Below are 72,089 nucleotides of genomic sequence, written 5' to 3'. Positions count from 1 at the left end.
GGCAAACTGCTGTTTCCTGTTTTCCTAACATGACCGTTGAGTTAACCCAATATGTCACAGAGCAAACACTCTAATAATCAAGTAAGCACTCAGGGATTACAATGTTATTCCAGTGTCACTACACTGTCTGCCTTCAGTCCCAATGTGGTGCTTCTTCCAAGTGCCATCAGTTCATCCCACATGTTCTGGCGTGTCCATAATCATATTTAATACTATTTGGGAACTATATGCAAGGAGAAAAGTTCATTTTTCCATGTGAAAGGTTATGCTAATCAAGGGAAGATTGTTCTGGAAAAAAGTATAGACCCTGACAGATGAAAACTTCAATCTACCATGGGCAGATCTATTTGTCAAAAATGTAATAAGCCAGCACAAATAACTAAGTGTTTTAAAAATACATAAAATATAACATGTAGTATATAAATATGCTATATATTAAATATATGCGTATAATATGTTGTGTAGAAAAAATATATAATATATGGATATTTGAATGTACCTATTTAGGAAGTCCTTGAGGAAAAAAAAAATGAAATATTTAAACAAATGTTAAAACACACAAACAGGCAGCAGAAGTCTCTCCCTTGACAAGGGAAAGAATAGGAAAAAAACACATCCAAATCAAAATAGAGGAGCATCAAAAGCAGTAGACAAGTTTGAAAATATCTGGGAGGTGGCTTTCAATTACAAAATGTCACTTAATTGATACCAAGCAAATAAATGAATTTAGTTTTGTTTTTTTATAAAAGTGATGTAAGAATGCTGTCAGCATCAGAGGTAAAAGCTAGGTTAGGTGTGCCAAAAGACTTTACTATAATTCCTTTTTTGTTGAACAGTATTTAGTTTTCAATGTGGTGGTTTCTTCTTGAAAATGTAGGTGAGTCTTGCCATTACCACTGTTTTTGTTTTGTTTTGTTTTGTTTTGTTTTGTTTATCAGTTCAACATTTAGCTTGTAAGTGCTTGTCAATAACAATGTAAAAAATTGAATGAATTTACCTGCTTATATCTGGAAATGACAACTGATAAAATAGCAGCCAAAATAAGGCAGGTAGAATGGAAAATAGTCATGTAATCATTTTCTGACTTTCGGATCCCAGCAGGAGGAGAAATGTGCTTTTTTTTTAATTACATAGATCACTCTAGTCTTAATATATATATATATATATAAATGATGAAACTATAAAAATTTCTCTTCCATGTTAAGAATTTATGTGCCTTGAATGTCCACAAAGTCTTAGGACCTTCCTAGATAAATTCTCACATAAACATTACCAGCCTTGATGCTGTGAGCTTTGGGGCAATGAAAGATTCCTTCTTTCTGCCTCTTTAGCAAAGATTATCCTTTCCTTCCAGCTGGAAGGATAGACTCAGCCACTTTCTCTCCCATGTTCACCAGATCCTGCCTGTATCTCCCTGTACTAAAGAGGAGCAAGGCACAGTCCAGTTAGTTTGCTCACTTGCTTTTTCAACTAGTTAAATAACTACTAAAACATTACTAATTTATTGCATTTTTTCCATAGATTTCTGGACTGACCACATTGTCAGCACAATACCTTGATCATGTTATTATGGACTGCCATGTAATGATTGTGTCTCTATAAAAAGCTCAGCAAAGTCTCAAAGACTTTTGGGGTGGCAGGATGCATAAATACTGATGTACTGGGGAATTATTCTCACTTTAATCAGTACAAGAAAGGACATGTGTCCCTGTAACATTTCCAGTCCCTGAACTCCATCTTGGATTGTGCTCAGAGTTATACTTGTCACTCCATAACCATGGGAATTTCTCCAAGGATTACAGAAGGCTCTGGGGTTATTCCTCACTTCCCCATCTGTCTCCTGCCAGCTGATTACTCCTGCCAGATCCCAACATGATCTTTTTATTGGGAGCAGATGAGACAAACAAATGACCACTCTCCAGCATTTGTAGCTTCCTGTTTGTGTCTCTTTATGTCAGCTTTCCTGAGATTTCTGCTGCCCAGTTTGCCTGACAGGATTTCAACCAGCACTACATTTGATTAAATAACATTATTTAATCTACATTCTGAAGTTGGAGTCTCACTGAAATGAAGCTGTTGTAGGCATAGATCTCTTTATACACACTGCCCTAGACAAGACTTTATGAAACAACAAGAAGTGTTTGTGACTCTTCTGACCTCTTTTTGCATTCACTAGCAAAAATATATGTTCTTTCATTTCAAGCCTTACCACCACCATTCTTTAATCTTGTTCACTGTTTATGTAGTTGAGTTCTTATCTCAGCACCCATCACCAAAGTATCTGATGTCTCACAAGGATTAAATTAACAATAATAAATCTCTCATCTTTCCCATCAGGTAAGAGTTAGAACTTGATTAGGAATAATTTAAGCCATTGTTACTCCTGCATTCCCCTCAGGCAGCAAACAACTCTTGTTGACTGAAACATCAGTAAACAGGAACACGATGAAACAAATCATCAAAGTGAAAGAACCTGGGTGTGAAGCAGGAAGCATTTATAGGAATGGATTAGTCATACCTTGGAAATCTATCAAGAATTCGGGGAGATAGGGCCAGAAAGCTAGAGAGGCCAAGAGGTAGACAGATCTAGCTATAAATAACTTCCCTGAAGACAGCTGACTAATATACAGTGCATGGATTGAAACTTCTTTGTTTGTTTGAACGCTGAGAACCCTGTACGGGTTTTTCCTCGTCGAATGTTTTGGTGGTGGAGGAAGATAGAAGTGACAGCAGTTATTCTCCAGTTACCACATGTTCTCCTGCAATTTTCCACTGGGGCTGGTGTAGCAATGAGCAACCAATGTGATCTGTCCCTTCACATCATGGAAACACACAGGTGGTACTCCTGTTTTCCTTCTTTCCTCACACTGCAGTATCGCCTCATCACTGTTTTCTCACTGATGCAAATAAGTACTTCCTTGTGTATATGTGAAAAATCCCATTCTAAAACTTCTCAGAAGGAATGCTTTGAACAGTCTCTAAAAGAATACTATCTCATTATTTTACCAGTATTTTTACCAGTATACCTCTGGGTGGTGGGGATTCAAACATTTCATCACTGTGATTCATTCTTTTGCAGATATTATCTTTCTTGTAACTTGTCTCAGTTATGAACTGCAAGGAGATAAACACTAGAACTGGGCACTAGCAGAGAAGTATTTCAGAGCATTAATAAGCTTCTCACATCCTGGTACTAAGGATGAAATCTAATGGATATGTCAAATTATTCAAAACTCCTATTATAAGTTTTTTCTTCTGCAGTAGAACAGGTCACCAAGAACCAGTCTGCTGATTTCTGCCCCACTTCACTACTGAACTAAGAAGCAATTCAAGTTAAAAGATGAATGAATTTCATTCCAGTGATGTAGTAAACAACTCTACTTCCTAAGACCAGAACGTCTCAAGATATGTTCCTCTGCTACAGAGGATTCACATCTATTCATGCAGGAAAAATCATGACCTAGAAGACATAATTTTAACAAGAAGGGGATTAAGGTTGTACATAATTGCCTGCTGAAGTGAGAATATTCTAAGTTCAGTGCACATCTGGATCAATGCAAAACCTCTTTTTCACACAAACTCTGTTATCACTTTGGTAGTGACTTGTTTCCTTGACTCTTGCACTTATACACATTAATATAAAGAAGTAAACGCTCACTAATGCTCATTTTTTATTGGAACAGAAAGAGGACACAAAATTTGACATTTTTACAGCTGATCCAAATTTACTCCTGAAAGATTCTCAAAGTATTCATTTACAGTGGGATTTTCTCCAAATAAAAGTGTCAATGTCTGACTTTTTTTTCCATAAGAAATTATGAAACAATATTTTTCTGTTTGAACTACTGTTTTGTCATAGAATCTCACTTGACAATTTCTGAACTGCAACCCACAGAAGTTTCAGCATAGTAAAAGCAATGAAGCCAACTCTGAAAAAGAAGGTACTGTTTTGGACAGTGAACAGGTTCTTCAGCAACATCAATTACAAGTTAACATTCATCTCAAGACTAGAACTTTGTTATTGCTATTTCAAGGGATGGTATCAGTATTAGAAAAATATCAGGTTAATTTACATAAAGGAGGCTCAGTCAGTGGACTGCTCCAGAAGGAATATGATAAGGCACAAACAAGTTTTTACTAATGATTAACTAAGTGAACATGACATATTGTGTTTATGCGTTGGATGGGGATATTTCTCTTTATGAAGTATTATGAATGTGTCATATCTGCAATAGTGATTACTCGTCTCTGCCTGCAGGCAGTCTGAAAATACTTGCTGTTAAGTGTATGTATCGATTTAGTCAGGGCACCCTAATGGATTATGTGGAAAACATTGTCATACAGGGAGCTGGTGACTCAAATATTGAAGCTCAGTGAATGAACTCCATTTATTTTTTTTAGTCATCTTCTGTTCCCTTGTGTAACTTCACCTTCTTAAGAAACTGAAGCATGAGTTGGAAAACAGTTTGCACCGTGTGGCTAGTATTAGCCCAGCATCTACACCACAGGAGTTCAGTTTCTCTACAATGTTTTTTGTGTGAAATTAACAGAATAAATGGATTTGACAGCTCTCTGAGCCCACAGCATCACATCCATTAGTATTCTCTTTTTATCTTACAAAAGTCATCTCGATGCTGCTCTTTATGCATCATCATCTTTTGCAGTCATTGAACTAAAATTAAGTGCTGGAAACCTTTAGCTACATACTGCACTTGGAAGAGTAGAAGGCAAGAACTATATCTCTTTCCTCACATCATCATCAGTCTTAACGCACAACCACAGATAAATCACTATGCTCACACTTCTAAGAATACTTCTCACTTGCACTAACAGTATAGAAAAAAGCCACAGAATCAGATTAGTAGAACGTTTGTTTCTATTTCCTGTGTCACGGAAAACATCCACATTTCTGTAATATTGTTTCAAAACTATTGAAAAATTTTGTCTAAAATAATTCTACACAATGTCAAGGCCCTGACCATATGGATCCTAACAGTTGCTTTCTTTTTCTTCCTAACAGCCATAAGTGAATAAAAAAATTTCTAATTCTTACAAAAACTAGTAACTAAGGGAGAATTAGTAGTCTTAAAGTTTTAACACCCTCAAAATTATACCTGGAGATAAAGAATTTGAAGCATAAGAGAGAAATGCCATTCTTCCACTTCTTCTGCAGTGAACTCCTGCAGATTATCTAGGCTTCAGGAAAAGCACCTTCCTTCTTCTAGCTTAGGAAAGCTGAGTGAAGCTGAGGTGTCCCCACTCTGGATCAGCGTTCCAGTAGCACGCATTCCAGCACCCTGGAGTCCTTGGCCACAGCACCACCTTCACAGAGGTTTATCACAGGTTTTCCAGCAGCCTGTCCTGTTAGCTTGAAATTTATCAGATATTCTTGCAAAAGAATCTTGATGAGATTTCACCTGTGATTCATGTGATTTTCTGAAACAGTTTTGGGTTTCAATAAAATTTTCATGCTGTTCAGTTTTTCTGTTTGAGTCTATTTTACCTAGTATTTCTCCTAAGCATGAAGTATGGATTAAGATGGCCTAGTATGCACACCTGGACAGCTTTACACTACAGTCTAGATAATCACTTTCACTAAATCTTTTTAAACAGAAAAACTGCTACTATAGTAATTGAAGATGGCAAATAATTTCTGTCAAAGGATGAGCTCTGTTGATGGCTTATACGGGTGTTCTAAAGGGGCACAACCTTGCTTTTATATTTAGGTGAAAAACTCTGGATTTCATCAGACTTCCAAAATATTTAAGAAGTAAAGACTACTCACACTAGCTGAAAATGAGCTCAAAAATCCCAGTCTTGTAGTGGATGCATTGCAGAAAAAGTGTTCCAATCCAAGTGTTTCAAGAGGAAAGAAATTACTTTTTTTCTAAATTTCATAATACTTTTCAGTACAGGCAAAATGCTGCCAAAAACGTTTGCTTACCTAATGTTTTAGTTCTACTGTATTGGGGACTGCTAAAGGCCAGTAAAAATTAAAACCAAATAAAAAAACTTCTGTCCAAACCTCAAAAGGATGTAACTGTAGTTTTATCAAGATTACATTGTCTTTTGCTGAATTTAACCAGACCCTTCTCATATCTGCAAAAACTGTGCCTTAGAGTGAACAGGCTGTAGCAGTATCATGAGCCTACTTTATTCTTGCAGCTTATCCTGTTAACATAGAGGACACTCATTTCCTACGATGATCTCTGTTCTAAATGTTTTGGAGAGCCTGTGTTAAAATATCACGGCAGCAGTAAATTATTAAAAAATAATAAGCTTCAATATGCCTTCAGTGTTCCACAAGATGACCTGAGTTTTATGGTGTAACCTTCCATGCTGCTTACAGGGTAAATCATTTCGAAGTCTGCAGTATGTAGATGGGCACCCATAGATCCACAAAGGAATATAGCAAGGGAAGAAAACAGACATAATTCCTTGCAAAAATAAGGGAGATACCATGTTCATTTTTTAGCACTGATCTTAGCTAAATATTTATTGATGTTCTTTCCCTTGCATAGTAGCTCTTTTGCCTGATTATTACTCATCATCCCCTTTTCCTGGATGAATTTGATGGAGGTGATAATTGTAAATGCCTGGAAGGTAATATCAGAATAACAGAGTAAAAGAAGCAATGGCTTCTATTCTTTGAACTGTAGGTGCCATCTGTACAAATGGCAAGAAATTCTGCATACTCTCGCAGACTCATCCCATCATATGACTTAATACTTTCCTCCTCATTCCCAGATCAGCTTCAGTGATCCAAAAGATTGCTGTTCCTTGCTGTCAGTATTTGTTACAGTACATGGACTGAAGCGGAGCAGACCGTGCTCAGAACTACAGCTTTTATTCTGCATTTTCAAACCACTCAAGTGCCTACGTCTATATCAAGTTTGGCCTCTGTGTAATAGTTTTGTGAATGCAGGCACCCAAGATGTACATCCAGAATTATACCTCATTTTACAATAAATCTATAATTCATTGTGTACATTTAGAATGAGAACCTTTGGTATTTCTTACAGACTTCATGGTTGTCAAAGAAGCCAAGCAGTTCTGTAACTGCTTAGAGCTTCTGTGATTTCTGAACGAAGGGGAATCAACACAACAGGGCTGGTACAGCCACCTGGCTTACAAAGTGCTTCATTCAGGAAGGAGAACAAGTTCTTAAAAAGGTGAGTTATTTTCTCCCTGGTGTCAGATAGGCCCTGCATGTTGAAACATGCCAGAGATTCAGCGAGTTAATAACATAAAGAAAGTGGTTCATAGCAGATACAAAACTATCTACTGAAAACAATTCCATTTGTAAAACTGCGCCAAATTGTCAGACAAGGAGTTTTCTCTCCCTGTACTGAGCGCTGACTGATGGATTCTAAATCTTAGAAGTTAAAGCTAGAAAAGATCTATTAGCTTATCTGTTCTTCTTCCAGGACAGCCTTATTCTCTGCCATATATTTTGCAGTGCTTTCAAGTTCTTTTATAAAATCTTCACATAGCCTCCTACCATATCTTTGGCATTCAACATACGTAATGGATATAAAATTAGAAAACATTTACTAGTATATAACATTTACTAGTATATAACTTCTGCCTAATTTCATGGCATTGCTTCCACTGCATAAGTCTTTTTCCCCTTATTTTCAGTTCTGCCATATCATTGCTGCGACAAGTGCCACAGCAAAAAAAAAAAAAAAAAAAAAAGTATATTTGCAAAACTGGCAGTTTTTAACATTATCAACAATTTTCAAAGCAGCTCTGAACAGAATCATTAGGCTGCTGTTGTGAATGGAGAGCAGCTACAAAAAAAGAAAGGCAAAATAACACTGAAGCACAGGTACAGACCTGCTAGTGGAAGCACACCAGAACCATGTATGAGAAACAACAGGCCTTCCTGCATGTTGCTACATCACACACACCTGTTCAAGAAATGCTAAAAAGCAGATAGCTGTAATGCAAACTGAGAGCCTTCTGTGACTGGTCAATTTTAATGAGTTCTTAATGTGTCAGGTTCATAACCAGGCATTTGTATGTGCTAGTTACAAGACTGTAAGTTGCTTAGAATGCTAGAAGCCTGGGTTACATTACTGGAATTTAGGGGTTGAGTGATTGCATTCACTACCTTCCTTCCTCCGCTCCGCTTCTTCAACCACAAAGGTGACAGTAACAGAGAAATTACATTTGTAACAGTTATCATTTGCTCTGAGGAGATTCAGCTTTGATTTAACTGAAATGTTCAGAATTCTCCATCTTGACAACTGTCTTACTTGACATACAGGAAAGTAAGGAGAAGAAAACAACAAGAACCCCTAATTACTCCAGTAGTTAGTTCCTAGATTACGAAGTAACCTTGAGGAGAGTCTCAGAATGTTAGCTCTTCATCTTCTGAGAGTGTCAGATTGCAGCCCACCCACTAGTGCCAGGCAGCAGACTCAGCGTGAGTTAATTCCTCTTGTTTTGCTTCAAAGAAGGGTCATTTTAGTTCACCCAGTCTTCTGCTTGCTTGTTCCATAAAACGTACTTCCTAGGGCTCTGTTCCTCCTGACTGTGATTTTCTTGAATCTGTTTTTATTACTGTTTGTCAAATGTTTGTCAGTACAGCAGTCATCAGTACTACTGAGCATTGTTAAGAAATCAGGTTTTATGAAGGGTTTTCACTTTTTACACCTTAGTAGACTCAATAATTCCAAATTTCAATATTTTTTTTCTTTTTTTTTTATCCCGGAGGGAAATTCTAACACCTGTGGAAAAAAAGGGAAATCATGAAACAACGAAAACATCTTAAAATCATCTTTTATTAATGTAAATTTTTCAGCTGTTATATTGTACTAGTTAGAAGACATATTGTAGACATAGCTAATCAATGGAATAAAATCTCATTTTGATCTTGTAAACACAGTAGATTTTCAGCCTAAATTGCAATTGGGAAATGTTTATATGATTCAAATATTTTCTGTTGCATTTTTTAAGAAGTTTCACTCAGAAAGAAAGGCTTGATTTCTACAGAATTTTGAAACGCTTTTGCTGTGCATTTTCAAACAGAAGTCTTGCCAGAAAAAAAAATAGCCTTGCACATTTATTTTTGTTTCTTTCCTCTGGTCTCAGCAAATGTCAGCCCAGAAGTACAGCAAATATTTTCATATTTTGTTCCTTTAATTTGTAACAAAATACACCATATATATACAGAGTATGCCCCTGAGTAAACTCCATTATATTCTGCATATCAATATAGTCCAATTGCATCCTAGAAGATTCAGCACATGCATAAGCCTCTTGTGCACATCTCCTTAAAATAAATTTTACTCAAGAGAGGAAGACATGCTGTGCTCAGATAAAAAGCTAGAAAGAGGTGTGAAGCAAGAAAGGAAGTTTTCTAATCAACTCTGAATGGAAGAGGGATGTTCTGCTGTCACTTAATGGACACCTATGCAAAATTGCCTGTAAAACGATAGCTCCACAGAGATTTCTCATGGTTTTAAGTATTAAGCAATCCTATGTTTTAATAATAGTTCCCCATGGGACTGTGACAGCTACCAGGCTTGACAAAAGAACTGCACTATCAGCTGTAAGAAAAGCTCAGCATTAGCACAGAGCCAGCCAGTACTGCGGTAGGAGAGGCCCCAGCTTCTAGCTTCTAAAAAGAGTACTTTTTTAAGATGACATATTCCTGAGAACAGAGACTACAGCAGCCTTGGAGAAGAAAACATATCTAAGAGGTGGGGTACTTGCTGGTTTGTTTTGGGTGTGGGGTTTTTTGTTCATATTTTATTTCAAGGACAGCAAAATGCCCTGACCTTTGAAAATCCGTTCAGAGTTAAAAAATATTTTCAGGATTACAGCTGACATCAAATATGTCAGATATGTTTGGTTTTTAGGTGATACATTTCTCTTCCCTTCTTGAGCTGAGCTACTCATTACTGCAAGATCCTGATTGTTATACATGCTCCCTTTTCACCAAGGAAACACATAAGTAAGATGCATGTGTTCATCACATTGTGCAAAATAAAATAACAAGGCAACAACACACACTCCAGACTATGCAGCTTTGTGTGAAGACACTGTAAAGCAAAGTCATAAAGCTTAGTCCTCCAAGCTCTGTCATTACAGTCTACACACATACCTCATATACATGTAACATAGTTAAATTCATTACATTTTAATATTTTTACTTGCATTTTGGAAATGATAACAATATACTTGACATTCTCTCACTCAACACAGAGAAAAGACAATTTTAACAGACACACACATGAATACACACATACCCCTTTATACAGTTAGGAAAGGATTGAAATAGCAAGTGACTAAGTAGAAGTGAACTGTAAAAAAATGTAATTTTATCTCACAATAGTCAAACAGTTTGTCTTCTTTTTATTAAATTTTAGATTTCATTAAAAAACAGGACAATTAAAGAAAGACAGGAAAACTGCAGACAGAAGAATGGAGCTTTTGCTCCTAGTTTGACTCAACTCAGCACCTCAGCATTGGCTCTACCAGTGTTCAGAATGGCAGCCTTGTTTTACTCTCAGGCACTTAAATTACCATTTTCCTCAAGGAGCTGATGCAGGGAAAGAATTCTGACATTTGCTCAGCAACATTGAAGCAGTGAGATAAATGTTTGGCATTTCCTAGCCATTTGCTGACAAACTTTCTGAATCAGTTTTGAGGGAAATGACAGTCCCATGATGGCACTCAGAAGGCCTTGCTGCCCGGCCTCCTTGCCCTGACAACCTTGTAACTCTGACCTATGGCATTTTATGGCTGCACACAAACCTTGCCTGCCCGTAGTTAGGTCATAAATTGGAACAGAACAAGACAGTGCAACTTTCATTTGACATAATTAGATTGTGTATGGTAGCTGATTCAAGGTAGTTTTTTTTCCCTTAACACTGTGGTAATGTTGTTAGAGTTTACTACCAGCTTATAGCTGAAGTGCCAGTACAAAAAAAGAAAGAGTACTCCCAGACTGATGAATGTTAGAAGTCACAGTATCGTTCTGGCTTGTCTATCACGGCTATCAAGTCAACACCTCTCTAAGAGGTGGACTAAAGCACTTGCAGTGAAGAAATTAGCTCATATTTCAGTGACATCAACAGTCATCAGATCAATGTATGAAAAGATTTGGAGCTTGTCTGCTTTCTTTAGGCTGTGTGAAGATGTTTAGGTGTACCATCTGAACAAGGAAGTGTCACAGTGACTTTCATTTTACAGTGAGTTAATGCTTTCAGACAAGGAAGGTTTCCTCCAACGGCTTCACTTGTTCATAATGCTGCTGATCTTCATTCATTGTGCATTCTTCTGGCACAGCACGGATGTGGGTAAGGAAGAAACTAAGGACTGCAGTTTACCACCACCATGTATCACGCATGAAAAATCCTTAGAATCTCACAGCATCAGTGAATAGCCATGACCACCACAGAGGCAACCTGTGCTTCAGCCTAATACTCACTCAGACACACAACACACAAGGCATGTGTATATTTATCTATTTGTATATGACTCTGATCCCTGAAAGCTGGCTGCAGGCCAAGCACTGTTCCAGTCAACATCTATGACAGTGGTTTTAGTGGCCAGTCACAGGTTCCTCTGTCTCATCTGCAGCTGCCCTGGAAGAAGAGTAAGGCCAAGAAAGGGGAGAAGGAAGAACAATGTTTAGAATAGCTTTCTTATAACACATTGTTGTTATGGGAGTGACAAAGAGGCACTGTCAAGGAAAAGCAGTTGGTGCTGCAGTAAGTCACGGTTGTGTAAAATAGAGACCCGTGTACTTGAGCAACAGAAACATAAACACAGGAGATCTCTTTCAAGTACACAGAGTACCTGGAAGTTCACGATGCTAAGTTACTGCTGGCAAACACAAACCAACGCAGTGCTGACAATCCCACAAGCAGAGCTGTTGTGATGGAAGTTGGCACAACCCCTAAATACAGATTCTGACACTGACTTGCCCTTAGCCATCTTCACCTAGTATTTGGATGAGTGGGCATCAAAGTCTTTTGTTGTTTTTTTTTGTTTGTTTGTTTTGGTTTGGTTTTTTTTTTTTTTTTTTTTTTTGTTTTCAGTCTTCTGAGTCTTCCTCTTTTCTCTTTTACCAAAGTTGACAAAAACTTTTGCATATACCAGGAACTGCTTGTCACCAAAGCAGTGACACAGTAACAGCAGAGCATGGTTTTAGGAAACAGTGATCACTGATTTTCAATATCAACCTCAGAATCCAATTTTGATGCATTGGCTGCAGTGTTTTCCACAGCAGTACAGGAAGCATGGCAAAGAGACAAAGGCATCAATTTTCCAGGCAGTATGAGAGTACTAAGAGTTGTCACCACCTACAGAAGAAATGCCAGGAACACAGTATGAGGAATGTCTCCTTTGCAAAAGAGGCCTGTCTGTAGTACACAGGCTTTGATTTACGTATTTTACCACTTGCCTTAAGTCATGGGGTGGGATAGTGTTAGCCAAGACCCAGGCATTCCTGGGCTCATTCCTCTGCTGCAGCTGCACTGTGCCTTATTGACAGTGTTGTGGTATAAGAATGCACTTGTTGACAAGAAGGTGCTAAGTGTACCACTGCTGTGCCCTACTTAAGAATTTTGGCCTCCAGGCTTAAGTAAATGTTGGCTGATGGAGTACCATCTCAAATGCTTTGTAAAAATGTGTTGTTGATTTTTTTTTCTTTTAAAGAAAGGAGAGATGGGTCTTTTGCTAGCAGCATTTTGTTCAATGGTCAAAAAGAGAAAATTGGACTCTATTTAAACAAATAGTATTTCTCCCTTGCCTAAACTGGAACATGCTGTGTGAACAGTTCAGAAATTTTAATATTTAGACTCAGTCACTTGTTCCCTCTTCCAGCCCTCTTGAGAAATCCAAAGGCTGAAATAGTTCAGCATCATCTTTATGTCCAGAGGAAACAAAGCTACTCAGCTTCTGTGGGTCACTGATTTCACTGTAGAAGGAATCACCAGTTGAGCAGTTAAGACACTTCAAGGCATCCTCCATGGAGAAGACAAAACCATTCACAGAATTATAGGATCACTGTGGAATTGCTGAGCCGCAGAATTGTAGAATAGCTTGGGTTGAAAGGGACCTTAAAGACCATCCAGTTCCAACCCCATTGTCATGGGCAAGGCTACTACCCACCAGCTGGGAATGCCCAGGGCCCCATCAAACCTGGCCTTTAATGCCTCCAGGGATGGAGCATCCGCAGCTTCTCTGGGCAGCATGTGCCAATGCCTGTACCGCATTCTGAGGAAATAGTTTCCTCCTAATGTCTGATCTAATTTATACTTGTCAAAGGAAAATCCTCTCCAAAATTCACTGCCTAGCAGCACTAGTCTATGATTCTCCACAGAGCAGCAGCTATCTCACCAGTCCATAATTTTGCTAAACTCTCAATGTTCAGGTCCTTCAGGACTACCTGTATGCATCTTTGATTTGCTGTTTCCTTTAAAGAACTGCACCATATAGCTTCACTCAGATTCACCTTGTTTTTCCACATTCTCACTGCCATCAGTCTCACTCTTCATAGTTTAAAGAAAGGTTCTTTCAGTGAAGCAATGTCAACGTACAAGTGATTTTAATTAAAGCACAAACAAATCACAACCTCATTTATATTCAGCATCAGGAATATTTCTTAGCTGCTGTAGAACCTTCTGCCTGTAATTCATCAATGCACCTACGTGTAACAGTAAGAGCAGGGCTCCTCAGTGCTACCATGAGGCCCTGAAGCCTTTAACACAGCCTAGGTGATCCCACAGCTCTGTGGCAGTGCCAGGTGAGGATGAAGTACAGTCCACAGTGTACCCTGTGTCCCTCTTTTCACATGAGGAAAATCAAAGCATAGAGGTGAGAATGAAAGTCTCAACACTAAGGGCTACACTGATCTAGATCACAGAGTCAGGATTTAGAAGGTAAAACCCCAAGGACATTCGCTGTGGAATAAAAGCATGATCTCGATTATATGTGCCTCCTGTGTTGTGCACTCAACTCAGAATGGCATGCTTTCCACACAGGCTGTCCACCCTCTAGTCTATGAATCTAGATGGGATATCCAAGATAGTTCTCATAAATACTGTGCATTATACATACAATTAATTGAGTTTGTGTGTACTGATGTAGTACCAGTTCCCTTCAGGGGGTCACACATATACATAAGAAAAAAAAAAATACAGAAAAAAAAAAGAAAACAGTAACAGAAAAAGCAACATCCTTCTTTTTCACAAGTATTACTGGAGTTTCTTTGTCACATATTGTTATGGGCAGTTCCTCATATATGGGCTTATCAGAATTGTTGCTAATGGAATTTGGAATTTCAGGCAGTTCTATATGGTACCAAGTATTGACAGCCAGACACCAAAGTTATAGAAGTAGAAAAAAGGCAACAAGAAAGTCTAAAGTTATTAGTTTGTTTATCTGTAAGAGTTGCTTCTGTAACTACTTTCCAGTTCTGTGACTACAGCTATTTTCCTTCTTCAGCAATTCTGTGGTTTTGCCTCATTGCCCTGGTGCTTTTAGATTGTTCCCTGAGCCTAATCCTCTGTCCTTATTTTCATTGTGTTCACACAGGTTACCAAAAATTTGTTTGTAGGTACTGTGCAGCATTTAGCAGCAGTCTTCCTAGAAAGCGTTAATTTCCTTTGAAAGTAGATTTTCTACATCCAGATAATAATGACATAACAATACATCATAATAATGTCATAATAATGACAGCAAAACTAAACACAAAACCTAGTAACTGCCAGTTAGGTTAAACTAAGGGAGTGTGCATTCATAACAGATTTGTATTCTGATTGTGCCCATATCCTAGGTTGCATCAAGAGAAGTGTGACCAGCAGGTCAAGAGAGGTGATCTGTCCCTCCACTCTGCTCTTTTGAGACACTACTTGGAGTACTGCATTCAGCTCTGAGGCCCCAACACAAGAAGGACATAGAGCTGTTGGAGAGGTCCAGAGGAGAGCCACAAAGATGGTAATAGGGATGGAACACTTCCCCTACAGTGACTCAGGCTCAGAGAGTTAGAGCTCTTCAGTCTGGAGAAGAGAAGGATTTACAGAAGAGGTGACCTTACAGCAGCCCTCCAGTACCTGCAGGGGGCCTACAGAAAAGCTGGGGAGGGATTTTTTATAAGGTCATGTGGCAACAGGACAAGGGGAAATGGCTTTTAACTGGAAGAGGGTAGATTTAGACTAGATATTAGGAAAAAAATTTTTACTGTGGGGATGGTGAGACATTGGAACAGTTGCTGAGAGAGGTTGTTGATCCCCTCTCCCTGGAGGTGTTCAAGGCCAGGCTGGATGGGGCTTGAGCAATTTGGTCTAGTGAGAGATATCCCTGACTATAGCAGTGGGGTTGGAGCTTAAAGATCCCTTCCAACCCAAACCATTTGAGGACACTAGAATTCTATGATCCTTTTATAACAACAATGTATACACAAGTCCCAAGGTACAATCAGTATAAGACAAAAAAGTAAAATCTTTCTTTGTGCTGCTGCTCTTGCTGTGGAGATCTGACCATGTAAAACTGAAATGAACAGAAGGCATTTACTGAGAGTTAATAAGGACCAAATTCTGTCACAAAACAGTTTTTGTGAAATTTGAGAAATGTATTTTTAGAATAGGAAGTCAAATGTAAGTGTGAGCCTACAAACCCAGTTAAAACTAATCACGACATTGTGCATAAATCAGCCACTGGGTTATTTGCACCTGCTGTCACAGTAACTACACTTCTTAGAGCAGCATCACCCACAGATTTTCAACCCGTTTATATCAAATACATATCGTCATGTGGCCCTGGCCTACAGACACCACTGAAAATTCCATCCCTTTCCTCCAGACCAAAATTAGCTACAGATGGCTCCCAATTTGCTTTTGCTCATTGTATGCCAAACACAGGGAAGAAATAACATACAGTATTTGACTACACATCATAAGGCATCTATAATGCTTCACTGAAAAAGAGCTTTCCAAGATGATACTGAGATGATTTAATGTTTAAAGCTCTGCAGAAGAACAGATACACAAGTGGAACATAAGGGTGAGTAATTGAGCTGTTCTTAAGCACCCCATTGTAGACATCTCCAAGGCTTCTTGTATATTGGCTGCGGGTGTCTGAGTTGGGCATTTGTACAAAGCATTTTATCTATGTGTAGAAATGTATAGGTCAACCAATTCTGGTACAGTTATCTCTATGAGAGTTAAAACTGCATAAATCTTGCCACAATACTCTCCTCCCTAAGACTGAACACATGGGAATTTATTCAAGCATAACTACTGCACTATAATTAGATCAATATAGTCCTACTGATATAAATTCTAATCTAGAAAGTCCTACCAAAATTGCTACAAAAAGCAATACTGATTCACCTTGATTTGTTTTGCCACATTCCTTTACTTCTATTTTTATATAAAAGAAAAGGAAAATGCATGTATTCTCTGGATAGAGCAGAAGAGAGATTTTTTTTGCATTCTCTGGTGTAGTATATCTTCCTGTGTCAACACTACTTGCTATAAAACTTCATATCAATCATAAGGTAGCACAGTATCTCTGAAGCCAAAAAATCAAAATTCAATACAGTTTGTTGCTGTTGTATTTTAGCCCCCTAAAAGGCTTGACAGAACTCAGTGATCTACAACTAAGGGAAAAAATGGCAATTTTCCCACTCGCACTAATTAAATATAATCACAGCTGACAAGTATCTGTTTCCCTGAGGGGCTGACTGAATCTGTTTGAAAGCTCTAATTCAAGATTAAATCAAAGTACTAACAGTTCCAAAAGACATCAGAGATAACACACTGACTACTGGAATATTAAACTATAACATCCACCCTCTGACATGAATCAACTGATTTCTTATCTGTCCAGTTCTAATTGTGATGAAAATCCCTGTTCACCCTAGTTCAACACTATTCTTCTCTTCTGCCTGCGTGCAGTAATTTACTCTTTTCTCCACAGCCAGTAAAAAACTGCAGAGGTATAAACAATGAACTCTTTCACAGAAAGAAAGAGAAGAAATTAAAATGCCTTTCACTGAAGATCTTTCACTCTTGGTCTCTTAAGACAATGGCTGCCTAGGCATTTTTAGAAAAAGCTAAAGAAGCAATTATAATTGTAATGGTCAAAGAGGACACTCTTTCCACAGAAAAGTCCTTATCTATGCAATTTCAACATTAAAACAGCTAGACCTAGATCAGCTGTAGGCTGGTACCTATCTATAAGAGACGGAGAATATCTGCAGGCAAATGCAGAGATATGACTCCATCTCTTCATGTAAGTTAGCAGGCCTTCACACTGCAAGTTTCTGCAGAGGACAGTTGCCCATGCCCCTGAGCAGCACTGCTAGTGCTGGCCAAGCTCACACAGCTACAAAACTCCACTGACCTGGAACTGTGGGTGAAGCCAGTGTGTTCCCCAAAGCCCATCCTTCTGGCAACATGATGGCTTCCGTTCTTGGTTCAGGCCCACTCCATGTTTCCACACAAACATGAGAAAGCCAACACAGCTCCCCTACACATGCAACATACGTTGTTAGGAGGATGGGTGCACTGACCAAACACAGCACCACAGCACCTTAAATGGCAACAGGCTGGGCAGAGGTCCTCCTCCTACCTCAGTGCTACCCACTGGTCTGGATGGCTGGACCTATACTTGTGATGTTGGTATCATAAATCCCACTCAGACAAGCTATGCAAAACCATAAAAAAGAGACCCAGCCAAGTACTCAGCTTCCCCAGGTCTGCCAAGTCTCTCCATTTAGGAAGCTACTAATTAGCAAATTCAATTGAACTTGTGATCAGTAAAGGAATCTGATTACATGGAACAACTTGGGACACTGGGGTTTTCTTTTTTTCTTTCAGTGGTGCACCAAGATGTCAAACAATAATTTCCATAAGGATTCCTGGATTTTTTAATAGGATCGCAACTAAACCTTATGGTATTAATTAAAACTGGTAGAACTGAAATCTGTACTCTATCCCCTCAATCCCAAAGATCTTTCTTTCATGAAAAAATAAAAAAAAATTAAAGATTAAAAAAAAATGTTCTTATTGTTCCTCTGAGTCTTTTAATATGCCTGCCCTTCTTTAAGAAAAGAGTTTTAGGCTGTCTCCGGGCTTTGTTTAAATATTATATTCTCCTCCAACATATTCTTTTCATTAGAAAAATAATTCATTGTTTACTGCATGCTCTCTTCCTCTTAAGAGGTTCAGCAGCTCCTGAAAAGCAGGAGTGCTTAGCTTCTCATAGGGGAAGCACAAGACTGCATCCCTTGGGGAGCACTAAGAGAGAACTGGGAAAAGGCTGAATGCAATTTCCATCCAACTGAAAAGCAGATGAATAGCTGCCCAGAGAACAAAGGCTGTATTAGTTGACAGAATTAACTGAAACTAATCCAGTATTATGAGCCTGGAACTTCCACTTTACTTGGAGCATCTTCACATTTGTATTCAGCCTCTCCATCTAGACAAGGATAAGAAAGGAGAGAGTCTTACGTTGTAACCATGCAGGGAGAGAGGTCTATGGCCCAGGCTGATTTAGACATTTCTTGTTTTACTGTTTAGCATTTCAGGAAACTTAAGTCACCTGAGCTGCTATACCTATCAGTTACTCTCTTAGCTCAAATAGGTGAGAAGAGTGTTATAGGTGAGAAGAGTGTTATAGGTGAGAAGAGTGTTAACTCCTTATCACTCTGTAGGACTGACATGAAAGGTGGTCAGCAGAGCTAGCTCAACAGGATGACTACTTCAGCCTAAAGGTGACTTCCATGAAGTTTTAATCAACACAGGAAATTACATCCCCACATTTCCAGCTTCCTTCACGCCAACAGAAGAGCCAGATGCTAAATGAACGTTAACAATGCAAAGTCAGATGCTGAAAAGTTCATAAATGTCAGAGTTAAGGAATGCAAGATTTCAAGAAGAAATGCATGCAACAAGTAATTAAAGCTTGTACTGTAATGCACAACCTCAGGGAGCCTGAGTTAAGACTGCCCCAGCAACCCTGACTTTTAAATACTATGTTCACTGCCTTCAGGTTTCTTTCTCAGAGGTGTTTAGAGTTTGCTTATGTCTGAGTGGACAGCATCGCTTCTTTAAAAGCTTGCTTGAAAGGCAAATTTTAAAATTGTGGATTTTAAAAATATATTATTTTTGTAGGAGGAAAAGAAAGCAGTCACTTACATTCATGCTTCAAATTGAATGATGTTTGCCTGTTGCTACAATCAAGCAAAATGCTGGTCATGGTGACCATGAGAAGGTACCTCCAATAGTACTTGGTTTGGAATTTCATAAAACACCACCACCTTCTTCCTAGAAACATGTTTCTGAACTACCAGTTCCTACACTGAAAATGTAATCTAGTTGCAGGTACTCTGGTAGTTATTTAGAAGATCCCCATAATAATAATATCAGGGACATTAGGAACTGAAAAGATATACAGCATGAAAACTAGAAAGCGCTCATGTAACTAGAAAATGCTTCTGAAAAATCTTTAGTGAATCACTGGAGCTCCTGAGCCAAGGGAAATCCTGATGAAGATAGTGCACGGATCATTTTCAGCAAAATCAAGATTTGCTAAGAAGGGATGCCAATATTCTTCTGTGGGTGATAAGCACTAGCAAATATAAAGTTCTTGTCCATTTCCCCAACCACCAAGAGTGAATTCGTATGTGGATTAATCATGTCATGACCCCAGAGTCAGAATAAACTGTAAGATTTTATCACAGTTTTTAATTGCAATAATACAAGCAGCAGTGCTTACTGAACATCCCAAGTAAGTATATACACATATTAATATACTATTAAAAATAAGGGTTGGCCTTTTTGGAGACATAGATGAAAAACAACAACATTAAAATCTGCAGTCTTAGATGCTCCAAAATTTAGTCTGGGTTAGTACTTTGCATTGCACATTGAACATACACTGACTCACAGTAATTATTGATGTACCTGGAAACAGAGACTATTTGCAAGTAGGCAAATAGTCATCACATCAAAGATTAACTTTGCAGCTAATTTGTTTTTATCATTTTAGGGACTTAGGTAAGTGCATATTTAAATCGTATCATGGTTTCTAGAAAGATGGTCCATAGGATTATTTCTGCACCAGCAACTGTGAGCTGCCAGATCATTCCTTTCATGGGTAGGGTGTGACCAAAGCCCCATACATCCTTTTGTCCTCCTTTCATCACCATGAACTACACTGGCTTCTCCTGTTTTCCACCTACACACTCTGATTCCTTGTTAATGTGATGTAATTCAGAGCACTTCTAAGCTGAAAATAGAAGAGAGGCATTTTACACTCTGTAGTAAATACATGAAAAAGACACAGGAGTGGAGCTTGATGTCTACAGCTGAAAGCAGGGAAAGAACGGAGCATGACAAAGGTTCCAAAAAGGTATTAGTGATGTGAGGGTACTAAGTCGTAAATTTTTTTCCAAAATATCACATCAGGTAAAAGGGAAACAAAATCAATCAACATATCAAACAAAGTCTACTCTGAAAATTCATTTGAAATTTTAGGGGAGGGGCAGTGGCACCAGACCAAAAGTTCATAGGTTCATAGGTACATTAGTTTGGAAAGGACCTACAAGATCATCTAGTCCAACCATCCTCCTATCACCATCCCTACCCACTAAACTACTAAATCAAATCCCTTAGCACCTCATCTAAACGCTTCTTGAACAGCGCTAGGGATGGTGCCTCAACCACCTCCCTAGGCAGGCCATTCCAGTGCCTGACCACTCTTTCAGAGAAAAAAGGTTTCCTCAAATCTAATCTAAATCTTCCCCGGCGCAACTTGTGGCCATTCCCTCTCGTCCTGTCATTATTTATCAGGGAGAAGAGGCCCACCCCCTCTTCACTACAACCTCCCTTCAGGAAGTGGTAGAGTGCAATAAGGTCTCCTCTGAGCCTCCTCTTCTCCAGACTAAACAATCCCAGCTCCCTCAGCCGCTCCTCATAAGACTTGTGCTCCAGACCCCTCACCAGTTTTGTTGCCCTTCTCTGAACACGCTCCAGGGCCTCAATGTCCTTCTTGTAGTGAGGGGCCCAAAACTGAACACAGTACTCGAGGTGCGGCCGTACCAGAGCTGAGTACAGGGAGATGATCACCTCCCTGCTCCTGCTGGCTACACTATTTCTAATACAGGCCAGGATGCCATTGGCCTTCTTGGCCACCTAGGCACACTGCCGGCTCATGTTAAGTTATGTTATCCTCTCTACATTCTTTAAGCCATTCTGCCCCAAGCCTATAGCATTGCCTGGGGTTATTGTGGCCAAAGTGCAGGACCCGGCACTTGGCCTTATTGAACCTCATCCCATTGAGCTCAGCCCAGCTATTCAGCCTATCCTGATCCCTCTGAAGGGCCTCCCTACCCTCAGGCAGTTTGACACATCCTCCCAACTTGGTGTCATCTGCAAACTTACTGAGGGTACACTCAATTCCCTCGTCTAGGTCATCAATAAAGATATTAAACAAGATGGGCCCCAGTACCGACCCTTGGGGGACACCACTCGTAACAGGACGCCAGCTGGACTTAACTCCATTCACCACTACCCTCTGGGCACGGCCCTCCAGCCAGTTCTCCACCCAGAGAAGAGTGAACCTGTCCACACCACGGGCTGCCAGTTTCCCCAAGAGAATACTGTGGGACACCGTGTCGAAGGCCTTGCTGAAGTCCAGGTAGACTACATCAACAGCCTTTTCCTCATCTACTAGTCTGGTTACCCAGTCATAGAAGGAGGTGAGGTTGGCCAAGCACGACCTGCCCTTTGTGAACCCTTGCTGGCTGGGTCTGATCCCCTGATTGCTCGGGGGCAAAGAAACACAGCCAAGTACCCTCAGCATATCCCTTCTAGGCAGCTGTGAGCCTACAAGTAGCCAGCAGATCAACCATCTCATTTAACAAAAAACACCATTTGTGACTATAACCTCTCTAAAGTCACCAACCCACTGACTTGGCACAAGACTTATAAGCATGACCAAATTTAGAGTTGAAACAAGCACAGTCTTTGCACAAAGCAGCGATAGGAGCCAGAGTGTGGAAAGCCTGCTACTATGTTTCAGCCGCAATATGAATGCAAGAAAACTCAGTGGCATAGGGACACACACAGCCCTTGTCTGGCTTTGTGTCTAGAGCACACGCCACCACTACCACCAAACATCTGCAAGCTGGAGAAGGACTTGCACATTAACGTTGCTCCACCAGGTGTCAGGCATAAAATTCTCATTAATTGCTGGTCATTTAAGTGCAGCACTGAGGCTGTCAGAAAAAACTGAAAATCAGTGGTACACTTGAGTGCTGGCTGGCTATGTCTTTGCAGAGGAAATAGTACAGTAAATGAGTAAAAAGTGGAATTTCCATAAAAGTTTCCAAGCCTGAAGTTATAATGTTTTCATGTGATATGGTTGGTATTTAATTTCACTGTTTCTGCTACAGGGAAGGGGACCTGAGTGGATTCATCAAGACCTCCTACTTCCAACTACTGCACTACTGTGAGAAAATTATAAAAGAAGATTGGGAAAAAAACGCTCCAGCTACCACACACAAGGGAAGCAAAACTTCTCTGCAGGACATGGTCCACTTGAGGAGGCAGATGCCAAAGCCACATCTTCACCTTCCCATGTTCCTATTTTCAGTAAAGATGTACAGCACAGCTATCCTACAAAACTTCCATACAGCACCAATACAAAGCCTCTGGTGCAATTCTGAATACAGAAGTTTCACTTGATCTGAGACATTTTAAGTTTCTTTATAGAGATATTCATAGTACAATTAATTAAAACATTTCCCTACTTACTCCTACCCCTGTTTAAATGTATGATACCACATCAGGCCCACCTGTATGCCTGTCATCTCTGTTACCTAATATCAGTTATACCACTGCTAACTACTTCAGGGTCATCATACAGATCATCTTGAATGACATCACACAAGCATATGTGGGACAGCAAGGGGCTCAGGCCCAGCCAGCACAGGTTCATGAAAGGCAAATCTAATCAACAAATTTTATTTCCTTCTATGATTGAGTGACCTACCTGATGGACAGGCAAAGGTGTTGATGCTGTCTACTAGACTTCAGCAACACCTTTGACACTGTCATCCCCAGCACTCTTCTGGGGAAGCTGGAAGCCCATGACTTGGACAGGTATTCTTTGCTTTGTGAAGAACTGGTTGTAGGGCCTGAATCAGAGAGTGGTGGTGAATGGATTTACATCCAACTGACATCCAATCATGAGTGGTGTTCCACAGAGGTCAGTATTGGGTCCCAGCCAATACTCAGCCAATTTCTTGCCCACTCTCCTCTACTCCACCATTGCCCTCCTTGGCTGCAATTTCATCAGTAATTGGCTTTAATACTGCTTTCATCATTATGGCTTTGATATTGATCAGTATGTAGATCAGATAAGGGAGTTGTGCAGTTTCAAGTCTCCAGTGAAGTGCATCTTCAGACTGAACTCTGGATATCAGCATATAGTTGCCATTTGTAACTGGTAAGTTGCCCCATAGAAGAAAGAAAAAGTGCCAAATATGACCTATTAGCTGGGATTTAGGCAAAAAGGAATGTTTAATTAGCGGGCTTACTGTATGACTCCTGGTCTGCATCCATGCAGTGCCCAGCCTCAGCAGTGCACAGGTGCCTGGATCTCCTGTCTCATCTCATCTCCCTTGTGCACCCATCCTGAATGGCAACACAAATTTTTATTTATTTATTTATTTATTGTGAAAGATTGTGCTCCACTAACATTAGGAAAATACTTTTGATCTCAAATGGTATCTCAGTTCTCACAAGGTACTGAAAGAATATTAAATTAGCAAAGTGAAGCAAAAGAAATTGCAGAATGTCAGTACTACTGTTACATCTCAAACAGGTTATAGTGAAAATACCACTGCCTGACAGAGCAAGATTCCCCTTATATAAAGCCTACTGTATACACTACCAGATCACTGTCGTTTCAGAAAACTACCTCTGGCACCAGTATAATAAAATCTCACCCTTCTCACAAATAAAAGAAGGAAAGCTGATGAAAACAGTTATTGTCATTATAAATGTTCTGGCACTTGGAGTTTGTAGCACAGTCAGTCTGAGATAATAGCACCAAGACACATCTGAAGTATAAATTTGGCCCTTAGGTATCTAATTTCAAATTTGGTAGGAGGCAACTGAAAAGCAAGGTCTCAGCATTAGCAGCTGTACTTAAACCTTTCCCTGCTTTTATCACTTTCTGCAGACTGCAGCAGCAAAAAAACTAGCAAAAAAAATCAAGTATAAAGCTGTCAGTTACAAAAAATATAAATAAAAATAAAAAAATACATAATTTTAGATTATTGGTTGTACTTTAGCAGTAAGTTTCTTTTTTGCTAACAAAATCAGATTTCATGGAACTCATTTATCCTTATCTTTGCTTCATATTTTATGAGATGTAGTAATCATTTCATTCAGGACACAGCTCATAGGTGTATAGCCTATCTTGAAGTTCTAGTCATAAAAAAGGAAAGAAATGTTTTAAATATTAAAACACACTATTTGGTGTTATATTCTACAATGCATTTCTAATGTTGAAGTGACAAATCAAATGAAGTGGAAAGATTCTTAGTGAGATAATCCACTTCCTTCCACAAACCTCTTGAATAAGAGAGAAAAAACACGGCTGAGATGATATTCAATTACTTTCTGAAAGCCAACCATTTAAGAAAACTATCTGACCACTTGATCTCCTTCAAGGAAAAATGTTTATCTCCTATGTGCCTTGTTTGAACACAAGGAAAAGACAGCTTTCTTCAGTGTATTAAAAAAAAAATCTTGCACAAGTTATTGATGAGATACTTAGAAGTGAAGGTCTTGTGGAAGAGAACTGCAAATGTACTAAAAATGTATCATGAACTTGTGGACACATAATTGGATGAACAATTAAGGACCTCTGTTTCCACAGGGGTGAGAATCCCCTTCTCCATTTTTTTTGTCACGGAACCGGGCCAAACCAGCCCATAAACTGTTGACATTTTTGGTGCCCAATGTGGCTCAACAGCTACCTTGGGCTGGGTAGAGATGTACTTTTAGAGCAAATCTCTCTCTGCTCTCAGAGAGCTTCGTAAGAAAGCTTATCTGTACTGCAGGTGCTGAACTCAAAACATGGCCTTGAAGTCTGGACAGACTGCCAGCTTTGCTGGGATATTTGTAAACTTTTTTGGGTGCTGCCAGCTTGTTTAAGTAAAGAGAGAAAAAAAAATGCTTTCTCTTTTAAAAGTGCTCTTAAAGGGACTGCATTCCATTGTTTTTTCCCTTTTAATGCTCTCTGGGCCTGGTCCTCAGACTTGGCAAGACACCCTCCAGTTCACAATATTCAGTTTCCAAATTGAATAATCCCATGTTCAGGCTCACCAAGTCATGCTAGAAGCTGAACTAAATTCCCTCCTAGCTGAACGAGACAGACTTCAAGCAGAGCTAGAGAGAGTAAGCACTGAAGCTGACCAATCTGATCAACCACAGGCTGCACCAGAATTTATGTCAGCTGCCTCTGTAAGAGGATGGAAAATGAAAAGAATCTTGACTCCCTTAGAAGAGAATAAAGAGGAGGAGGAGAAAGTAGAGGATGCAGACACTGTAAGAAAAGAGAGAAAATAGGTCCAGAGGAGAAGTTTCGAGATCTAGGGTATCCAGAGGGAAGGCTGAGATCCCCAGTAAGATCACGGTCACCAATGCTCTGGGGGTAACAACAAGTCCTGTAGGAGTAAGAGGTGAGAAAGACATCATTATTCATCTCTGAAAATGAATGAAATTTGAGGTATGAGAAAAGACTTCACACCACCCAAACAAACCTATTGTCACCTGGTTACTACACTGTTGGGACAACGGGGCCAACAGTGTGTGGCTAGACAGTAGAGAAGCTCGCCAACTGAGTAGCACTGCCAGGGACTCTGCCATTGACGGTGGCATTAGTACATGCCAGAATGCATCCTTCACTCTCTGGAAGTGGCTGCTGAGAGCTGTGAAAGAAAAATACTCCTTTGAAGATGACATAATGCCTGAGAAAAAGAAATGGACTGCTATGGAAAGAGGTGTCCATTATTTGAGAGAATATACTGCGGTGGAACCGTTACACGACCGCAGATTCATCTATGACATTCAGACATAATGACAGAGAATGCAAGATTATAGATAGGTGAACTAAACCAAAGTGCTTGGGAAGGTATCAGCAATCCTCGCTCAGTACAGACCTAAAAATGTCTATTAATATGCTGAGATAGGTTCATAGGTTCATAAGGTTGGAAAGGACCTACAAGATCATCTAGTCCAACCATCCTCCTAATGCCATCTCCCAGCAAAAATTCTCACTACCTCTGCTGCTTTTAAGCTCTGTTTCCTTTTTATTATTATTCCAGATCAGAATGTGAGGGAGCATGGAGCATTACCCAAAACTGAAGGACAATCTGGCAAATTAATCTGGGTAGACAGTGCTGCCTGAAGTGTGCATTCCCATCTGCATCATCATTGCCAAACATACAAACACAGTCAAATAGTATCCTTATTCTTTTATACACAAATATTCTATTACTCCATTTGTATAAAAGACTACCAAAGGAAAAAGTACATGTTAGAAACTGATGATGTCAAAGACCTCAAAGGGGTCAGAAACACCTGACAGAGAAATGTCATGGTGCTGAGATGACAGATAAATCTGTCTGTAAGCTCGTGGTGCTTTGGAGTGTAACGACAGAAATGCCTTCTCTGACTTGCTAACTGTGTATATTCATTATATTTCAAACTACATCTCCAGCAGCAGCTGCAGGCTTTCCTCAAAAACATCTTACCCCTGGAAATGAAACATGAACAACAATCTTAATGAAAATTACTTGCATTTGTTCACACTGCCAGTACTTTCAAAGCAGACTAAGATACAGACTTGCCAAAACAAGCAGACCAACACTTCTGGAAGGAGTTTGAGGCAAACAGCTTGTGAGTGAAAGATCATCAGGCATGTTTTTAAATTTGCAACTTAAGTAAACATCTTCTAAGACTCTATATCAAGAAGAATGATACATGCATAGAACAGGCATGCAAAGAATTTGTTTGCAGAAGTCCACACTGCCTTCTTTAAGCAACCAGAAGCTATGGAGACAGATTAATTCACCTCCTGGTTTCAATGACCTGCTTTGTTGCTATTAGAAAGCACCGAAGTAAAGATTTTTGAAGGCTTTTATGAATTCTGGCTAGGTTGCCTGCTAGATGTCATAACTATTATATCTTGAAGGAAACATTAAGCTCATATTTAAGGTGTAGATTAGAATAACTTTGCCACATTATCCATCTGCCATAAAAGGCTATCTCAGTTGAGGTATGCATCAACCAAGGTAGCTTCTTTGGAAAGTCGTGTTTTAACCTCCGTGAGAGCTACAGCACAAATATCTGGGGGGAAAAATGAAGTGACAGCAAATACAGGCATTACATGTAAATCTGATGTTATCAATTAATGAAATTCCTTTAATGAATAATTATGTGGTTACAGGGAAGTGACTTTTAAGTCACCTTTAAAACTGTAAGAGGTACTACCATGGCATTTCATACAATACTGCATCTTTCAATGACACAAAAAGATTTTAAAGACACAGTCTTATGGCATTTGTATAACCACAATCTTATGGCGTTTGTATTTTAATTTAAAAGAGTGCATGCATACTTTCAGTTTCAACACTGAGAAACTTTTACAGTAGTGCCTTCTGAAGGGAATAAACTTTAGATAACACAGGACAAATTTTCAGTTGTTCTTGCTCTCCCAGAAGAGCATATATAATACAGAAAACTAGGTTTGCTGAGATAAATTATATGTATACTGATCACTTTTCATCCAGTTCTGCAGGCAAATATTTCTGGAAATCATCTTTAGGCACCTGAGATTTGAACCAAAGCTCAAATAAAGGGATTGATTACCAATACTCAAATACTCTACCCTCATTGCAAAAGGCTATAGGTGTAAAATAGAGATTCAGCTCCAACTAAACTATATCATTTCAATTTAAATATATACCCCTCTAAAGCATCTCAGTATTTGTTTTATTTATTTAGTTTATTTTAAGAGAACATAAATACTGCTTTTAAACTATTCATTTTTCTTTGAAGTCAATTTTTTTACACAGTGGAACTTTTTCTAGCTTTAAAACATTTAACAGTTATTATTTACTTTGCTCTGTAACTTACATTCATTTCTGTTCACCCATATCGAGTTTTGAAGTAAAAATAATATAAATAATATGTAATGCAAATAATGCTATAAAAGATTATAATCTTATAACTACCTCTTAGAACTGGGTTCTATCAGTAGCTCATACCACAAAAGATATTTTAGCAGAAAATTATCATAATACAAATTCTTTTAAAACTTCAGTGAGAATTAAAATTTTCAAAGACCAGTAATTCTGAATATCATGTTGTATGATGTATAGCCTTCTAAAGTTATCAGGACTCTTATTTCAGTTATCACTAACCATGTTCCTCCTTACATGCAAGAGTTATGCCTTAAAGACTTTTAGGTGTCTCATCTTAGCCATAAATTTGGTTTCTATACATACAACACCTTGGAAACAAATTAATTACAACTTTGCTAGTACTGTGTGAGTCTCCATATGGCAGTATGAGCTTTCTCCTTTCCCATTCATTGATCTAGTCATAGCTCCAAGACATAAGAACTCCTAGGTCTTCTTTGTGTAAAGGATCTAAGAAGCTTAAAAGGGTGCATTTATTTTATGCCTTTACCAATCCATAATCAAAACTTCTTTCCCTGTGGAAATGTTCCATAGATTAATTTGACCCAATACTGTACTACACATGAAGATCCCATAGAAGATCACATGAGATCAGAAAGTATGTTCAGGGCAAACTCAGAATTATCCTCGAGTTCTTTGCAGCACCAGAGAAAACAAAAAATAGCAAGTTCCTGAAAAGTCCCATGAGTAGAGATTTAAAGGTTTTTTTTAAGTTTCTAAGGGTTCTCTGATTCTAAGACAGTCATAGATCATCACCAGTGGTGTCTCTGCTAAATATTTACATCTCAGAGGTGACCAAATTATAAGTAATATCCAAACTCACAGAATCAGAATCAACTGAATTGGAAGGGAACTTTAAATGTCATCTAGTCCAACTCCCCCACAATAAACAGGGACACCCACATCTAGATCAGGTTGCTCGTAGCCTGGTCCAGCCTAGCCTTCAACATTTCCAGGAATGAGACTTCCACAACGCTGGGCAATCCACGTCAGTGTTTCACTACTCTTATTGTAAACAAAAAATCTTCCTTACATCCGGACTAAATTTCCTCTCTGTTAATTTGAAACCATTTATAGAATCCTAGAATGATTTGGGTTGGGATGCAGCTTTAAGATCATCTAATTCCAACCACCATACTATAGACAGGGACACTTTCCACTAGACCAGGGTGCTCAGAGCCCCATCCTTCCTGACCATGAATGTCTCCATGGTCCCCTTGTTCTGTCACAACAGAACCTGCTGAAGAGTTTGTTTCCTTCTGTCTAATATCCCCTATTTAGAAATAAACTAAAAAACAAAATAAAAATAAAAATCAAGTTCTGAAGAGATAGAAAGGTGGCCAGTCCCAAATGAAGGTCTTGCCTTATTACAAGGATCTCATTATCTCACACAGAAATCTGAGTAATTTCTGTCCCCTGAAGAAATATTTCATATTGGATATATTCTCATATTGGTCAAATACTTTGAATTTACGTCAGGCTCATTGAACTGTACTATAAGAAGGCAAACTCTCCATAAGCAGAGATGGGTAGACTATCAAGTACTGTATAGCTGCACAGACAAAGCTGAAAGAAGGTACCCATTATGAGAACAGGGACATGAGTATGCTGTATTAAATGCACTTTGCAGGTACACCTGCTTCTGTAATGCAGATTCTCTACTCAACTAAGCCCTCCTATCTCATCATCTATCAACAGTACAGCCATAACACCCACCTACTATCCTCTCTTCTGATAAATTAAAACTAGTGCTGATTCACTACAACTGAGACTTGGTCAAGATGTGCAGTTATACAACACTAGAAATCTGAAGGAAAAAAAAAAATCTGGAAAACTAAAATTTTCTAGAGAAATGGATACACAACAGGCAACATAGGTTTTTTTTTTTTTCCAGTACTGTAAGGAAGATACATGGCTGAACAGTATGAACAGGTTTTTTTTTCTTCCCTACTAAGAAACAAGTAAACAAACAAAAACAGCAGCTAAAATTTTGGCTATATTTTGGTAACTTCTCAGTATGTATGATATCTCCAAGAGGTCAGTGTTGCAAGAATTCTCCTCTCACTTCAGCTTTCAGCAATGGTACAAAGAAGTACTTTAAATTCTGGTGTAATAAGAAGTACACCAGAAATTTACTTTATTTCAAATGCTAATGTTTAACCACTTTTTATCAGTCGTCATGTCATCTATTCCAAATCTCCACAGAAGTAACGAAGACCAGAATTACATCCAAGACTAAGAAAAACGGAAAAAGAATACTTAATGGTTCTACATTTACCTCTTTCATTTATCAATCCAGTTGAGATAAAGGTCAATCATCTACACTGATGTACTTTTTAAATGTAACACGATCCTTTTTCATAGAACGTACAAATAGCTGAGAATGAAACACAGAATATGAAAATATGGGATACAAAAATCAAGCAACTAGGTGTTTGGCTAGTGGATGGGGTCAGCACAAAGGTCACAGATTACAAGTTAAAAGAAGTGCCTTTATCTTTACTGAAGTTTAAAGTGATGAAATAATACTACAGCAAGAATAATACAGAACAAGATGATGCACCTAACCATCACTACTTGAGGATAGCAACAGTGATTAAGAATGATACATCACCAATTGCCCTAATCCTTTACTATCATCCAGATCCACAGTCACTGGGGAACCCTGGTCGCAGCAAGGATTTGGAAAGCCTTTCCCAGTAACCAAGTCCTACACAGTGCGTTCATGTGTAGGTGAGATCTCCAACCTCACTACAAGGGGGTCCACCTTTTATATTGTGGAACAAACAACTTTATGTGTTAATTAGGCAGAAATCTGGTTTCATTCTCCCTCTGAACTCCACCTCAAGCCTGGTCAAAGCTCAAAGAGAAGCCAAGGAAGTCTGTGTACGAGTAGGCCTTGCAACTATGCTTTTAAATAAGGAAAGTTAGTACATTCTCATAATGTTTTACCTATGCCACATCTCTTTGCTAAAGAGATGTTTTGTCCAAGATACATATTTAGCTAACAATCATAAATATTTTGCTAATGACCAGATAGTGATGGCATATAATGCTGTGTTGTGAGACTCATCTAGAGGTAACTGTTCAGGCCTTTGTACTTCACTGGGAAAAACAAGAGAGAGATGACAAGGGCATGATCTCACCAAAAAAATCTTGGCAATCATGAACTTAAATTGGTTTACAAGATTTGAAACAAATCTATTTAATATTTATATTTATTATGAAAAATATAATAATTATTTGCCAGCAACAGATTTCAGTAAATGAACAATCCACATATGCACTTCAGGACAAATGGCTGGAAACTGCAGCAATTTTATTACTACATAACCTTTGTGCTTTGTAAGGCAGTAGCTTCTGATGAACACTTAAAAACTTGTGTTTTTTATGAAAATGAAAAACTGTATCTACTCTTACTACATTCTACAAATAGCATGCTTTCTATATGTAAAACACGTAAGTTTTAAAGAGATTGAAATACAAACAGAACATTCCCAACTCATACTACATACTCATATTTCTGTACACCTCAACCGCATGGACCAGCAAAAGGATCAGGAAAACATTCAGGAGATACAGACAAGCCTCTGTTCTGTTCTGCTTACTGCTGAACAATCAACTATTAGTATAACACGATCATTGTTTGCAATACATGAGAGTCTTGCTTAAAAAGTTATAGTGGTTATTTTATGAAGTAATCAATACATTTCTTCAGATAATTAGATATATATCTGAGATCTGAGTTGCTTCTCGGTGCATAAGTGATCAGTCTGTGAACACTGTGAAATTCTTTTCTTGCAGTGGACAAGATCTGATGCGATTGACTGACATAATTCACACTAGTGGTATCCAAATATTTTTGGTCATGCATCCCTATCAGCAAAAGATTTCCAAGCATACACATCCAATATATGTATATTTATAGAAATGTATTTCTGAAGTTCTAGCATTTTCCTCCTGCACCTTAACAGCACACTTTAGAGACCACTGATTTAGATTATATCAGTGACTTAAGCACCAGAGGTGCTCTGGATGGCACAGACACCTAGGCTTCTTCAGTGCTGTGCTGCAAAAACCATTTCAGTGTAGAAATACGTAATCTCTGTCCTTGGATACAGCTTGCCAATCACAAGTGCAGGCTATCAAGCCCTACAGATTAGACTTCGCCTAATGGTTTTGATTTTAGGATAATGTGTCAATTAAGAAAATTAAATTAGTAGTCACGGAGCAATCCACTGATACAAAGCTACCTTAAAGCATTATCAGAAAACAGTTCAAAGGGTTATTAAAGTATCAAAGAACTCCTAAGACTTCTCAAAGAATAAAAATGAGAGATGATGGCATGCTCTGAGAGGAGAGAGGCTATTCAGAATAGCCAATGAACTGATACATCTTTGGGAGCCCATAAGGTCCTGAAAGTTGAAATGAATCCAAAGAAGATTAGGATACCATTAGTACAGTGAGTGAAAGAAACTAGAAATGCTGCTTAGGACCAGCACTACAAGCCAAACTGAGGCACTCATCTGCCACACTCACAGCTCAGGTTGCTTCAAACCAACTCCTGCTCTAGAACTCGTAACAAACAGCAGAGACATTTTTGTCACATGAAGACCTTGTTATATCAAATGATAAATTTTCATTTTATTTAAATTAATGAAACACTGCCCATGTTACAGCTGCCCAGGATTTCAGATTAATATAAAATAGAGAGCAGGATTTTCCTGGAAGTCCATTACCACAGTTTTATAGCTCCAAGAAGCATTTGATCAAGCAGCAGGTAACAGATGTTCAATTTAATAATTAAAGCCTGAAAGAAACCTGGGAACTGAACAGCTGAGAGGCGATGGCTTTTGCCATGCAGCATTTCCACTGATCAGTTTAATAAAGACAGGAGATTTAAACGCTCAAACAAGAGTGCATGCAACAAGCTATTTTCATGAAAGCAGTCTGCGGTGGGACAGCTCACCCTATTGGAGTGCTGTGCCAGATGGACAGAGGGAGGTGAGCCCATCCTGAGAGAAAGGGAGAGGAGATGGGGACGATCACCAGTGGAAAAGAATAGCTCAGATTTGTGAGGCTCAGGCCTAGGTAAGAGTTTGTGAGTGAGGCCAGAGGAGAGGTCACCAAGTATGACACTGTGGTGGGAATCTGCTACAGATCAGTGACCAGGTAAGAGCAGATGTAGCTATCACTAATGATTTTTGGAAGTCTCTGTCATGCACCCGTATACTCATCCTGACTTTTAACATGTCCAAATATGGCCCATCCAGGAGATGACTGAAGCATGTCACAGGTAACTTCTTGTTATGCAGATACTATGTGTGGGAGGGGATACATAGCCAGTGATGCTGTAGTGACCTTGAAATATAGGAGTCAAGTTCCTTAGAGGAATAAGAGAGGAAATAGAAGACAGAAAAATGAGTAAGAGCTGTAAGACGGAACAAGATGTATGTTTTTGTTGCCGTTTACATCAGCAAGCAACTAAGCATCACACAGTCTTTCACTCACTCTCCCAACCAGAGAAGAGGAGAGAACTGGACAAAAAAAGACATAAGCAGGACTTGTAGGTTGAGACAAAAAATACTAAGACAGAAAAAGAAAACAGAAATAATAGTAATAATATAAATATTGATAAGTTTACAAAGTAAGTGAGGATCTTCACTTACAACACTCACCACCTGCTGACTGATGCCCACCCAGTCCCCCAGCAGCAGCTCTCCCCCATCTAACACCCACTGGTCCTACTGTCTGACATGATGAGCTGGATCAGCTCTCACAGCTCCATCCTCTTCCAGCTCCTTGTGCCCCCTAGCCACTTTTACTGTCAGGATAGTACATGAAGCTGAAAAATTGAAACGCCCTTGGCTTTGTGCACACTGCTCTGCAACAACTAAAACATTCACCTGTTATCAACATTGATTTTTCTCCTAAAAACAAAACATGGTATCATATGAGAAGCTACAATGAGAATCAGTTCTGTCCCAGTTGAAAACAGCAACCTGTTTCAGCTACTAATGCACAATGAGGATGTTCATCTGAGTGGACTTGTTTAAAATACTATCTGAGCAAAGCCACCTGCTTTCTCAGATGCACTGCTTACCTGCAATGCCACTGAGCAGATCAACACAAGGTCCAATACTACTCCCTTCTTAAGTTGTGGCTTCTGAAGATGAAGTACTCTTACCCTCTCAACTGTTTGTTGGGTTATGCATTTAGGTTACCCTTGACTCCTTTTTAGGTCCCCAACATTCCAGATGAGTTAGAAAGTAGCTTACAGCATTCTCTAGATGCTGGGCTCTTTGAATTAAGTAAAATGCATAACTGCTTCATTATAAAATGCATAACTGCTTCATTATTCCTTTTTTTCTTTTCCCTGTTATGCTGTGGTTTGCTTTGAAGAAGGAGAACATGGTTCAGTCACTTAGTAATTAAGTTTATAATCAGCAATTTAAATAGAAAGTTCTCTTCTGTATTGGGGCAGTGCTGCAGCATTTTGATTTTTGACACCCAGACCTGACTGGTAGATTAAAAAAAAAAAAGAAAGAAAGAAAAGAAAATCACATTATCAGGGCTACCTGTTTCCTCTCACACCCTGAGCAGGGTAGTCGGTCCTTAACAGCTGAAGAAACAGATGGGCCTGGAAGGTCGAGCCTTGAATGAAGAAAATCTCCAGTAAATAAAGATGCCTAGTGTCACAGAGGCAAATGTCCCCATAGCTTGTGAAAACACAGCCTCCCAGCTCTGCAGCTTCAGCAGAACTCTGTATCTAGTAATGTCATACCCTTAAATGCCCATGCTCCTGGTTTCTATGTGTTATGGTTTTATGATTTTCGTTATATTATAGATATTCCACATCATAACATCACGTAGTGTATTGGGAGTTATAGAGTTAAGGCTCCAGCTGCATGCTGGGTATTCCTCTCCGAGAATCAAACCCGGGCTGCGGCGGTGTGAACGCCGGCGCCTAACCACTAGCCCGGGAGCATTAGCTCTGTGTTGCCCAGGCTACATTGCAGGGCACTATGCCGAGCGGGCGTCCGCGCTAAGGCCGGCATCAATATGGTGAGCCTCGGGGAGCCGGGGCACACCAGGTTGCCTAAGGAGGGGTGAACCGGCCCAGGTCGGAAACGGAGCAGGTCAGTAGCGGGATCGCTCCTGTGAACCGCCACTGCAGCGTAGCCTGGGCAACACGGAGAAACGTGGGTTCCTTTTTTTTAACTCCCAATACACCACATAATGTTATGATGTGGAATATCAATAATATAACAAAAATAATAAAACCATAACACTATGCATAAGGACTATACTACATTTCTAAGTCAACTTATATACCAAAGATACCAACTTGTAAGAAAAGCATGCTAGCAAAGGTCCTTAGTTTCAAATTCTGTCCACCTCCCATTCTTCTGAGACTCCTTATCTTTGAGTGGCTCCTTGTCATTGAGACAATCTTTGCTGCTAAATCTGTTGTAAAATCACACCATTCTTTAAGAACCCTTTCTTGGAAGAAGCCAGAGAAGTTGATAGTTTTCAAATGACTGTTCCATGCTCTGCCCTGCCATACTTGCTACAGTATGAGAGGAGGTGATTACTCTCTAGTGCTGTTAGTATCACAGAATCACAGAATTGTAGGGGTTGGAAGGGAATTCTAGAGGTCATCTAGTCCAAACCCCCTGCCAGAGCAGCTCCCTAGACCAGGTTGCACAGGTGGGCATCCAGGTGGGTCTTGAACGTCTCCAGAAGAGACTCCACCACCCCTTGGGGCAACATAGTAGATCACCTTTTACTTTGACAGTGAAACTATAAAATCATCACCTTCAATTTTATTCACAAAATCACAAGTAATACACGCTATGACTTCTTTTCCCACTTTTCCCCTCAAAGTGATAGTTACTCATCCCTTGAGAGTGCTGCTTTCAAAATAGTTCTTTTCTGCACTGTAAGTCAAGAAACAGCACTTGCATTTTTTTCTCATAACAGCTGGAATTATTTTGTACTGCTGATGTTGAGGCATCCCAAATATTTCAGATAACAGAGTAGTTATTCTAAATATTCATCACTGTTCTGTAGCAGTAAGACTTCTGCAGCAAACACAGTGCCATATACTTCTGCAGAGCATTGTACTGTGGCACAGCACAATTCCATCTGAATGAAAATGCTAAATATCTCAGATAGAAGATTCTGGGCCTCAGGAGACATCTTCTGCAAAAAGAAGGAAGATCAGCTCCAGAAGGCATGTCAGGACAACAAAAATAAAAATAAAAAGGCTTTCTACTAATTGCAGTGATGCATTTTCCAGTGTCATGCATTTCAAACTTAGCAGTTTTCTTGGGTTAGTAGTTTAAGTAAAGGCCCATAAATATATCCAATATACTGATCTCTAAGCATCCCTGATATAGGTGGAAACTGCATTTAAAGCTGAATCGCTCTGAACATTTATCTAAAGCTACTTTGAGTTCTACAGCTGAACATCTGTGCTTAAGCATGTAATGCCTGGATGAACAGAAGAACCTTCCCCTTCCTAAACTTCCTTAAATAAAAATTATTGTCCTTAGTTTATGACGGCGCCGAACCACCCGCCGTGACCTCCAGACCCAGCCACCCGCCCAACGGCACGGCCTTCAACGGCCCCCCACCCGCCCGCCTCCGCTTGCCGTTACTTCAACGGCCCCCCACGCTCCCGCCTCCGCCTGCCGTTACTTTCTCGGCATACCCCGACGGCAGAAGGCGGAGCCGAACCTAAGGAGGAGGAAGGAGGCAGGCAGAGGAGGTGGAGTCTCCCGTTTCGGTTTGGCCTCGTCCTTCTTCTCCTCTTTTTGCTCCTCCTTCTCAGTCGTCGCCGGACGCCTGCTGCTGCTGTGCGAGGTTCCCGTGTGCAGCGAGCGTCTCTCCGTGCGCCGGTGCCATAACCGCCGCGGGAACAAAGGAGGAGGGTGTACATCCCGGAGCCCCCGGGCCCTCTCTCTCCCGGCAGTGGCCCGTAGCCCTCTCCGACACCCGACGCAAGGTTTCCGTCCGCCGCCGGCGCCTGGTAGGTGGGCGCAGGGCGAGCGATGGGGCCGGCTTGCTGGGGGGGGGGGAGTTGCAGTTTGGGCCTTCCCATGGCGGCACAGTGAGGAGCATGGGACCGGCGGCGGCCGGGCCGTGACTCAGGGCTTTGCGTGCGGCTGTGTTCCGGGCCCGCCCCCGGGGTTGGCCTCCGGGCCCGGCGGCCGCGGGGCTCATGTGCGTTGGCACCTCCGCGGGGAGAGCGGGCTGCTCTCCCTGAACGCAGTGCGCTCGGTGTGCTTGGCAGCGCCGGCCCCTTTGTCTGGAGCCGGCCCTGGGCCCATGCCGTGCTCCTCCGCGGCAACGCGTTGCCAGGACGTGTGAGGAAGCTGTGACGTCGGGCCGCATTGGGCCCTTCTCCTTGCTCCGCTGCCCGTCCCTGAGGCAACGCGGGGGTAAATAACGCTGCGAGGGCACAGAGTGAAGCTGCAGCATCTCTCGAGCCAGGGCTTAGCTCTCCGTGAGGCAGAAGGGATTTTATTTTTCCTCCCAGCTGAAGTGGTTCGGCAGCAGCCTTTTGCACCAGGAGGTCGGGGACGTTTCGGTGAGCCTGCAAGCCCGTTGTGGCACGCGCTGTGGCTGGTGTTGAAAATGGCTGTTGGGGATGACGAGCCGGTGATGCTGCATTTCTCTGATTGAATTTCGGTCTCCGAGCTCGCTCTCTTCCTCTAGAAAGGAAGCCACAGTCGTGTTAATCAGATTTTATATTTTCCTCTCACAGTGGGTGTATGCACGGCTGCCTCAGCCTTGTGGGCCGGAGTGGAGCTGTCAGCCCTTGGAGATAAAAATAGAAGCTGATTTCAGAGGCCTCTGTTGACGGGGTTTTGTGTCTGAGCCTCCAGCTCAGCCTGTCACATTGCAGCCTTGTGACAGGCGGAAGCTAATGCGCTCACCCGTGTGACCCGTGCTTCTGAGAAATATTAAGGAAAGCAGTCCACATATGATGGCATCAGGAGCTGACTTTCCAAAGGAGTGGAGTTATATCTGTAGGAACACTTCAGCTAGCTGCTGACTCCCCTGAGGTGTTCCAGTAGGGAGGAATTGGAAAAGTGTGTAGTTTGTCTGGTCTGAAAACCTTGTTTCTGCTGTTCCTGGTTCAGAGGTTGATACAGCAAAATAGTGTGCTGGGTCGTGGATTTCGTTTGGTAAGTGTTTTGTAACTGCCTATGTGTGATAAACGCTTTTGGAAGAAACGGTGACCCAGACCTTTGTCAGAAGCCTAAAAACCTCAATTTCTGAGGGGCTGGAGAACAGCCCGACTTCTCTGTTAGGGGCATATATTTCGAGTAGTGGAAGAAGCTGCTGACCAAGCAGCTGTGAAAGCTTGGCTTTTGTAGTATTTTAAGAACAGCGTTAGCACCTAAGGCTGGATGCTTTGTAAAATAGGATTTGCAGTATGCTAATCTGAACTGGAGCACCTCAGTTGAGGCTGATAGTGGCAGCATAGTTGATAGTGTTTTAAGTTTACCTGCTTAACAAGAGGGCGGAAATGGGCTCTTTATTTGCTTTTGTCTAGGCATAAACCTAGAATGTAGATGTGAGCTTTCAGATTTGCCTAGTTTGGTCACAATTTGCATTGACTTCCTTGACTGACAAATAGGGCTGTAGAAGTGCAATGTTGTTGACTGTTCTATCGAAGTGTGAAGTTACATAGTCCTGAAATGACTACCTGTACCAACGCAGCTATTTATAGTTGGGGGAAAAAAATAGGTTCCATATTCACCTTCAGGGAAAATAAAATTGTCTCCTCTTTCTGAATTACTTTTCTCCCAAAAACTTAGTTTAACTGGACAAAGGTGACTGTCAGTTGCAGTTACCAAGCTATTGAAATCAGAGTTTACTAATTGTAGTGTGGCATTTCTTAGTTGTAAAAAGTGTATTTTTGTTGAGCGTAATAAATGGGCTTTCAGCACTCTTGAGTTCTCACAAGCATCATCTCTTATTTGACTTTTCCTGAGTAGGAAGGCTGTCATCTAGAGAATAAAAAATGTCTTCACAAGATTTAGAAGTGCTGTACTTGGCATATGGAGACAAGTGCGATATTCTTAAGTGTCCTCAATTTGTATTAGATTGCTTGATTACAATGTTCAAGTTTTGTTGCGCCTGCAAATCAAGGATTTTGTTGCTGTATCAGTTCAGTGCTCACGTTGCTTTGCAGAGGTTGACCAACAGTGAAGATGAAGTATTTTTACTCCTAACTACTGCAGTTTGTGTAATAGAGTTAGATATTCTCTATTGGGGGGGGTTCAGAAGTCTTTCTGTAACTTTATTAATACAAATAATTGAAAAGTCTTTTCTGAAAAGTGTCAGCAGCATGTTGGGATGTAGTCAACAGTCTAAAATTTATTTTGCTTTCCTTGGAAAAGTAAAGTCAGGTCTAATCTTATAACAGAAATACTGTTTAGGTTCTGGTGAAGAGGCTGTTGTGCACTTCTTGTTGCCAGCTAATACTCAGTATCAACTTTCATACACAACCTGATGTGTATTTGAGGCCTTGTTTTGGAAACTCCTATAGATAGGAATACGGGTTCTAAATGGCTGTTGCCAATACTTCAGGGATCTTCACTGTTCTCTTTAAGAAATGGATTGTGGAAGTCAATCCTGCTAGTAGTGGAATAAACATCAAAATGTTGATAGATCATTGGCTCTGAATCATTATGTGGTTCTGAATGGCATTTGAAAAAAATAAGGTGTTAGTTGCAAAATGGTACAGCAGATACAGAGATTGCTTATTCTGCATACCTGTGCTAATGCTCAGAGGTAGATAATAAAGGGCTCTTTGTCCATACGGTTGAATTTGGTCATAACCTGTACACACAGCTCAGTGTCTGACTAGCGTGTTACTTCTCAGTATCAGCCTGATAAATTTTTTCTTGCCTTAAAGACATATAATGATGTTACTTAGCAATACAACTGCAGTATCAAATGGCTTATTAATGTCCATAACTCTCTTTTTAAGAATGCTGTTATCACCTTATGGGAGCAGGGTGAGCAAACATGCTTTAATTCTGTAACCTTGTAATTGATTTTGGTGACATGCCCACTCCTAATGCAGTTCTTGGTTTTATTTACAGCTTCGAGATGACTCAGGAGACAAACCAGACCCCAGGGCCCATGCTGTGTAGTACAGGATGTGGATTTTATGGAAATCCTAGGACAAATGGGATGTGTTCTGTTTGCTACAAAGAACATCTTCAACGACAGCAGAACAGTGGGAGGATCAGTCCAATGGGTAAGGGTTTACAATATCTATTTTCTTGGTTTTACTTTTGATTAAAACATACAGGTGATAAAGTGGAATTCCAGAACAGATTTTAGGAAAACTTCTGAAAGCTGTATACTGAAGTAATGAATTTCAACAAGTATGCTACTTCAAAACAGAGTAAAATAGAAATGTGTTTCTGTGTAATACATTGTGGTCCACCCTTAATTTTCTTTTCCACTTACTTGCTAATGTCAGTATAATTTTACATGATCTCTTACATGATATTTCAGTTGTTAGCAATATAGTCTGTCTTTTAAGTAAGAAGTAGTTTGCAGTATAATGAATAATGTATTCAAGATCATAACTGTATGCAAGGATATTTGACTATAATGTATTCTACAACTCATTTATAATGACTTTTTAAATTCCTGTTATGTAGGACCAGCCAGTGGTTCAAACAGTCCTACCTCAGACTCTGCATCTGTTCAGAGAGCAGATACTACTAGCTTCAACAACTGTGACGGTGTTGCTGGCAGCACATCTGAAAAATCAAGGTAAGATGAACGTATTATTTTGAGTTTTAGATGAGCTGTGAGTATGTGGCAAATTAATGATTGGCAGTAGCTTTGACCCACTCCACTGAATTTTCTGAGAAGCAAAAGGCACACCTGACAATGCTTTTTTTTTTTTAAAGTCTTTATGTAAGGGACTACTGATTAAAATGTATGGTGTTATACTGCTGCATTTTCAGTTTATCTGGAGAAGTATTTGCCCCAGATTTGACTATTTCCTTTTGTGGGGAATTAAAATAGAATGAAAAAGTATTTTGAAGATAGCAGGAGCAGGAGCTAGGAACATGTATCAGGTCTAATTAGACAGGTAATCTGTTGATGGGTTTGGACAACTTAATTTTTATTATGTATTTAGAACTGATGTAAAATTAGATGTTTCTCTGTACATAAACAGAAATGTGCCTGTTGCCGCTTTGCCTGTAACACAGCAAATGACGGAAATGAGCATTTCAAGAGAGGAAAAAGCAACACCAAAAACAGAGACTGAGCCAGGTAGGTTTGCGGAGTTACACTGGGCGTGCTGGTGACTTAACGCAAGTTGACAGTTTGAGGAGATATCTCCCACTGTGGTGGTGGTCATCAGTAATTGTTAAGGCAGTTAATTAGTCTCCCCTTGGAATGGAGAAAAATGTCTGGTGCTAGAATATAGCTTTATGTTGCATGTTTACTGTTAAAAAAAAATTGATTCCTCTGAAGATAGGATTGGCTCCCAGTCCTTTTTTTTTTCCTTCTTTTTTGTCACTTCACGGTTGCATTTAGGGTGGAGTGGTCAGTTTTGAAGTCAAATTGCTAAGACTTTCATGCAAAATCTAGCAGAACTACAACTGCTGACTCATGGCAGTCAAAATGGCTTGCTGGGTTTAAAGAATGGAGTTCTTACAAATACTGTTTTACAGAGAAAGGAGAATGAGGGAAAGGACTTAAAAATACTGAAAAAAACAGTCTTTAAAAAGTAGTTGAGAAATCAGTAGATATCCACAGAACAGTTCTTTTGCTATGTAGGATGCTTAAAGCTGGGAATGAATCTTCAGTTTAGAATTTTATTCTTGCCCTGGAAGGATGTAGCTGTAGTGATTAAACTTAGAAATGCAAACTGCTTGGAGGGAGGCAGGAAATGGACTGCTTCCTTACATGCAACCGAGTGGTTGAATTCATTTATTAATCTGTTTGAATGAATACCTTAATATATTCATTCTGTACCTATACGTATCCACATTTTTGAACAGTTATGAAATATTCTTAAAACAGAAGCTGATATTTGATGAAGTCTGTTTACTTAAACTGAAGATAAAACAGTTTTTCACTTGCCAAGTCAGGTATAAAATGCAGAAGACACTACTCAGCACTGCATAAAAGTGATTTTTAACTAGCTCTGATTTTACTCTAACAACTGATATTTAATTGTTTGTTATTTCGAGGGTTTTGCCTTTTGCAATTAGTCATGCTGAGTTGAGATTCTGTAACAACGTTTCAGAAGGGTATTTTTTTTCTTGGTTCTGTACAGACAGAGTAGATTTTCTTTACTAATATGAATTTATTTTAACTGATATCATCAGAAGAGAATTTTTGCACATAGCTTAAAAAAAAAAAACAGCTACAATATTTATAAACCTGTTTTGCTTTTTTAAGATTTCCTGCCTGAAATGGTGTCAAGCAAGTGAAAGAAATGCTTAAAATGATAGCAATGGTGAAGTAGTAGGTGAATTTACACTTATTTAAACTGCCAGTAGTAGTCTGCAATTTTGCTCTGTATAAAGGACAGCCTTCAGCTTCAAACACAGTACCTGTTCTTTTCCTTTACAAGTGAGCTATATGATAGCTAGTGTCATTTACCACTCTGATTAGAAAGGGGGGGGGGGGGGGGGGGAATTCAAAAGCAGCTTGAGGTACTGTTGTATGTTTTCTAAGTAATCCTGCAGGTTGAAAGCAGAAGTTGTTACAAGTTGATGTAGAGGTCAGTGAGAGAACTGCCATAGAACATAAATGTTTCTGGAAAAACTTGTGGAACAAAACTGCCTGCCTTAGTTTGTATTGCAGCCTTTCAGTGCTTGAAGAAGATTGTTATAAAGATGGAAAGAGACTTCATGGGAAGTTATGTTGTGAATAAGACAATGGGTATTACTATCTTAAACTAAAGAAGAGTAGGATGAGATTAGACATGAGGAAGAGTTCTTCAGTTTGAGGGCGGTGAGGCACTGGCACAGGCTGCCTAGAGAAGATGTGGGTGCCTCTTTCCTGTGGGCATTCAGGGCCAGGTTGGGCGGGCCCTGGGCAGTCTGAACTAGTAGGCTGGCAACCCTGCCCATGGCAGAGTTGTTGGAAGTGGCGAGGTTTGGGTTCCCCTCCAGCCCAGAGAGGTCTTTGGCATTAGGATACACATAAGTCCCTCAAACAGTCTCATCTGTTGTGAAATGCATTTGCTTTTTAAGTAATACAACTGGACACAAACTGTGGGCGCGTAGGATGGTGTAGTTAGGTACTAATCTCAGGGTTTGATGGGTATCTAAGATGTGAAAATTGCTTTGTTCAATGATTGTTGATTACTGTTTTGCATGCAAGAAAATACGACCTAGACTTTAGAATCTATTTGGAGTCTGGACTTGTTGCGTTTTTCTCCTTTTTCCAGTAATATTTAGTGTGTGGTGTTCTCTCCTCCTGAGATGCTGCTGAGACAACAATACGTAATAATTCATAACAACAAAGCTGATACTTTGTAGGAGTTCTAACTGTCTACGATAATACCACACAGTCTTGAAGTTGCTGATGAAAACATTCTCTAGTTCTGAGCACAGTCTGATGCTAGAAACTGATTTTCATAACTGTTTACAGGCAGTAGAGTACAGCATGAGCAGTGTGACCTTCAAGTAAAGCATGAGGGAGTTGGCAGAGGTTATTGCTGAACTGTTCTGTATTGTCTTTGAGAGGTCTTGGAGAATGGGAGGGGTGCCTGAAGACTGGAGGATAGCCAGTGTCACTCCAGTCTTCAGAAATGGCAAGAAGGATCTGGGAAACTACAGGCCAGTCAGCCTCACCTCTATCTCTGGAAAGGCAATGGAACAGTTTGTTCTGAATGCTGTCTCCAGGCAGTTGGAAGAGATGAGAGTTACCAGGAGTAGTCAGCATGGGTTCACCAGAGGGAGGTCATGCTCAACCAACCCAGTCTATGATGTCTTTACTGGCTGGGTGGATGAGGGGAGAGCAGTGGATGTAGTCTACCTTGATTTCAGCAAGGCATTTGGCACTGTCTCCCACGACATTCTTACAACAAAGCTGAGTAGATTTGGAATAGATACAGTGAGGTGGGTTGAGAACTGGCTGACTGGAAGAGCTCAAGAAGGTTGTGATTGGTGGCGCAGAGTCCAGTTGGGAGGCTTGTACTTAGCAGTGTTCCTCAGGGGTTGGTGCTGGATTCTGTCCTGTTCAGCATCTTCATCAATGACCTTGATAAGGGGATAGAGTCCACCCTCGGCAAGTTTGCTGATGATACAAAGGTGGGAGGAATGGCTGACCAGTAGGAAGGCTGTGCTGCCATTCACCAGAACTTGGACAGGCTGGAGAATTGGGCAGAGAGGAACCGGATGAGGTTTAATAAGAGCAAGTGTAAAGTCTTGCACAATAACCACATGCACTGGTATAGGTTGGAGGTGGCATGCTGGAGAGCTCTTAGGAGAGGGACCTGGTGGTTGACAGGCAGGCTGTGAGCCAGCAGTGTGCCTTGGTAACCCAGAAGGCCAGTGGGATCTTGGAGTGCATTAAAAACAGCATGGCCAGCAGGTCAGGGGAGATGACCCTCCCCCTCCACTATGCCCTGGTGAGGCCTCACCTGGAGTATGGTGTCCAGTTCTGATCTCCTTGAAAGAGTCCAGCAGAGGGCCACAAAGATGATAAAGGATGTGGAACACCTCCTCAGTGAGAAAAGGTGAGACCTGGGGCCGTTCAGCCTTGAGAAAAGAGGACGTAGAGGGGATCTGATCCATGTCTATACCTAAGGAGTGGGAAGCCAAGCGATGAGGCCGGACTTTTCTCTGCAGTGAGTGGTGATAGGAAAAGGGGAAATGGACACAAACTGAAGCATAGGAAGTTCTGCACAAACATACATGGGAACTTCTTCCCAGTGCAGTGACGGAGCAGTGGCACAGCTGCACAGAGAGGTGGTGGAGTCTCCTTCTCTGGAGACGTTCCAGACCCACCTGGACGCCTACCTGTGCAACCTGGGCTAGGGAGCTGCTTTGGCAGGGGGTTGGACTCCATGATCTCTAGAGGTCCCTTCCAACCCCTACAATTCTGTAATTCTGTGATTAATGTCTCTCCTTTTAACATCTTCAGTGATATGAAGTTGCATTCTTTTTTGACAGAATTTCATTAGGAAATCTTCAGCATTTCCTTTGCAAGCCAGAAGGCTATAAATAATTACGTCTGATAAGATGTGTTTTTTAACAACTTAAATTAAGAAGCTGCTGAAGCTGGGAACAGTAAAGCTTGACAGGCTTATTTTGTTGGTTTTTTTTATTATTTTTATTTTTTCCCCAGGTTGAGGTTGCAACCTGGATTCTCATTCAGAAAAATCAAGTTTTAATACAGTCATATCTTAACAGTTGAAGGAAAAAATGTGTGACAGATACAACTGACTCAGTTGGTTATAATTGATGTGTCTAGCACACTATATTTTCTTTCAACTATTACTTTCTTAGTTCAACTTTATTTCATATTAGAACAGCGGCATATGTTGACTGGTTCCCAATATGATGAACTACTCACAAGTCAGAAATCTAAAGACCTTTGTGTCCAAACTCCAGTTTCTAAGTGGTCACTAATTTGTGGTGGATTACAGGAATCAAATGCAAAACCTAACGTCTTTCCCTTCTTTGTGTTAAACTGTCAGAGTAATGTGCAAGTATTCTGCAAGTTGGCGAGGCATTGTGTAGCTTTTCCTTACGAAACCAGTTTTGTTCTAGCAGGCGTGCAAATGCTATTAAAAGATCCTTGCAGAAGAGAAAATGGGGTTGTATATTAAGCATTAAAAATAAACTCTTTTGAAAACATGTATTTAAACATCATGTTATTTCAGGTTTTATTATGTTTTTTGCTTTTTTTTGTAGTTTTGTCTGTGTTTTTACACGGTTCGATTATGAGTCTTCTGTCAAGTGTCTGTTACCAAACATCATTAGTATCATCATGCATGTCATTGACTTAGTTTTTGTTTGCTTTTAATGCATTAGTAACTGAATTTTAGAGAACAGAGTGTGATGCCACAGCTGTGGAGTAGCATGGCCTGTAATGAAAGCGAGCCGGAAGTTGATATGTCTTTGTTCTCATGTAAGATACGTATTTTAAAAACACTCAGATACTGCTAACCTAAGGTCTAATTCCATGCATGCTGTAGATTTTTTTCTGTTCTGTATTTAATCTACTTCAGAAGGCAGTGCAAGATGGTGGTTGACTCACTTGTCTTCTGACTCTAAAAGCCAGTATGATTGTTTTACTGTTAACCTTGCATTTAGATTCAGACCATGTTGTGAGGGTAGCTCTAACTTGTAGGTATAATTGGTGCGTGTTGCAGCTAGTAGTTTAAAATGCTGAATAGATAGCTTATGAAATACAGTAGGCTTGAGATGATGACTATGGTATTCCTTAGATTTCGATGCTGTAACAATTGCTTCTTACTTGGTTTTGCATAGTATAATATTTAACTGTGTTTTTAACTGTATACAGTTCCTTCGTAGATGTCAGCAAAATCATCTGATATAACAACTTGTGTTCAGAATAGTCAATTCATCATGTCTACTGTAACATCTGTAGATAGCCCTGCATTATATAATTCTGAAATTGAATTGGCTTGAAGCTTTGGAAAATTAGACTGAGGGCCCGTGTTTGTTGCTGATAGAGTGCTGTTTTAACTTTTTAACTGAAATGAGTATGATAGATTGAGTCTTTGTGGTGACCAAATTAAAGTGTTTGTGTGTGATACATAAACCAGGATGTCTTTACATTAATAAAACATTAAAAATATTTCATATGCTTATTAGTTGGGCATGTGGGAGATAAGTTACATGCTGCAGAACATGTTCATTCCCTTGCCTGTGAAATGAGGAGTGGTGTTTATGTATCAGCCTTTCATCTTTGGCATCTATACAGCCCTAGCAGTTCTGGTTTCTGAAAAATGAAGCATTTACTTTCAAGAAGCTAGACAAAATGTAACAGGGACTGTTTGTCTTTACAAATTCCAAATTTACATACAAGTCCAATGTGTTTAAAACATAATACGAGAACTTGGTAATCTGCAGTTTCTGCTCTGCTACTGCAGAAGTTCAGTCTGTTGTCTTTTTGATTACTCTAGACTTGACCTTTATTCTTTTCTGTTATAGTTTTGCCATTTCTTCTGTGGTGGCCAATGGAGTTGGTTTCATGAAGTCAAGGTGTTAATACAGCTGTGTTTTTAGGCTTTCAAGACTTTGCTGTTTTGGCATGGTTGTGCAGTGTCTGAGGCATGGAATCAGATGTGGACGATCCAAAGCATTAATTACAGCTTTAACATCCCATATACACTTTCACAAGTTTTCTCTTGTAACTTTCCCACCCACCTTTACATGTCAACAAAATATTCCCCAAAACAGTCTGTAACCATGCATGCAGGTGCTTATCCAATCAGGGTCATGAGGAGTACCAAGTCACATACTCTTCCTCCAATTGGAGTCTGCTATCACCCATTTTCCTTTTCTTCTGGAAGTGTCCTTGGTTCTCAGCTATCCTTTCTCATGCTGTTTATCCTGTTCCACAGCTTCTGCTCTAAGTACACTTTCTTGTATTCTCACAATTCCACCTTTTTTGTTTATTTGCAAACTATTAGCATACTACAAAATAATAATGCTAATAGTATTAGTAACATAGTCACGCCTTGAACACAGCATTCCCACTGCCTGATTTAGAGCTTTCTTCTTTATTTTGTGTAACATTTTGTAACAGAATTTTTTCCATTTGTACAACATACACACACTCATGCACACGCAAACATCCGTTTTATATAACTGTAAGCACAAAGCAGAAACTCCCTAAATAATCACATTATTAGCTATTGATCCTTGAGAGATGATGGCAAGTCACCAGAGAGGAGAGAAGGTAGGAACATGCCAGTGGTGGATGCGATAGGCAGTGCCAGCAGGGCGTCCCCTGCTTCAAGGTGCACTTTTCCTTTCTCACCCATCACAGATTCTCTCCTGCTTTTACTCTTCTCAGGGTCTGCAGAGTTTTTTCCATTTGTGCACTGCATCCGTGTGGCCAGTGTGTGATACAGAGCCCAGATGGAACACCTGCTTGCAAAACAGAATAAATTACTATCGTCAGCTCTCTCTAAAAAATACTTATAGCCACAAATATCAATTCCCTTAAAACTATCAGAATACTTTGTTCCTTCCCAAGATCATTCTTCAGTCAGAGGCCTTTAGGCCCCTGATACAGGTGCCAATTGAAAGAATTAGTGAGCTAAAATATATGTTGGGCAGTGTTCAAGAGTTCTCTATTAGAATCATATTTTGAATCAAAGTAAGATAGTGTGTGCCTTCGTCTCGAGTGATAGTCATATTTTTAAAATTCTAAGTAGTGGATGAAAAAGAGTGAATCATTGTTTAGTACAGGATCATCCCTTTTCCTGGCCTTCCTTTCCAGGTTTTGTCTTTGCAAACTAAGAAAAGAGTAATTGATAGGCTACCATCATAACCAATAATGAAAAGATAGAATTATACTGAAAGAGCTATTCCCATGGATTCCAGCAGTGGAAACATCAAATCCTGTTCAATTTGTGTTTAATATACTACTAAAAATAGAAGCAGCACACAACAACCTATATAGTAGCTAATCATTCTAATTCTTAAGGCTACATTGGTAACACAGGAAAATCACACGTTTTTGTCATATCACTACCAGTGTTGTTACTGAGATTCCATCCAGTGGGTAATCTATCTGTTCTTCATCACTCTTTATGGCACCCGTAAATTATCTATAATACAGCAAATTTCAAGACAGTAAGAAAGAAACACACAATCCCAGTTTTTATGAAGGCTAGGTGCTATTTTCTGCCTTGAGACAAGGCCAGATGTATTGCACTGGAACCCATGTGGGGCCAGTCCCTGTGGAAACATAAGCATATCTACAACCCCAAGTTATTAGTGGTAGGGGACCTTCCCAATGCCCTGTGGCCATATTCCAAATGTTAACCATCCTTGAGCACTGGGGTGGCCCCAAAATGTTGGTCTACTTGAGTTGTATCTGTATGATCATGATTCAAAAAATTCAGCACAAGCAAAGCCTTACATAACCTTTCTTGTGGTGCGACTCCCTTTTGTCTTTTTTGTTGTTGTTTGTTTGTTTGTTTTGTCCTTAGAGGTATGTGCAGGTCCATTATCTGTTTTTATAGTGTCTGGGATCCCCACAGCACCCATAAGCGAGTAAGCAGTATTTACGGGCGTCACAACTGCGCTCACTTGTATGTGCTGTGGCAAACACGTAAGAAGAAAAGATATCTGTTGTTACTGGCACATATTTTAGATGGCCAAATTCATCAACATGAGTGAAATTTGTTTTCCAGAGTTGAAGAGGCACTGTGCCACAGGGATTTGTCCCTATCTGAGGCAAAGGGGCTACTGCTTGGCAATCTGGGCACATTAGAGTAATGTTGTGGGCTTGATCCACTGTCAATTGGAATTGTTTCTTAAGGCTCTCTTATTCTGATGGAAAAATTGATGGGAGAGTCATCCTGTTGAAATAACTGAGGGTAGCAAAGGTGTCTGGCTTGATCAGTCTTACTATTGCTCTCAGTTAGTGGACCAGGCAATGTAGTGTGTGATCAAGTATGCATAAAAAGATAAGGGAGGGTATGGTGAGAGGCATAATGCAAAACTCACTTGAGCTCTGCAAACAAAGCAGAGTTGTTAACTTCCTTAAGAAAAGATCCTTCAATTTGCTGAATGATACCTGCAACATAGAGTCAATTATGTTAAGCTTTTCTTCTGCAAAAATCTGAAAAGCTTGAACCGCTGCAGCAAGCTCTACAACTTGAGGTGACCCATCAACAGTATGCACACTCGACTGCCATCGTGTAGCAGTCACGTGCCAGAGAACCACGGCTCGGTGTGCCTTACTGGAGCCATCGTAAATACAGTGACATTAAGTATTGGAATATGTGGCAGTAAAACATTTCTAGTAAGGGACAGATCACTCTAATTATGCAGTAACTGATGTTTGGGGGGATGAGTGGAGATTTGTCTGGTATAATCAGCCATAGCAGTTTGCAAAGCAAGTAAATGCACAAGCATCCAATCTAGATCTTAGTAGCGGGTATGTAGATGCAGTCAGGATCACAAGCTTGTAAAATTTGTAAACGATGTCAACCTTGCTGTATTAGCATTGCAAGCATCTCTACTTGTGATGTAATGATTTTTGAAAACGTATGTGGTAAAAATATCCATTCAAGGGTGATGAGAGGAGCTTTTCTTAAGGTATCCCACTGACATAACAAGCCATATGATTGACAGGAATTTGCTTTTATTATAGGAGATACTGGAAGTGGCAAATGTAATGGCTGTGTTGGTGTTGCAGTGATGTTATTACAGAGTCAGAGCACTGTAGTGCCTTTGGTGTTAACTGTCCTTTAGAGGTTAAATCTGGATCTCCTTTGAGTAGCTGGAATAGAGGGTGTAGCTCTTGAATAGTAATACCTAAAAGCGGTCGCAACCAGTTGATGGTCCCTAATAATTTCTGAAGATCATTTAATGTCTGCAGACGAGGTACTGTTTTGCAGATTTGTGGCTGAATGGTGTGAGATGTAATTTTCCATCCTACTTATTTCCATGGAGAGCTGAGTTGCGCCTTCAGCTATTTGTAAACCAGCAGAATGGACTGCCAGCTGGATGGGCAGTCCTTTAGACTCTCTTCTTGTTCTGCTGCTATTAGTATATCATCCATGTAATGATCAATAAGGATGTGAGGTCTGGCTTTTTGTACTGGTTTTAATGCATTTGCCACAGTCAGTTGGCATAATGTTGGGCTATTAAGCATTCCTTGTGGTAAAATGGTCCAATGATACCTCTGAGCAGGGCTTTGTTGGTTAATGTCAGCATCTGTAATTCCCAGTAAAATAAAAAGTCCTATCTGTGTAACAGAAGAACGTCTTAACAAGAGGGCTCTGTGCCTGTTCCCGAGGGGGCCACAATACCTGTTGGTATAGGAGTCATGTTGGTATTGGTCAGTGTATTGGATTGGATAGTGGCAAATCCATTCCTGCGCTGCTGATCCCAGTGAGCTGGCCAGGCAGGGGGTGGCTGATTTCGGACCGTATTTGTTGTCATAGTGCGTGGGCTAACACTCTTCTTGCCATTTCCTGACAGATCAGAGTGCTGTGCAGCAACAGGGAATTTTTTATTGGCAGTCTCTCACCCACTGTAGCCCCTTCCCACACAGGAGATAGGGTCAAGCCAGAACGGCATGTGCTTGCCTAGGCTTTTTACAGTCCTTTTGTTTGTGACCAGGTTCCCCACAATTGTAGCACTTCATTTTCTGAGTTATCACTACATCGAGTCGGGACACCAGTGTGTCTGCTAACAAGGCCATTTTAGGACTTTCTGTGCCTATGTCTTGATAGGCTTTAATCATGTCAGTAATGGATGGATGGATCTATATCCATCCATATTTATGGATTATAAAGCCTTTCAACAATCTGCATTAACACTTTCTATTCCTAATTGCTTAAGCAGAATATTCCGGGCAGCTTGATTTTCCACTTGTCTGTCTAGCATATTTTGTAAATGGTCAAGAAATTTAATGTAGGGCTCATCAGCCTCCTGCTTAATTGATTGATGTAAATGAAGTATTAGGAAAACTGATTTTAGGTATCCCATGGATAGCATGCGACACCAGAGTATTAACTTGTTCTAAGGCATTGCCTACCCGTCTGCGCCTGGGCTTGACGTGGTGCTCGGAGCCATCCCCCATGAGCTCTTCCCTGCCAATGCAGTTTAAGTTAGATTATTCATAGCCTGGATGGTAGCCAGTTCTCAGTATTCAGTCATAAACACGGTAAACTGCAAGGGAGACAGAATCATTCATAACATTTTCCAATCATGAGGGGTCATAACATAGCTGTCAACAGTTGCGGACAAAATGTTATACGTAAAGCTGGACTGAATGCCATAATCTTTTGTCGACTTCACTGCCTCATAAGGCAGGGAATCCCACCGGGGGGGCTGATGTGCATGATACATCGCAGGAAAGTCTTGCAATGCATCAGCATCCCCCCGTGATAATGCTTCTTTCACGCACCGTTCTAAAGCACCGTAGTGCACTGTGCGAGCAACAACATTTCTGCCTCCCGACCCCTTCAAATTATCGTAGGGAGGGGAAAAGTTCGGTTCGTCGGCCAGTTTTACTGGACCGAGATCTAACAGACCCTTTGCTTCCGGTCCGTCCTTGTTTTTATCCGAATGACACACGGACCCGAAGGCGGAGCGGCAAGCGGGGCGGGGCTGGGGCAGGTGCGGAGGGCAGCAGCGCGGCTGGAGGGCGCGGTTTCCCTTCTCCCCGGGCGGGGGTGGGCTTGGAACCGCGGATGGAGCCCGGGCAGGAGCTGCTTCCCGTGCAGGGGGGCAATGAGGAACAGTCGGAAGAATTTTTCTTTCCTTGTCGAGTTTGTTTGAGTGATTCCGAAATGTGATGCCACACGGTAAAAGCTCGGTGGCTGTTTTGTCTTCAGTAGAAGCCTCCCAGAGTTTTATGCCAAAGCTCCTCGTCAAAAAAAAAAAAAACTTAGTTACCAGAAACTCGGGGACATTTAGGCTTATCCATTTAAGAAAAGTAGCCAATGCTGAGGTAGATACAGATTTATTGCAGGTTTTAACATCCCATGTATACTTTCACAAGTTTTCTCTTGTAACTTTCCCACCCGCCTTTACATGTCAACAAAATTCTCCCCAAACACTCCTTAACCGTGCATGCAGGTGCTTCTCCAGTCAGGGTCATGAGACATTCCAAAACATGCACTCTTCCTCCAGTTGGGGTCTGCTATCACACAGCTTACTTGAATCTGTTTTCCTTTTCTTCTGAAAGTTTCCTTGTTTCTCAGCCTTCCTTTCTCATGCTGTTTATCTTGTTCCACAGTTTCTGCTCTAAATATGCTTTCTTGTATCCAGCTATCTACTCGGTAATCTTTTGATAGCTGTGTATTTTAAGCTGCTGGGATCTAACTGTAGTTAACTTATTTTAGAAACTTATTTTGTGACTATATATATTAGTGTTGAGTAACCTTTTTCAGGTTACTTTTAATATGGGGAGGGCTGAAGAATAACAGATGTGTTTTTCAACTGAAAATCATCAAATTAATACCTTTTTGTGCGGAGAATCTGAAAAATAACTTCAGTAGGCACGGTCTTCTGCAGCAGCTATGTTTGCATAAGCAAAACTACTGCCCATTTTGAAAATGCAATTTCTACAGTGTTGTTTGTGAGTACAAGTCACTAAGGCTTAATAACTCGGTCTGGGAAGAGCTCTGTTCTCTTTAGGATTTGTCTGTGTTTAGGTTGAGTAGTTGTCATGCTGTGGCATGTGGCTGACTTCATTCATCAGCAGCATCAGTGTTCCCACATGCCTTTTGTGAAGATGGCATCTTGTCTTCAAATTATATATGAAAGAAGCTTTCCCAGTGTCATGCAGTACCTGTACTGGTGTTCTTTTTTGGACACCTCTAATACCGGGATTATATTACCCTTTATTACCCTAGTAGATGTGTGATAGACTTCTCTGTGTGTGATAGTAATACATCTTAAAACAATCACAGGTAACTATTACTTTGGTCTGAAATTATTAATAAAGGTTCACCCAATTCTGAAGATCTAAGATTTTTCAGCCTTGTAACGGAAGAACTGGTCTGATAAAAATCAAGTGGAGTAAACTTGATCAATTAGCTTTTTAAGCCATAGCTTAGGAAGGCAGATGATGTGCCAGCAGGAACTCAGCTAAAATAAAACATCTTTTAATAGCATGGAGCCTAATTCATCTAAACAGGGGTATTGCTGCTGAGGAAGCCAGTCTGCAGGTAAAAGTAACTACCTTTTTTGTACTTGCAATTTTTGTCCAGTGATTTAATCCCTGGTGATAGTATTGCAATTATTTGAAGCATTAGTTATTTTTGGACAAAAAATATTAAGAGTACTTGCCTGATAGAGTCCTTCCTGTCTGACGAGCTTTTTCTTTTAAAGTAATAAACTGAATATTTTTAGTTCAGGGTGCTCTGCCCCATCTTTTTAAGTCTTTAGTGCCTTTTTTCTGCATGTTCTGCTGCTTTCCCTTCTTTACTGAACACATTTTAGTTGCTCAGGGAGGTCTACTGTTCAGCAGCTTATGTGGGAAATGGGCTTCTCCAGTTTCTTAGGACTATTTTCTTCACTGCCTGGTTCCTATGCTGCTGTGTGTGGTTGTGAACAACTGGAACAGGTTCCTTGAGCAGAGGAGAAAGGATACCTGCAGTAACTGTTAACATTCTCACTGAGAATTTGTTCTCATTTGCTTCCTCATGAGCATGTTAGGCAGTGATAAAAGTCGTTCTTTCTCTTGCTTTAATTTTCTCTTTGTGCATGCTGTGAGTGACTTCAATTATTTAGGTCATTCTTGATTTGTCCCTCCTTTTATCCATTTTCTCTTGCATCTGACTGAAACAGCGTGTATCCTCCCAGGACTTATGCTATGAGTTCATTCTTATGCAGATGAAGCTTCCCCCTGGCTAGTTATGCAGCAAATTGCAGCGTGCAGAAATATTTCTGGTTCCTTCTTTTTTTTTTTTTTTTATCTGTTGTGGCTTATATTTGTCATTGTGTTTTTAAGCAAATTAGCAGTATAGCAAATCTAAAAGGAGATTAACTGTGTTTTTTGGGTGCTGTGAAATCATTATTTTTTTTTATGCTGTAGCTGGTGCTTGATAGCCTGGTACCCGAGAGGTTTATACTGTTTGTGGTATCACTGTGTTTTAACCTGTTTTGGTCAGAGGCTCTTAAATGGGTCCACCCAATACTGCTTTCTTTGGAATTTAAGAACAAGCTCAGACCATCATAACTGGAGATGAAAATGTTAATACGTCATAAATACAAAGAAGTTGTATGAACAAGCACAGTAGCAGAAGTTACTTCAGAAAGCATTGACGTCAGTAATGATTGGAGTTCAAGTCCTGAAATATTTTCTTACCCTTGGACTAAGCAACATAGCAAACACATTGCAATCTTTTTAGACATAAAGGTCTCTTAAAGACAACAAATATAGTAAAGGTCCTTTGCAGTTAAGGACTGTTAAACAAATGTTAAAGAATATATTATCAGCTATTGTCCTACTGTATAAAATTGTGGGGTTTTGAGTGGTGAATACTTCTTGGTAACTCAAAGAATTTGTCACTTCTAAATCTTACGTGGATCCCAGTCAGGAATTCACAGCCTGTTTTCCACAGTGAACTGTGAGGCTTCCTAGGTATTGGTGATAATAGTGATCTTTTATTTTTTCAGAGCACATACAAACATGACAATGCAAATGCAGTTAAAATGACAATTTTTCAAAAATTGTAAAGATATGAAAATAGCATGACTGGTTCTTTGAAAAATCTAAATTCTCACAGGAAGCAAAAAATCTGAACTCAGACCCTATTCTTATGCTTAAGTTCCATTACAAGTATGTCCTTTAAGGCTTATGTACTTTGCTTATTTTGGAATTTATTTTGTAGTTTGCTCTTTGTATTTTAAAATAATGGACATCATCAGACAGCTGGGAGTTCTCAGGTTAAACTTTGCTAGGAATGGGCTCCATGGGTAATATGTATTAAAGACGGCGCTGAAATATGCATCCCTCAGCTTTCTTCCAAAAGAGTTGGATATAAATAAAAGGTTATTAAAGCAACAGCAAAAGTACCCTTTAATTTGATGAGGATGATTCTTTAAAAGAAAATGAACAGATGTACAGAAGTTCTCTGAAGGATAAAATGTTGTTCAAGAAACTGAGTAGAATGTCACTGACTCATTTTCACTTGCATCATGAACACAGTCAATTTTGGATATGCTTGCTTGAGCTTTAAAGCCAAACACAGTACAGAAATACAGATATTAAGTGCAGAAAAATCCATACTTCATTCTTATTGAAAGCATATTGATGAGTGAGATTCTTTTGTATTGTTATGTGCTTTATAGCTGTGTTCTGGATCTGTCCCAAAATCAGTCATTTGCTGTGAGCTGTTTTGGTTAACTGTTTCAGGTTGGTTCACTTGACTTCACAAGTATGTAGTAGCAGAGTATCCAGTACGAAGACAGTGACATATTACTGTCAAATTTATTTATATTTTTATCTAAAATATGTTCCAGTTGATCATAGGCTCTACAGGATTAATCTCCGTTCAGCAGTTTTTCTCGTGACAATGTTAATATTTTTAAAGAAATTTTACTTGTGTGGTTGCTTTTAGTATTGAATGTACGTGCAACTTTTGGTGTATGTTCTAAGTATATCTTAGATTTTCTGACCAGTAGAACTGCAGAGAAAATCTGACTTGAAAGGGAACTTGTTGACTTCTTAAAAACATTTGTGGTTTACTTTTCCATAGACTAGTCTGTGCAGTACTTCAGCCTACTTAGAGTCTTAATAAGAGGAATTAATTTTTCAGAAATGCATGCTTGCTACTAAATAATTAGATACAGTCAAGAAAAGGAAAAAAAGTTAACCTTTATGTTCTTTGCTTTAACAGTTGTTACTCAGCCAGCCCCATCAGTTTCTCAGCCTAGTACTTCACAAAACGAAGAGAAAGCTCCTGAACTTCCCAAACCAAAGAAAAACAGATGTTTCATGTGCAGAAAGAAGGTTGGCCTTACAGGTAGGAGAACACTTAAATGCTGAACACATCCATACTAATATGGTTGGCTCTTAACAGATTAAACTTAATGAAGTTGAAGTTGGTCACAAAATCCAAACTTAGAAATGACATGTTTTGGAAATGCTTGGGTTTTTGTTAAGCTATTGTATTTCAGAAAAGACAAAGATAATGACTTTCGTCTGTAGCAACTAAGCCGCTAACTTACAGCCTATTTAAGTATTAAGCTTCATAATGATGTTGTATATTTTTCTTTGTCCAGGATTTGACTGCCGCTGTGGAAACTTATTTTGTGGACTTCACCGTTATTCTGACAAGCATAACTGCCCATATGATTACAAAGCAGAAGCTGCAGCAAAAATCAGGAAAGAGAACCCAGTGGTAGTGGCTGAAAAAATTCAGAGAATATAAATGGAACTGCTTGTGAAAAGACTGTTTTTGTTTATAATATATCCTAGGAAAACATTGAAGAGCAGGTGCATGGCCATTTTCCTTTGATGTTCTCCAGAGTTGTTTGTTCTTTCTTTTTTCAGTCTTGTCTGTCTTAATGATATTTCAGGATGTTTGGGTGCTTGTTACAGGCAGAATTGGATAGATACAGCCCTTGAAAATATGTATGCCCTCCCTAGGGAATAGCTGAACGATAAGAAACGTGCACAGAAATATACATGCACAAAGGACAGACTCTTAGTTCACATGTGCCAAACAGATGTATGCTATCTGCATGTTTGCAGCAGATCTGCCTTTTGAAATGTTTGAAATATATAATCTTTGGCTAATCTTATGTGCCTGTTTTGGAGAAGGATATATCAAAAAGGCTGGCAGTCTACTTTTGTTGTTAAATATCTCATTCTGGTTTTGGTTGCAACACTCCATTGTTTTCTACCAGAATTTAAGCTATTGTCACGGTGTAGTCCGTGACAGTGACCCAAGGGAAACTGAGAAGGGAGAGAGAAAAGAAAGAGAAAAAAAAAAAAAACTGCAGTGGCCACTCAGCCCCCTGAGCAGAGCTGTGCGTGCCGGAGGGTTTGGGGGGAATAGATGGGTCTACAAAAAACAATGGCACAATTTGAGAAGGAACGGTAACTTTACTAAATCTAATAACATTGAACAACTGAGAGAGAAATGAAGTTTCCAAACCAAAAGCTGTGAGCTTACGTTAGGGAGGAAGTGCAGGGGAAGCACAGTGCTGAGACTCCACAGCCGCTGAGAGAGAGCGCTGCCGCGCCCAGGCAGAGCGCCGCCTGGCATCCGGTGCGGAGCTCCACCCCTCTGCTGCTCCCAGCAGTGTCCCAACTGCTGCATGATGCTCTGATGTGGAATACTGGCATCAAAACCACAAAACCACAACATTCCACCCCTTATTCCACATTATCACATCATGCTTAACACATATCTATACAGAACTTAAACAGTAATAACATAAGTTACATACAAACATATATACATGTAATTACAGACTGCATTCCCCCAGCATCAACTTGACTTGTGGGACACACTGGACGTCCCCATTTTTATCCATTACCCACCAGGTGCACCCAGGTCCCTGCGCAAAAACGGTTCCACGGAGGGGTTTGCCCTTTCCAGAGGCTGGAAGGACCCACACCGCTTTTCCCAACATGCTCCTCACATGTACCACAGGGACCTTATCTCCCTCTATGGTCTGTAGGGAGCTGGACTGTGTAGGACCCTCTCGGTTGACTGATCCCCTAGTGTTGACCAACCAGGTGGCTTCTGCCAGATGCTTCTCCCAGCGCTTAAATGTCCTCCCACCCATTGCTCTCAACGTGGTTTTTAACAACCCGTTGTAGCGCTCGATCTTGCCAGCAGCTGGTGCATGGTAGGGGATATGGTAAATCCATTCAATGCCGTGTTCTTTGGCCCAGATACCCACAAGAGAATTTTTGAAATGACTCAATTTTCTCTGGAGTGCCATGTCGCCACAGGACTTATTTCTCGAGCCCTAAGATGGTGTTTCGGGCGGTAGCATGGGGTACTGCGTATGTCTCAAGCCACCCAGTGGTCGCCTCCACCATAGTGAGCACATAATGCTTACCATCGCGAGTTCGTGGCAAGGTGATATAATCAACCTGCCACGCCTCCCCATATTTATACTTTTCCCATCGCCCTTCCTGCCAGAGAGGTTTCATCCTCTTGGCCTGTTTAATTATGGCACGTGTCACAGTCATGGATAACCTGTGCAACGGCATCCATAGTTAAGTCCACCCCTCGGGCTCTAGCCCACTTCTAGGTCGCATCCCTTCCTTGATGGCCTGAGGTATCATGGGCCCACCGAGCTAAAAATAGCTCTCCTTTGTTCTGCCAGTCCAAGTCTATCTGAGACACCTCAATTCTGGCAGCTCGATCTACCTGATGGTTATTTTTCTGTTCTTCAGTAGCTCGATTCTTGGGCACATGAGCATCTACGTGATGCACCTTTACACCCAACTTTTTTGTTGGGGCAACAATGTCTTTCCACAGTTCAGCAGCCCAAATAGGTTTACGCTTCCGTTGCCAGTTGTCCTTTTCCCACTGCTGCAACCACCCCCATAAAGCATTTGCCACCATCCAAGAGTCAGTGTAAAGATATAACATCAGCCACCTCTCCCGTTCAGCCACATCTAAGGCCAGCTCGACAGCCTTTACCTCCACAAATTGGCTTGACTCTCCTCCTTTGGTGGCCTCTGCAACTCGTCGTGTGGGGCTCCACACAGCAGCCTTCCATCTGTGATGCTTCCCAACGATACGACACAATCCATCAGTGAACAGGGCATATGTCTTCATTTTCTGTTAGTTCATTATATAGTGGGGCCTCTTTAGCACGTGGTATCTCCTCTGATGGTGATGTTCCAAATTTCTTGCCTTCAGGCCAGTCCATGATCACCTCCAGGATTCCTGGACGGTTGAGGTTCCCCATCTGAGCTCGCTGGGTAATCAGCGCAATCCACTTACTCCAGGTGGCATCAGTAGCATGATGGGTGGGGGGAACCTTTCCTTTGAACATCCAGTTCAGCACTGGCAGTCGAGGTGCCAGGAGGAGCTGTGTCTCAGTACCAATTACTTCAGAGGCAGCTCGAACCCCCTCGTATGCTGCCAAAATCTCCTTCTCAGTTGCAGTGTAGCACTCCTCTGAACCCCTGTACACTCTGTTCCAAAATCCCAGGGGTCGGCCTCGGGTTTCCCCAGAAGCTCTTTGCCACTGATCCCAAGTGGGACCTTTCTCTCCAGCAGCAGTGTAGAGGATGTTTTTCACATCCTGTCCCATCCGTTCTGGCCCCAGGGCCATAGCACAGGCTATCTCCTGCTTGATTTGCTCAAAGGCCTGCTGCTGTTCAGGACCCCATGCAAAATTATTCTTTTTCCGAGTCACTTGATAGAGGGGGCTTACTATGAGGCTGTAGTTTGGGATGTGCATCCTCCAAAAACCTACTACACCCAGAAAAGACTGTGTCTCTTTCTTGCTAGTGGGTGGTGACATACTGGTGATTTTGTCAATCACATCTCCTGGAATGTGACGACGTCCATCTTGCCATTTTACTCCTAGGAACTGAATTTCTTGGGCAGGTCCCTTCACTTTGTTCCGTTTAATAGCAAAACCAGCACCCAGAAGAATTTGGATTATTCGCTCTCCTTTTTTAAAAACTTCCTCTGCTGTATCACCCCACACAACAATGTCATCAATATACTGGAGGTGCTCAGGTGCCCCACCCTGTTCGAGTGTGGTTTGAATCAGCCCATGGCAGATGGTTGGGCTGTGTTTCCACCCCTGGGGCAAACGGTTCCAGGTGTACTGAACGCCCCTCCAGGTGAAAGCAAACTGTGGTCTGCACTCTGTGGCCAAAGGAATTGAGAAGAAGGCATTGGCAATGTCAATGGTGGCATACCACTTGGCTGCTTTTGACTCCAGTTCATATTGCAGCTCCAACATATCTGGCACAGCAGCACTCAGTGGGGGTGTGACTTCATTCAGGCCACGGTAATCTACCGTCAGCCTCCATTCTCCACTGGCTTTACGCACCGGCCATATGGGGCTGTTAAAAGGTGAGTGAGTTTTGCTGGTCACTCCCTGTCTCTAGCTGACGGATCAAGTCATGAATGGGGAGCAAGGAATCCCTGTTGGTGCAGTACTGCCGTCTGTGGACTGTTTTTGTAGCAGTAGGTACCTGCTGCTCCTTTACTTTCAGTACCCCCACAACAGACAGATCTTCTGACAGGCCAGGTAAAACAGACAGCTGCTGAATGTTGTCTGCATCTACAGCAGCTATTCCAAAAGCCCATCGGTACCCCTTGGGATCCTTGAAATGTCCCCTTCTGAGATAGTCAATACCGAGTATGCATGGAGCCCCCTGTCCAGTCACTATGGGATGCTTCTGCCAGGTTTTACCGGTGAGGCTTATTTCTGCCTCCAGCACAGACAGTTCCTGAGAACCCCCAGTCACTCCAGAAATATGAATCAATTCTGTCCCTTTATAACTCGAGGGCATCAGAGTGCACTGTGCACCAGTGTCCACCAGTGCCTTATATCTTTGTGGCTCTGATGTGCCAGGCCATCTAATCCACACAGTCCAATACACTCTATTGTCCCTTTCCCCCACCTAGCTGAGGGCAGGGCCCCTCTATTGGTTACCTGCAGTGACAGGAGCAATTTCGTTGGTGGCTGATCTCTGCTGTAGTCCTCTTACCCGTGCTCGCAGTGCAGGAATGTTTTTTTTATGCCACTTCCTCATATCCTCTCCGTTCTCTCATAAGAAGCTCCACATGGCCACACGTGACATGACGTTACTGCTGTCATTTGCTCAAGGAGAGGTGGTTATCTTTGGTGGCCAAGACTTTCATCAGTTTGATCAACTGCTTCATCAGATTCTTTGGGTCATGCTTGTCTTCATCAGGTGTTGCCAATACTGACACAGGTTCATCCCTATTAATCAGTAAGTGTACTTGCGTACCTCTCTGGTGCTGTTTCTGGGAGCTTACGATATACATCAGGTGTACACCTTACTTTCTCAGGATCACGGTCCTGGTGTGGATTGTTAGGGACGAAATTGGGATCATACAGCATCTCTACTACAGCTGTTTCTCTCAAAAATTGGATGCCTTTCTCCATGGTGTTCCATCTTTCCACCTTAGGCTCCAGATCATCTTTGTTAGGATATCTATCCTTTACAGCCACTAGTACTCATTCCCAGAGGGTAGCAACTCCACTCAGACATCTACTAATCCCTCTGTTGATAACTGGGTCTCGAGCAATGCTTCCCAGTTGGCGGGCTTCACTGCCATCTAGGGACACACTGCTGGCACCGTTGTCCCAACACCAGGTGACAACAGGTTCATCTGAGCGCCGTACAAACTCCTTTCTTGAACCTTGTATTTCAGTCATCTTTAGGGGCCAACGAATAGTGGTAACAGTGACTCCATCATCATCGCTGTCTTCTCCATGTCTCTCACTTTTCTTAGTGGCCTTTCTAGGTGGTGGTGGTGGTGCTGAGGAGGGCCCCTCGCCTGGATCTTCCTTTTCTTTCTCTGCTTCTTCTTTCCATTCTAGGCGCGAGGACACCCGTGTCCATTTCTGGCCTTCCACAGGGGCAACCAACACTGATACCGGTGCTTCCAGTGATTGGTCAGGTCTAACTTCGAGCTTTCCATTTTTGCTTAGGACTTCGGTTTGGAAACCATTCTCTCCAGAATATCAATTATAGCTCGATAAGCACAAGCCAGACCCCAAACAATCCATTCCTTCTCATATCGTCCTGAGTCACATGGCTCCTTACCTAAACACTCACTGAATTTCTCAGGATCCTACAGGTGCTCAAGATCAAAGTTGCATAACACCGGGGGTCCCCACACTTCTAATTTCTTTCCTAATTTTTTCCATCTTCCCTGCCATTCAACACTCTCTGGTTTTGAGGAAAGCTTCCTCCACATGATATAAATTACTGTTGCAGAGAGCGCATGCAGAAAAATGGATAACACAGTTGCCAGGCTGGCATCCTGAACACAGGTAAAGACCTGAAAAGAGTAACTGGAAACCAATCCAAATGCCATATAGTCTGTCACATTAGCCAGGGTGTTTAGGCAGGAGGCAGGTAACCCCATCAGCACACTAAAGTAGCTGTATGCACATATGACTCCGGTGCTGAACGCGAGGAGCTTAAAAAGACGCCAGCATGCTGTAAGGTACGTGAAAACCCTTAGTCCACTTAGCACCAGTTCTACAATGGAGTACCAATACTGCATTGCCCACATTCTCCACCAATAATTATCACAGTGTTATCCGTGACAGTGACCCAAGGGAAACCGAGAAGGGAGAGAGAAAAGAAAGAGAAAAAAACAAAAAAAAAAACTGCAGTGGCCACTTTACCCCCCGGAGCAGAGCTGTGCGTGCCAGAGGGAGGGGGAAACGGAGGGAATAGATGGGTCTGCAAAAAACAACAGCACGATTTCAGAAGGAACGGTAACTTTACTAAATCTAACAAAATTGAACAATTGAGAGAGAAATGAAGTTTCCAAACCAAAAGCTGTGAGCTTACGTTAGGGAGGAAGTGCAGGGGAAGCACACGTGCTGAACCTCCACAGCCGCTGAGAGAGAAGGCGCCCAGGCAGAGCTCGGCCTGGCATCCGGGGCGGAGCTCCGCCCCTCTGCTGCTCCCACAGCATTAACTCCTTCACTGCTGCGTGATGCTCTGATGTGGAATACCGGCATCAACACCACAACAGCTATGCCGAGAGGTCTGCCTTTCCAGTAAGATGAATGTTGATGCCATACTTTAGAAAGTAACTTCTGAGAAAAAGAAGAAAAAAGGTGCATGAAGAACACTGTTTTGGAATCAACGATATTAAGTTTAGAGCCATGAAATTTGTTTGTGGAAAGGAGATGTCCTTTTGGAGTCTTATAAAAAGAGCCTGCAACAGAACTGTTTGCTTTTTCTTGCGTAGCAAAGACAGTTGTGTAGCACAATGTTTTAAGATTCAACAATGTTCATTTACAGAACACAGGTTTCATGTTTTTAGACATACCAAAACAGCTCTGTCAAGCAACATGTATCTTGAGTGAGTTGCTGAAGTATTAGAGCGGTTTATCACATACTACTTATGTTCAGTGTCTTTTGAGTTCACAATAATATTACCTTCTTTTTTTTTTCTCTAGTTTTAATGTAACAGTTGCACCACTTTGCATGGAAAACCATACCTGACATAGCTACTGTAGACTTAAGTGGTAGCTGGAACCACTCTTGAAGGGCTGCTTTATCATTTTTAATTGTACTTGGCCGTAGGACTGTAGTGTTCTTGGGTGTATTGCATGGGCTGCATTATCTACAGCATTGTACAATAACAACTCTAGAAAAGGCAGTATACTTCACTGATGCTTGTCTGGTAATATCACTTCTGTGTTATAATGGAAGGTTTTTTTGTGACGTATGAAATTTGTGTTTTTTATATAGACAAGTATGGTTTAGACTAGTGTTGTGGTAATGCCTGTTCTCATCTGTAAATAGTTACATATGTACACAAGATATACTACTTTTGAACTTCTGATTTTTATTGCGGTGTTCAGTCTTAGTTTTTACTTCACTATTAAAGAAATCTGGTTTTGCTTTAACATTGTTTGTTCTGTTATTAGATATGCAAACGTGTACAGATAGTTCATATTTATGTATTGCATATAATCACACTACCCAGCAGTTAGGCTTTATTGTATAATGTAAATAATAATAAAAAAATGTACAGAAGGAAATAATTCCTTTTCTGATAGCTCATTAATTTTAGTTACTGGTGTAATCCAAAGATGACACTGTTTAGGTTGGATGCAGAATTAATAATAGGTTTGCTTTGATGCCCCTTTTTCTTTCTTTTTTTTTTTCTTTTTTTTTTTTTTTGCTTAAGCTTAAGTTATTCACTTCCTGATTTGGATAGATTGGGTTTCTTCTCACCTCAGCAAGTCATGAGCTACTTGATGGACAAACAGGTGCCAGCAAACAGTGGTGTACTTGGAGAGAAAGTGTTCATGATCTTCGGAGATGGTATGCTTTTTTTCTTTTTTTGTCCTCCTACAAATTGTATTTCCAATGGATCTGTGATAGGTTGTAGCAGCAGGCCCATGGCAGGGTTATTGTTGGCATTGGCATCTGAATGGAGTTGTTAAATAAGACAGATTTACCCTTTCTTTTGTTAGAAAGACAAGTACAGTACATGGAGCATGTGTTAACTTGGAAGAAGAAATCTTCACTGATGTATGTTTTGTAAAAATTGCTTATGTTAAAATTGAAGAATGTGCATCCTAAAAATCAGCTAATGTTAACACTTGTGGTAACTTAATACTAAAGTATATGCCATCAGTGTGGGAGCAAGGACATGTTCTGGAACTGTTTCCTGGGAAAAATTTTACAACTTTATTGGGGAATTGCTTTAAAGCGTTATTCATTCTTCTACCTTCTGTAGGAAATTAAAATACTCCAAATGCAGCACCATTTTGTGTGTGTGTGTGTATAATATAAATATATATATACATAAAATATAGCTTTAAATATATGCATATATTTAAATATTTGTATATTTAAAGCTACAAAGAACCTTATAACTGGGTGTTTGAAAATAATGTCTGTACTGTCATGGTCATGTCTTCAGAAAGCTGGCTAAGGACTAGCCATGCTGATACTACTGGGAAATGACTGTTAGTCTCAGCCTTGCTATCTCTTTAATCATCTGAACAAAGGCTTTATTTTGGGAAGGTTTGCTGAAGTAACTGGTCTCAGTAGATCTGTGAATAAAAGTATGGAATGAAATATGCCTTGTAAAAACTTGAATTATATGTAAGTTGCCCACAAGTGGAGTACGAACATCTGTTTAAAAGTCTAAAGATCTACTGAGCTTTGTTCTATGCTAATAACATACACCATTCTGACCTGCTGGGGAGGAACTCTGAGAAGGATGTGGGCATGCCAGTGGCCATGAGCCAGCCATGTGCCTTTGTGGCCAAGAAGGCCAGTGATCCAGTGATGTCCTGGGGTGCTTTTAGAAAGAACTCTGCCACCAGGTTGAGGAAGGTTGTGCTTCCCGTCTACTATGCCCTGCTGGGGCCACATCTGCATCATAGTGTCTGGTTCTGGGTTTCCCAGTTCAGGAAGGACATGGAACTGCTGGAGAGAGGCTAGTGGAAGACCACAAAGATGATCAGGTCCTGGGGTATCTCCCTTACGAGGAAGGGCTGAGAGACCTGAGGCTGTTCCATCTGGAGAAGAGAGGGTTGACAGGGGGTGTTATGCTTATAAATGTTTAAAGTGCAGGAGTCAAGCAAATGGGGTCAGGCTCTTTTCAGCAATGCCCAGCAACAGAACAAGGGACAACAGGCATAAACTGGAACACAGTAAGTTCCATGCAAACATGAGGAAAAACTTATTTACTGTCAGGGTGACAGAGACCTGGAACAAGCTGTGGCAGGGGTGGTGGTTTCTCCCTCTCTGGAGATATCCAAACTTGCTTGGATGCTTTCCTGTGCAACCTGCTGTAGGAAACCAGCTTCAGCAGGTAGGGTTGGAGTAGATGGTCTCCAGAGGTCACTTCCAAAGTCATGCAGGATCCCTAATTCTGTTGAGGCACACTCAACATCCAAAGGTGGAGAAAGTTGGCAGTACATATTCCTTTAAAACAAACAACTGGTTTGTTTGCACCTAAATTAGAATATTTCAAAACAAATCATTGGTGTAGAATCACCAGTGTTGGAAAAGACCTCCAAGCTGATATAGCTGATCATATATTTTCCATCTAAACTACTCTTCCAGATAATAATTTTTTCCACCCTGAATCTCATCTGGCACAACCTCAAATCAAGGTATATCAGCTGGGTATACTTTGGCTAAAGAAGTATGCATATAAGCACACATTTTCAGATCTTCTCTCATCTGTCCACTATAACCATGGAGACTAGTATATATTCTTAAACAGCTGACTCCTACTGCACTGTCATTACGTTTTAATACAGAAGTATTAAAATACTTAGAAGGAGGAAGTGCCTTCTATGATGTCAAACACCAGCCATCCATCAAGCTGCTGTCACCTACTCTTTAGTTTTAAAGCAATATCTTCCAAGAAAGGAGCACCATCACTTCACATGACATTAGTTCTCATTTAACATTTGGCTGTCATGCTGATATGTTCCTAACTTATGCATAAGCATACTGTTCTTAGAAGAATCTGCTGACATCACCAGCTTGTGTACCAGTTGTCTGGAATGTTTTTTGTTAGGAAATAAAGAGGAACACACAAATTTAATATATTAAAGCTTTTGGTAACTAGAAGAGATCTGGTAATTGTCAGTTTTTTAAACATCTGTCTATCTGGTGTTGTAGCTGTGGTAATGTATTCCACAGTGTTCAGTTAATGACATCTGTTGCTGTTACATCTGAAAGACGAGCTTCCTATGGTATTTCCAACCTGTTGCTGTAAAGATCCCTTGTTAGATGAGCAGCCCAAAGACTTGGTTGGTTTTGCTTTTAAGAATGCAATGGACTTGAGAAGCCTAGATTACGCCCTGTAACCTTCCTGGTATTTAGTCTTTTGAAAATCAATTTCAGTAAGAGATTATTCATCCATGCATTTTGGAAGATCACTTGTTCTCATACCTCACATGCTAACATTTGTCAGATTTGTTAGCACAAGAAAGGCGTGACGCTGTTGGAGTGGCTCCAGAGGAGGCCACCAAGATATCAGAGGTCTCTGACAGGAACAGGCTGAGAGACCTGGGCTTGTTCAGCCTGGAGAATTGATAGCTGCAGGGAGATCTCATTGTAGCCTAGTACATAACAGGATCACACACTAAAACTGGGGGGACTCTTGTAGTGACAGGACAAAAGATAATGACTTTAAACTAAAAGAGAGAATCCAGAATCATAAAATCACAAAGGTTGAAGAAGACCTACAAGATCATTCAGTCCAACTGTCCACCTATCACCAATAGTTCTCTCTAAACTATGACCCTCAACTCGATGTCTGAATGTTCTTTAAATAACTCCAGGGTTGGTGACTCCACCAGCTCCCTGGGCAGACAATTCCAGTGCCTGAGCACTCTTTTGGAGAAGTATTTCCTAACATCCAGCCTGAATCTCCCCTGGTGCAACTTGAAGCCACTCCCTCTAGTCCTGTCGCTAATTACGAGAGTGTATGTGTGTATGTATGTATGTAGTATGTATGCAGTATGTATATATTCCCAAGTGGGAATAATTTGATATTTATTAAGTAAGTATGATCATTATATCTTGCATCTAAGTGCAAGCACGCAGACTAGAATATCTTGTGTAATCAATCCTGACCCAGGTCATGTTCATTCTTGTACTTAACTGATCCTACAGGCACCTAGAAGGGTCCTGTGGGGTCAAGCTCTCCCTCTCTGCACATGTTTCACAGGGCGGTTACCTTCAGCCTATGCCAAAGGAAAACATTTCCACAACCTGGGTATTCCAAGTGTGTGCCTCCTGCAGAATCCACAAGGATTTTTTTTTTTCAAGTTAATATTCCACATCTTAAAGGCCTCAACTGAACAGAAGCGTGACTTTGGCAGTTTATATACTGTGTTTAATAAGTGACCATCTCTCCATAAGGCTTACCCAAGTATCAGTGTAATATGACCTCTTCTAGCAGTAGAAGAGAGGCATATTTACTGAACGAACCACTAAGACTAGGTTTCTCATGAAAAATGTTCAAATCCAAGGAAGAAGTTAAGAATCATTGTACAACAGCTAAACATACTTACTTAATTGGATACCTCACCTACCAGGCATTCCACTTGCCCTTCCTCCAACTACTTGAAAATGTGGTTGCCTCTAAGTTGATATTATGCTTCTCCAGCCCTACAGCCAGACAATTGCATCATTATTTAGTTTACTCATAGGAGAAAATCTGTTTTAATATGTTTAATTCAGGGGCTTCTTTAGGTTTCTGAGCTTGTTTGGATAGGGCTGTGAGTACTCTGCTGGTACATCACTTTCAACATGCTATTCGTGGTTCAGGTATTTTCAGGTTCTTTCTGATGGTACAATAATGAAATAAGTATAAATAGACAGAACATGAACCAAAAGACAAACTGAAGCCATGATTCAGGATGGGGCCCTTCTCACAGCAGACCTTCTCTTTCAGCTTCATTATTCCACTGTAACCATAATGAATCTCAGGCCTTTTATCTAAGGTACATCCAGTCTCTGAAAGGCAAAAAAATGCCAGCCAGGTGTATTAGATATGTGCATTTGGACTCTTTAGTGGTTGACTGTGGATTTTATTGAAAATGGTCTGTACTATTTATTTCCTCTGAGTGTTCTGGTGATAGCATTCATGAGTTTCTTGGTGTAATCTTTTGCAAAAGTGGTATTAGAAGCTAAAGCCAACTCACTGCATGGTGAAAACACAGGTGAAAAGATGCTTGCTACAGATCAGTTGTTTCATCTTTGGAGAAGTGCTATGCCACTGTCTAACATTTTTGCCTTACTGCTGATTTTACAGTATAGCAAGACAGGATGAGAACCTTCTATGAACCTTCACTTGCAGTGTCACTGAGATTGGAAAACACACCTGAGGAAATTAGAGGCAATTTAATTCACTTCTTCTTGTTTCTGTTTATCTGTTCTTTACCACAGTGAACAGTTACATTTACACTGTTTAAAAAACTGTTAAATCCACTGATCCTGCCTCCACTTTCTAGATCTGACTCTTTTGAGTATACTCGATGTTTCACTGAGTATCACAGAAAATCATCATTTTCCTTGAACAGGCAGCAGTTTTACTATGGATTTGAAATTTTCTTTAGTAGGTCAACAGGAATTTTGATCATATGAGGAGCACAACAGGGGTTCCCAAAGGAGCCTGTGAAGTCATCTGTGCACCACATCATTTGACTTTGGTAATGCTTCTGGGACACCAGGTCAGACTAAGTTTAAACAGGATTAAATTAAAGTAGATTTTCCTGAGCTGTATTTTAAGTACCATGGAATTTGCATGAAGAGAAAGTAGGCTTATGGCCCCAGAAAAATCTTGATCTTCAGCTTCTCTGAAGGAGACTCAGTTCCTGTGATTGCTGTGGTGGACTTGCCTGATGGACAACATCTGTACCAATTTGTGCTTTTCTACAAGAGGCCCACCTTCTGACTGACCGTGTAGGACCAAGGACTTGGATCATTTTCTGGCTGGACACCACCAGTAAAGCTCTTAGAGAATTCACTAAGAGCTGAATTTAATGTGAGGAGGAGAAAGGGACAGACAAGTGTGTTGAAACCACCACAACGGGTTTGCATGGACTGCAGTGGAACTGCAGTTTCAATTTCAGCATCAAGATGAATTGGCTGGTAGCTTCTAGTACATAGCAGTGATGTGAAGGCTGCTGTTTGCCATCATGTACTTCAGGGTTTGCTAGAGTTCTTAACATGCAGGCTGCAGAAATGGGCTTACATTTGATTTAAGGTGGGGTTCTTGCTGATAGATAGGATTTTGATCTCTAATATGTAAGTATTTGACAATAAATAAGTGATCAGCTGTGGGAAAAGTTCACTAACTCCTCAGAAAGAATCTCTAGAGTTTGGAAATTATATAATGTGAGGAAACAGCCTCAAGGTCCATGTTAATTTACTCAACATTTAATGTAAGCAGAGGCTGTTGTGTTTAACAGTTTGCCATTTGGTGTGGGTGAATCACATGTCAGCACAGTCACCATCCCTCAGTAAACAGAGGCATTTAACTTTCCTACACAAATAGCTGCTGGTGAGCAAAGGTTACACTGGGCAATAACAACACTAGCACTTTTACAGCCCCTTCCTTGATTCCCATAGCACACCACTGGGTGATGCTTGGAGGAGTGTGGGGCTGAGGTACAGCTCCAGGTAAGCCTGGATACAGCTGCTCACCCTGGCTCCTGCCAAGCCTATCATCCTGTGCTGCCCCCTCTGCCAGACTCGTCCAAGGCCCCAGCCTCCCTCTCTCTCCACACCAAGATATCTGTGTGCTGCAGGAAACTTCTGTTAAGGCCAGAATCCCCCCTGCACTGTGCCTTGGCTTGCTCATCAGCACATCAGCTTGCTGGCACATGCTCCCCTCTGCCTTCATCCCCATCTTCCCACAGCACCTGAGCAGTGCCTGCCAGAGCCAAGTTGCTTGCAATTTCCTCAAAGCATTGAGTGTGATTTGTGAAGCTGCTGAGTGGGATGATTTTTAGACAGCAGAGGTGTCTAAAAGACCAAGAATGTGTCTTCACAGAGCTGATTAGTACTGGCAAAAGAAAGCATATATGTGACAGACAGCTTCTAAGTATAAGTAGTGTGCTGTTGGGGGCTGGAAATAGAAGGCTATTTTTTAAAAGAGCTGGCACAAGAATATCACTGTTGACTACAGGGCATAAGCAGACAGGGTACTTTCAACTGCTAATTATACCTTTTTTATGGGACATATTTCACTATCACCAACCAGAGTGAAGCAGTGCTCAACAAAGCAAAGGAGATCATTAAAGAGATTAAGACTGGAGGCAGTCTGTGCTGTAGTGACCATGCCCCATGATCTCAAGGAATCTGGCAAAGAGCATAGTCTGATCCCCAAACCTCATGACAGCAAATTTCCATCTGTTTAAGGAATTACTGGATGGGATCCCCTGGAAAGCTATCCTTAGAGACAAAGAAACTGAGCAGAGCTGGCAGCTCTTTTAGGACACTCTTCTGAGAGCACAAGAGCTCCCCATCCCTCAGCATAAGAAATCAAGCAGAGGAGGCAGAAAATATGCATGGCTGAGCAAGGACTTGTTGATCAAACTGAGGGAAAAGAAGGAAAGGTACAGTCAGTGGAAGCAAGGATGATGGCTTGGGTATGATATAGGAATGTTGTCTGGACATGGAGAGATGGGATCAGGAAAACCAATGTGTATGGAACTAAACTTGGCGAGAGATGTTAAAAATAAGAACAGATTCTACAGGTACACTGGTCAGAAGAGACAGGAAAAGGGGGGTACACTCACTCGGATATATGAGAAAGGAGAATTGGTTTCGAACAAAATGGAGAAGGCCGAGGCATTCAACAGGTTATTTGCCTCAGTCTTTACTACCACTTGGGCTTCCCACATCTCTCATGTACCTGAGCCTCTTGCTGGGAGTCAGAAAAGCACAATCCCTCCCACTG

General features: G+C 40.7%; 1 protein-coding gene across 2 annotated transcripts; it reads left to right on the top strand.

Moving 5' to 3' along the window:
- The first annotated feature begins 37,261 nt into the window (after positions 1-37,261).
- ZFAND5 (zinc finger AN1-type containing 5) lies at positions 37,262-57,846 on the top strand. 2 transcript variants are annotated; one of them, XM_065745468.1, is made up of 6 exons: positions 37,262-37,280; positions 40,372-40,529; positions 40,942-41,056; positions 41,469-41,566; positions 56,829-56,954; positions 57,214-57,846. In XM_065745468.1, the coding sequence occupies exons 2-6, from the start codon at positions 40,379-40,381 to the stop codon at positions 57,360-57,362; spliced, it is 639 nt and encodes a 212-aa protein (XP_065601540.1). In that variant the 5' UTR covers positions 37,262-37,280; positions 40,372-40,378; the 3' UTR covers positions 57,363-57,846. The 2 variants fall into 2 exon arrangements, with proteins under 2 accessions (XP_065601540.1, XP_065601538.1); XM_065745466.1 differs by lacking the exon at positions 37,262-37,280 and adding an exon at positions 38,044-38,442.
- The last annotated feature ends 14,243 nt before the right edge of the window (positions 57,847-72,089 follow it).

Source organism: Cyrtonyx montezumae, unplaced genomic scaffold (assembly GCF_038088225.1).
Source record: "Cyrtonyx montezumae isolate F1298 unplaced genomic scaffold, pur_monq_1.0 scaffold_36, whole genome shotgun sequence".
In the NCBI taxonomy this organism is placed as follows: Eukaryota; Metazoa; Chordata; class Aves; order Galliformes; family Odontophoridae; genus Cyrtonyx; species Cyrtonyx montezumae.
Note: the sequence above shows the minus strand (reverse complement) of the source record. Positions and strands in the feature narration are given on the sequence as shown.

Coding starts and splice junctions, on each gene's coding strand:
- ZFAND5 (XM_065745468.1), top strand. CDS start 40,379: ATGACTCAGGAGACAAACCAGACCCCAGGGCCCATGCTGTGTAGTACA. Junction 40,530..40,941: donor TGGGAGGATCAGTCCAATGG/GTAAGGGTTTAC, acceptor CCTGTTATGTAG/GACCAGCCAGTGGTTCAAAC. Junction 56,955..57,213: donor AAAGAAGGTTGGCCTTACAG/GTAGGAGAACAC, acceptor TTCTTTGTCCAG/GATTTGACTGCCGCTGTGGA.